Raw genomic sequence first — 70807 nt, forward strand, 5'->3', positions numbered from 1 at the left:
TTTGAAGTTTTTTAGTTGTCAGTTTTGAACTGTAGGAAGCAGTTTACAGTTTTTGTTCTTGCAGTTTTATCTCAGAGGAGAAAGTTCTTGGTCTCATACTGTTACGAGTTGCTGTTGTATCTGGTTGAACGCATGCCGGGGCAACAGAGGGCAGCATGAGTAGCCATAGTGGTCCTATTCGAGCCGGATCTCAGAGCCAGATCCAAGAAGTCCTGCGCGACGACGAGCAAGTCCCAGGCGCTGAGTGTAGACGGAGCTCGCGGTCTACCAAAGGGAGACCGCCGAGCAGATACGGGTTTGATAACTGGAGTGACGTTCCGGACAGCGTGAGCTCTGCAGGACATGCGCCCTCGAAAGTTTCAGGAACTGCTGCGTCGCAGGCGTCACTTCGTGCAGAGATGCTTCGTGTAGAACTTGAGGCTGCAAGGCAAATCGCTGAGCTGGAGGAGGAAGCCGAGACACGCAAGTTGGCTCGTGAGACAAGTTTGGTGCAGAAGGAACTGGAGGTTCGAAGAGCCGAGGCTGAATCTGCAGCTGCACTACGATCCGGGTCAGGGAGCAAAGTGTCGTCTCGCAAATCAGAGACTGGAAACGCTGCATCCAGTGGCAGGGCAATATTGACTGCCAAGAGTCTTGCTGAGCACGACAAGTTGGCCGGACCTGGTCGAAAATTCGAATTACCACCGCGTGAGCACTTCAGAACGATGAGTGATGTCGGTGGAGTGAACGGACAACGCGACCACGGCAAGCCAAGGAGTTTGCAAGGTACGTTTCGTACTGTGAATGCGCCCACACAACCTGAGGCTGTATTAGGTGTGGCGGAAGACAGCCCAGCTCAGTCAAGTACATGTAGTGTCAATGCGTTTGGCGTGCCTGCCCTGGGGCCAGTGGCGCAAGCATTCATGCGCGCGCCCGCTCAAAAGTCTGTGACCAGTACAGTGCTGTCAGTAGTGCCAGCCAAGAAGTCAATGGCCAGTGGTGCGCCTGTGGCTGTAGGACGTACTACAGTGTCCATACAGGCAGCTAGTAATGCAGTGCCTGTACAGCCAGCAATACGCAGTGCAGCAGTACAATCAAGACTGCCTGGCAGTAACAAGAAGGCAGTATCAATGCTGAATGCAACACCACCATGGCATACACCACAGAAGCATACAGCAGTGGCCAAACAGCAGCAACCAACACCAGTGGCAGTGCAAGAACACTCCAAGCAGGTGCTAAACCCGCAAGCAGAGTCCTTCATGCCCTATCCACCTCAACTGCAGACACTACACCCTGCTAGTTTCAGCTTTCACGTGAAGCCATTGGAGCTACCAAAGTTCTCTGGCAAGACTAGTGACTACGACCGGTGGAAGCAGAACTTTCGCCGCGTTGTTGACGAAGATCCACTAACGACTGAAGCGTACAAACTTGCACAACTGCGTGAGTGTCTCATGCATGGCACGGCCAGCGACCTTGTTGATGGCGTGCTTGACGGTCCAGGAGCCTACCACACCATCCTTAGGGAGCTAGATGCATGGTATGGCGGCGACAATCGCACTGTTGAGCGCCAAGAGAAGGAGATTTTGCAGTGGCCGAAGCTAAAAGAGTCAGACGACAACTTTGCCAAGTTTGTCCTCAGACTCCGGACGATGCTCATGAATATGGAGATGTGTGCAGTAACACCGGGCCGTGAGTTGTACCTATCGGTTACGCAGAAGTTGCCGAAATCGCTGTTGCTTAGGTACATGGAGAAGTATGACGATGCTGACTGTGATATTTACCAGCTAACACAGTGGCTCCTCAGACGCGTCAACACACTACGCCGTGCCGATGAACGACTCCGGTCGACAGAAGTCACTGCCTCAGCACCAGCACCAGCAAGATCATGGTCGAAGCAGAGTGCTACAAAGTCTGAACGAACATTTGTGGCAACTAGCAAGGATGCAGGTGCCGACAGAAGCTGCCCCTCGTGTGGCAAGGCGCATCAGCTCCACTGCTGCCCCGATTTCATTAAGATGGAGGTCAGGGACCGATGGAAAGTCATCAAGTCCAAGCCAGATGTCTGCGCCCTATGCTTCGGTCTCAATCATCGCGCAAAGACTTGTACCAGGCAACCCTGTTCAAAGTGCAGCCGCACGCATCATGACATGCTACACTACAACATCCGACGCTCGGATTCCGCTGCAGACCCATCAAATGCCGCAATCAAGGCCAACGCAGCTTCGGCCAGCAGTGGCGGTCCTGCCAAGATTGCTACAACACATTGCGCAAGTCATCAGCCAGAGATTGACAGTGGCGAGTCATTCATGGTTGTGCCTGTTGTATTCCGACACAATGGTGTGAGCCTCCAAGGTAATGCACTCCTGGACCCAGCATCGTCCACGAGTTATGTCCAGCAGTCCGTGGCAACAGCCCTCAATGTGCGTGGACCCAAGCGGCAGCTCGTCACTTCCGGAGTAGGCGGCAAGCAGACCGCAGCAAGACGTGAGCATGTACAGATCCAAGTGGCGGCTCTGGGCGACAAGACCATGAACAAGCTTGAAGCTTGGGTTCTGCCCACCGTCACCGTGCCATTACCGGCAGTGAACTGGAATCAGCACAAGAGCAGCTGGCCGCATCTCAGTGATATTGACTTCCCATCCATCAAGGGCAGTCAGATCGACGCGCTTATCGGCCTGAATGCCATCGAGCTTCATGCTACTCTAGAAGAACGGCGAGCAGAAACAGCAAGAGCGCCCATTGCTCGACGAACTCCTCTCGGGTGGGTGTGCATTGGTACAGGAGTCGACACCACTCGTGCAATCACAGCTACTACACCAGCTACTGACACAGTGCTAACTGATGGGCTGACCGAGCTAGTAGAGAAGTTCTGGCGAGATGAGTCGGCGGGCACAGATAACCCACTAGAGGAGACGCCTTCACCCGATGACAGAAGAGCCGAGGAGCTCACGAGCCAATCAATCAGCTGCAACGGCAACCGGGTAACTGTCCGAATCCCATGGGTCAATGACAGCGGTAAGCCACGTGTCAGGTCCAACAGAGCTCAGGCTGAGCAGCGGCTCCGCAGTCTACAACGCTCGCTACAGTCAAGGCCAGCCGTGAAGCAGCAGTACTCTGACGTTATGCAGAAACACATTGCCACGGGTTACGTGAGACGCGTGGACCCGGATGAGATAGCCAAAGACGGCAACGACCAGTGGTACCTACCCCATTTCCCGGTAGTACGCTCAGATAAATCCACGTCAAAAGTGAGAATAGTATTTGACGGTGCAGCCCGCTGGGATGGACACTCCATCAACGATGAGATGTTTACAGGTCCTGCACTTCAAAACGACATGACCAGTGTGTTGATCCGATTCTCACTGGAACCAGTTGCGCTTGTTGGTGATGTGTCGGAGATGTTCCTCCAAGTCAAACTGGCGGAACGTGACCAGCGCTATCATCGCTTTCTGTGGTATGATGACAATGGCCAAGTGCAGGTGTATCAGTTCACCCGTGTGCTCTTCGGCGCTAAGGCGTCACCGTATCTGGCAGGACGAGCGGTGAAAGAGGTCATCAAGCACCACGGTGATGAGTACGACTCTGACGTCGTGCAGTGCCTAAGCAAAGACCTCTACGTTGACGACATGCTGTCATCACTACCATCCACACAGCGTGCCATCCAGGCCAGAGAGCAAACGCAGCAGCTACTTGCCAAGGGCGGTTTTCACATGCGAAAATGGCTGTCGAACAAAGCTGAAGTGATGAACACCATACCAGAGGAAGATAGGTCACCTGATGTCGTCCGAGATGTGGACAGTGACACCAGCCTCCCAACTGTCAAGACTCTCGGCGTCAGTTGGAACGCCGAGAAGGATGCCTTCACCTTCCAGCATCAAATGAAGGACATCACGACATTCACCCGACGCTCTGTGTTGCGCGGCCTGGCCTCCATATTCGATCCGCGTGGCCTGATCTCGCCATACGTCATCACGGCTAAGGTACTCCTGCAGGATGCCTGGTTGCTGGGACAGGGATGGGACGACCTGCTGCCAAAGGAACAAGTCGTCAAGTGGCAGGGTTGGTTCCAAGGCCTCCCAGACCTGAGTAACCTGGAGATCAGCCGCTGTTTCAAGGATCCACAACAGCCATCCGAAGACGCCAGTCTTTCCGTGCACTGCTTCTCCGACGCCTCAGATCGGGCGATAGCAGCCGCTGTGTATGTCAGAGCCAGCTACCCAGACGGTACCACCCGAATAACGCTAGCGATGTCGAAAGCGAAGCCGGCACCAGTGAGGCGACAGACGATCCCGCAGCTTGAACTGAGAGCAGCTGTGCTTGGCGTTCGCGTTAGTCATCTCGTCGCTGAATCCATCGGTATCCCAGTGTCAGCTCACACATTTTGGACGGACTCGATGAACGTCTTGGGCTGGGTCCAAAGCCACAGCCGGCGCTACAAAGTGGACATTGGCAACCGAATCTCTGAGCTCCAGACCTCAACGAGAGCACACCAGTGGCGACATGTTCCCGGAAAGAACAACCCTGCAGACAAAGGTACTCGTGGTTTGTCTGCTGCATTACTGTGCCGTGATGCAGTGTGGTGGTCCGGTCCACAGTTTCTTCGCCAGCAGCCAGATGAGTGGCCTCAGATGAAGGAAGTCAGCACATCCTCGCTGCCTGGTCAGCTCAAGACGGCGCTAGTTGCAGTCGTCCCTCCACCCTCCGAGATCCTGGGTCGCTTTAGCACATGGTCACGACTGGTACGCGTGACAGCATGGTGCAAGCGATTTGTGGCAAACTGTCGGCAGGCAGTCAGTGACAGCAAGTCCGCGAAGGGGGATGCCGCATCGGACAGCCAGTCGTCCAGCACGCCAGTGAGAGTGCCAGTACAGCTTGGCGGCACCCGCTCCATCAGTGTTCCAGTTCTCAGCACTGACGAAGTATCAGTAGCAGAGCGGCACTGGATTGCAACTGCCCAGAAGGATTGCCATGGTACAGCATACCATCGTCTACAGTCTAGGCAACCGATGTTGAAATCGGATCCTCTGGCACCTCTCTGTCCCCAGTTCGATAGTGCAACAGAGTCACCCCTGATGACGGTAGGAGGTCGATTGCAAGCTACAAAGAACATGCCAAGTGGCGTACGCCACCCAGTCATCCTACCAGCAAAGCACCGAGTAACCCAGCTGATAATCGAACAGGAAGATCATCGGTGCTTCCATGCAGTTGGGCCACAGCATCTTCTGGCCAATCTGCGACAACGCTACTGGATTGTTCACGGAACATCAACAGTCAAGGTCGTTCGAAGCAACTGCGTCACTTGCCGTAAGAACCGTGCGGAGCCAGCGTCCCAGATGATGGGCCAGATTCCAGACTTCCGAGTTGCAGGCTCGTTGAAACCGTTCAGCCGTACAGGAGTTGATTACGCGGGTCCCTTCCTGACCAAGCAGGGCCGAGGTAAGACGCAGGCTAAGCGGTACCTGTGCCTGTTCACATGCCTTGAGACTCGTGCCTGTCACCTAGAGGTATCCTATGGCCTCTCCACTGAGTCATTCCTGTTAGCATTTGAGAGATTCACAAAGCGCCGTGGTGTCCCGCTTGAAATGGTCAGCGACAACGGGACCAACTTCACTGCCGCGGAGCGAGAACTCCGTGAGGCCGTCCGGGCCATGGACAAGGAGAAGATCGAGAAGCGACTGGTCAGTGATGGCGTGCGATGGCGCTTCAACCCACCTAGAGCACCACATTTCGGCGGCGTATTCGAATCCCTCATCAAGACGGCTAAGCGCGGACTCACAGCAGTACTTGGGAAAGCGGACGTCACAGATGAAGAGTTAGTGACTGCCATGTGCCAGGTTGAGGGCATGATGAACTCGCGCCCGCTGACAGTTGTAAGTGCCGATGCAGCTGATTTGCAGCCTCTAACACCAGCACATTTCCTAGTCGGACGACTCGACCCACCAATGGCTCTGGAAGTGAAAGCAGACGAGCACCCCAGCAGAGACCCACGCAAACGTTGGTTGTATGTTCAGCGGCTTGTAGCAGACGTGTGGAACAGGTGGCGAGATGAGTATGTTCCCTTGTTGAATGTCCGTCGTAAGTGGCAACGTCAAGGTCGCAATGTAGCCGTAGGTGACATCATGCTGTGTCTTACATCAAACACTCCCCGTGGAACATGGCCCATGGGTAGAGTCACAGCAGTGCATCCTGGTGCAGACAAGCTCGTCCGAGTAGTGGATATTAAGATCGGCGACAAGATCTACCGACGGTCTATCCACCATCTAGTACCTATTCTGGACACCGAGTAGTTTGTGCCTTGTGTATCTGAAGTGCTACAGGCAGCCCTGTGACAGTACTCTCTCTCTCTCTCTCTCTCTCTCTCTCTCTCTCTCTCTCTCTCTCAACCTATGAAGTTTTTCTTTCATCATACAGTACCGTAGTAGTACTCACTCGTCACAGTTTGTTTGCTGACCCTGTGCTCGTGAGTGAAGGGGGATATGTTCTGGAATATTCCCAGCTTGTGGTGAATCTTGCATGACCTTTCATTGTACTCAGGTTTCATTTCTTTTATTCTAGTGCATGCTGCTGGCGCCTGATGTATTGACTATTGTTACCGCAGGCCAGTCTCAACCTTTGCATTGTCTGAGATTCAAGTAGCGTATCGTTTGATACATGTGCTGTCTCCATGCTATCTAGTCGTAATATATTCACTCGTCTTTGCATTTGTGCACAGTCCTGTGGATACTCGCAGGCTGCGGTTGCGCTCTCGCTTTGGTCATTCTAGAATGTATACTTCCATGCCTTTGAAGTTTTTTAGTTGTCAGTTTTGAACTGTAGGAAGCAGTTTACAGTTTTTGTTCTTGCAGTTTTATCTCAGAGGAGAAAGTTCTTGGTCTCATACTGTTACGAGTTGCTGTTGTATCTGGTTGAACGCATGCCGGGGCAACAGAGGGCAGCATGAGTAGCCACTGTAATTAGTTCTTTTTTCTTGGCTCTAGTGCGCCGGTCTCATTTCGAAAAACAGTCATAATTATTTTAGAAGTTTCGTGGCAAGTAGGAGCTCACCCTATTTTCAGGTTGGCCGAACAGCAACAGACACTATAATTATCTATGATATGCTGGTACCGCATGATTGTATTCACATAGCAAGATGCATACTTGCAGAACAAGAATGCAAGAGTGCAACTCCAAATTAATACCCGGTATTGCGGTAATTGATGTATTGTGCCTTCTGTTCATGTGTGTGCGTGTGTGTGTGTGGTGTATGTGCGTGTGTGTGTGTGTGTGTGTTTGTGTGTGTCTACGTGTGTGGTGTGACTCAGGGGGCGGGCAATAAGTAAGCCCTGCCAGGCCTAGGCCCGGCTAGGCCCGGCTAGGCTAGGCTAGGGTGAAACGTGATTCTCACGTACATGTACATATGAACGCCAAGAACTGAACCGGAGGTGGCGGGCCTGATGCTAACTGCATGGGAGGTACTAGTACTACTAGTACTACTAGTACTAGTAGCCATGTAGTGGTGCTTTTCAGTGCCGCCCAGTTTCGCAACAACTGCCTTGATCTTGACATGACCTGTACAGTCTAGTAGTAGTACTAGTAGTAGTGCTGAGTATTATAACCCAATACTAGTTCAAAACTAGTATTACTATTAGATAAACCTTGTTATACTACTACTACTAGTAGTTCACGCATATTGTTAGATTGACAGCATGAAACAAGGTGGAGTAGTCGAACACAGTGTCCTCCCCCTTGTTACATGCTGTCAATCTAACAGTAGACTACAACAGACTCAGTACAAGTACTGTACTGAGTCTGTGTACATCACGAATTCACGATCTGTGACCTTGGTGACAGTACTCCTACTATGTCAGTAGTGTAGCAGTCCTGATGCTGGTACTGATACCATGGATACAGAGATAGTTACGACCTCTTGACTTGTCTTCCCACGGACCGCGCGGTGTTGGATAGCGTTGGATCATGGATAGCCTTATCAGCTGTGCACGTGAACATCGGGGGTATACTCACGAGTCATAGCAAGAGTATACTACTAGTACTAGTACTACTACTACAGTACTAGTAATTATAACAAGTAGTTATAACCTTGGGGGCTTATTATACTCTTGCTCAATGCTCATAGTACTACATGTAGTACTATTTAATATGATCATACTGACAGTCTGTCATAGCTCATCCCCTATGCATAGCCATAGCCTCAGCAGTCACTGAGTCAGCAGTCAGCATAGGGTTCATGAGCTGAGCTTGCAACGGAGATACATGACTGTTATACAGTGTGTTTGTGTTGTCTACCTGACTACTTTACATCATATCACCAGTTGAGAACTAACTAACTTGAGATGCTTTGGCGAAGTGTTTTATTAAAATAATTTAATATAATCCGGCTACACTAGCTTCATACACTGACTACACTGACTCACGCTGCATACATGTACATCAGGATTATGACACATCATGTCTCCATACAGTACGTCTGGTTGTCATTGCTTGCCACCATGCCGCACAAACGCTTGAGAACCCGTTTCGTTTCTGGCGACGTACATGTACATGTACATCCGGTCCTGGCCCTGAGAAGGTGAGCATGAGGGGAGTGAAGGTCCCACGATCGACATGTTTCATGCACTCAGCGCATTCCAACTTCTTTCTCCGTTCATGTTCGAGGCGAATGGCGTCAACTGTCTTGTTTATATGACGTAGCGTCCGGATGGAAAACTCGAACATCCACAAACGCGTCCGGACTAGTCGACTGGGCCCTAGTTAGGCCTTTCCGGATTATGCGTTTGCATATTTTTGCATTTTGGGGGTCAAAATGCATTTTGTCCATTTTGACCCACTTTGGGCCAGGGAGTCTTAAAGTACCGGTATTTTACGACTCCCTGCACGCGCTAGATACTTCACGATCGCCGGCCGCGCCATTGAATGATCACCATGGTGCCAAATGTCACGCGACTAGCTGTCGCCATTTTGTTACCATGGCAACGGTGGCATTTTTTGTGCTTTTTGGGTAAAATGTTGCATTTTCTTTAAAAAAAATTGATTTATAGGGGTTTTTCAAAACACTTTCCATTTCCATTTTAGACCAGGAAAAAACGCATAATCCGGAAAGGCCTAGCCCTAGTCCAGAAACCTCGCACTTTTACGTCACCCTTTGCGTCATCCGCAACATTCGTGCTGGCTAGCTGCTCGGAACACCGGAGCAAGCGGAGGCTCAGCCACCCTTGCACACGTCAGTAAGCAGATCGGCTACCAGATCCCTTTCTTCATTATGGCGGACGAAATACATGTAGGGGTGAGACATCCTGCAGCTTCATAACAGAAAGAGGAATGGTAAGCACACATGCTCTTTCTCTGGACACTGCAAATAATTAATTCACAGGGTACAATAGTTATTGTATTCTGATGATGGCAATTTTCCGGACCATCGACATGATACAGTGAACTGAGTTGCTTATACTTGAAGTAGTGGGAATTAGAGGCCACATGCCTCGTACTGCTCTTTTCTCTCCGAAACTCAACACTTGCTCTAATAGTAATAGGTTTTTCATTTGACCCGACGAGACCATACGACGCTTGCAGACCACAGCACGAACAGTTCACCAGCCACACTGCACGAAAGCAAGTAGTATTACTCCTGACAAGTCTTGTTTCGTTCCATGAAGTTGACGGGGAACTCATCAGAGGAGAAGCAGTTGTTGAATGAAGGGGTTAAGCTAAATAATGCTATTTTATAGAGAAGATACCGGCGCGAGGTCTAAACACTCAATTAACTCACATATGTGACAAATCAACACAAAAGGAATAATGCAAAATGGAGGTGTTATGAACCCTACCAAACACAACAGTCACGAGTGCTAAATCAATCACAATGAGAAGGAGAGGTACACAGGAATAGGTTGCGCTAATTTACACGTCACAAAGAGTACTGAGGTGGTGACAAACATAGGTGAAAAGTAGACGCCAAGTGAAACCAACAAATCATCACGGACGTCTAACGTCACATCTTTCAAGACCTGTACTGACGTCAGATCAGTGCCTGTACTGACGTCAGATCAGTGTCGTGCAATTATGTTATCGCATAAGCTGATTGTTTAGTAACTGGTGGTATTAGTGGATATTATAGCGTAACCATGGTAACTACATGTAACTCCTTATTGTTGGATTGACAGCATGAAACAAGGTGGAGGACACTGTGTTCGGAAACAGTGACCTTACTACAGCCTTCCGCGGTTGGCAGAGCCCCGGTCCCTGCGGACCATCTGAACCATAATGCCATATTAATGGGTGTCGCACCCGGTTCTGACCCTCATTATGCTAGGGGGGGTAGGAGACTACTCCTGACGTCCGTCTTGTATTCTTCGCTTTTTTTCTTTATGTCGTCCTGGTGGTCATGCGGTCACTGAAACCTCAACTTGTATAAAAAACTTATTTTTCTTCCAACTTCTGCCCATGGCGTCCTTCTCTCAGCTCGTCAGCTGTCCACAGTTTTTTGTCATCAGTGACTCATCACCATGACACTGTCGCGAGAAGGTGCTCTCTGTAGACGGGGTTGGTGATGTCCCGACGTGGCCATGGGTAGGCCTTCACCACGTCGGAACACCCCGGCTACACGTTGGTTACCTCCACTAGTCAACTTGTTTGTTGTTGATGTTGTCACGTTAACTAGTATGTATGTACATGTATGTATGTATAACTCATAATCACAAGGTGATCGTAGAGGCATTACTTAGCGAGAGAATTGTGAATGATGTCTCTGAATCCAACTCTATCGTGTGCTGCATGAGAGAGAGCATGCAAGGGAAGACCCGTCCAACTTTTAATGTTAGAAATCCATGATGTCGCGGGCCTTCCTCTCGGTCGAGATCCAGGAGTTGATCCTCGCAGGAAGGGCTTGGAGAAAACGTCATGTCTCGTAACATGGCCAAACCACATCAACTTAAATTTCTTGACTTCGTTCGCTAGCCGCATCCTTGCTCCGATGATGTCATTGATTTCTTCCAGGATAGATTGGTTGGTACGCCGGTCGTGGTATGTTACTCCTAAGAGTCGGCGGAAGCATTTCATCTCGAAGGATGAAATTCTTCTCATTGATGAGGCAGATAATGTCCAAGATTGGCATCCGTATAAAACAATCGCTAGCACAATAGACCCAACAAAACGAAATTTAGTAGGCAAAGAAAGTGATGGCGATTTCCAAATGAATTGAAGCTCAATGATCTTTTGCTTCCCTAGTGCTAAGCGTCTTCTTCTCTCCACATCGGACCTGCCATCCGAAGTGATTACGGCACCTAAGTATTTAAACTGGGATACCTCTTCTATTCGCTCATTGCCTACTTGAATGCACCCCAGATCACCACCGCCCTCCGGCGCTGCCCTTGACTTGGTCTTGGAAGCATTGATCTGCGTGCCTAGTCTTGTTGCACTCGTATCCACGCGCTCGGTCAGGTCCATCATCAACAGTTTAATTTAGTACTAGTAATATTATTACTAGTACTGGTCAAGAAAACTTGAATTTAACCTACAAACTTGAGAAACTGCTTCAATTTTGCTACACGTTGGTTACCTTCATCAGTACCGCTGAGAACTATTTTAAAACTCGTGTATGTTATTGATGTTGTCACGTAAACTTGTACTGCTGAAAAAACTGCAAACCTAAAAGGACCGGGGCTCTGCCAACCGCGGAAGGTTGTAGGTCACTGTTTCCGAACACAGTGTCCTCCACCTTGTTTCATGCTGTCAATCTAACAATTATTATGTTATTATTATGAACAGTTTCGCGTACTTGAGGACCAGCCTCTTTCCGCCTCTGTGTTCCTGAGCAATAGAAGGAGAGAGACAAAACTATACTATTATGATGATGACAAGGGAAGACATGGACTGCAAGGTACGGTTTACAAATCGACAATAAGCAAATAGCACTGAGAAGGATGGGCAACTTCTGTTTCGTCAGTGTTTACTGTGCGTTTTTTTACGAAGGCCTTCCACACTTGCCTGTCGGATGCCTTCTGCCGGAGGCTCTGCAGATGCGGGCTCCTCTTGAGTGGCGTTTGTCTGTGGACGCAGTCTTGCTGGATCTGGGTGACTAAAGTAGTCAGAGGTCTTCCTGGTTTGGCTGTGTTCGGTGGATTGAAGTAGAGTGCCATGGCTTGTTGCGGTGGTGTGTCTTCGGGTAGGCGTAGGACATGTCCCAGCATGGACATTCTTCGTCTGTGGACTTCCTCGGAGATGGGCTGGCTCTGACATCTCCGGTATAACTCGATGTTTGTGATACGATTGGGGTAATGTATGCCCAGTAGCGAGCGAAGCTGTTGCCTGTGGAACACGTCCAGCTTGTCACTGACTGCCTTTGTTGATCCCCACGTACAGCAATTGTACAATAGGGTCGGCAGAACATATGCGTTGTAGAGGCGAACTCTGCGAGCTTCTGAGACATGCTCCCTCCGCAGCCACAGAGTGTACATGTTCTTGAAGGCAATCGTTGCCCGCTGCTTTCGCCTTTGGATGTCTTCGTTAGTTGCCATGAGTGATCCCAGCTGCTTTACTGTTTTCCAATTTTCTGTTGTTGACGATACTGTGACCCATTCCGTCTTCTGGGTGTTTACGTACAGCGACCAGGATTCAAGGACCTTCGCAATGATCGGCAGTGCAGCTCGTAACCAGTCTAGACTTGTGCTGTAGTAGTTGACATCGTCAGCATACCTGCTCTCATGGGGTAGTAGTCTATCGCAATCTAACAATAATATGCGTAAACTATAACAAAGTTTGCATGTATCTAATACTACTACTAGTACTCTAACTACTAGTTTTCAACTAGTACATGACTGTATTGGGTTATTATACTACCATGTATAACTACATACATGAATGATGACAGATGTACATGTACATGTAGTTCCTTGGTCCTTTTTCTTTACTGTTTGCGTTATTGGTTATGCAGAGCTCACTGACTTGTCAGTTTGAGCACTCTGGCAAGGTACGTTCGGGCCTGATTGGAAATTTTTATTTCCATTGCTATTAGGTTCGGCCTCATTTCCTCTGTGCTGCGCTGACGAGTCCACAAAGGACGAAACAGTTCTGTCCGCAGATTGAGTATTTCGCTCCTGCTCTTGTAGCAGTTGAGCACTCTTGCGTGGGGTAGTGCCTTTGCTGTTTGCGTTATGCAGAGCTCACTGACTTGTCAGTTTGAGCACTCTGGCAAGGTACGTTCGGGCCTGATTGGAAATTTTTATTTCCATTGCTATTAGGTTCGGCCTCATTTCCTCTGTGCTGCGCTGACGAGTCCACAAAGGACGAAACAGTTCTGTCCGCAGATTGAGTATTTCGCTCCTGCTCTTGTAGCAGTTGAGCACTCTTGCGTGGGGTAGTGCCTTTGCTGTTTGCGTTATGCAGAGCTCACTGACTTGTCAGTTTGAGCACTCTGGCAAGGTACGTTCGGGCCTGATTGGAAATTTTTATTTCCATTGCTATTCTAGTATTAGGTTCGGCCTCATTTCCTCTGTGCTGCGCTGACGAGTCCACAAAGGACGAAACAGTTCTGTCCGCAGATTGAGTCCTTTTTCTTTAAAAATATTACAGCTACACGTACACACTACACTGCCTACATGTACAGCACAGGGCCTAGGCTATGGCACATGCACAGCTAGCTAGCCAGGGTTGAAATGTCTTTTTTCGCCAAAAATATACCGATATCTGATCCATAGCACCCATGTGTATGTGCATGTGTTCGATCGCCGCCGGCGCGCCGCCTAGTGTCGTGAAGCCTCTTGTTATGTACGTGTACGTGTAGTGCCTAGTGCAAGTGAGTACGAGTAGTGGTGACCGTGCACTGAATTAAAAAAAAAATTTTATGAAGTGGAATAGTCTTCAAACTAGTATTACATATAGGCGCATGATCTGATGTCCAACTTCCAAGCGATACAGTTTGGCCTTAGTAGTAACTAACTTTCGGGTTCTGTATGATGAGGATGCTCCCAACCGTGCAGTCATTGTTGCTGTGAAACTCTAGCTCTTCAGAGAGCGAATCCCGATAATCAGGATATGGCCACAGAAACAACATGCAATGGCGATCGAAGCAAACCCAGCACCACAAATAGTGTCAGCTCGGGCGAAGACGACGGTAACGGAGACATAGTATGGGCACTGCACGAAAACGGTTGCGTATTCTGCCGGCCAGTGTCGACCATGGGCTTCGCGCAGCGTGCCCAGTGGATGAGAACGACCGCTGAGATGGAGACGCGTCACGTGGTGGCCGACAGCAGCGGAACGACGTGGGCGCTATTTGTCGACGGGTCTCTGAACCGGCGTGTAGACATCAGCACGGAGTGTCCAGAGGGCAGCGAATGGCAGTTGGTAGATTACAGAATGGATCTGATCGACGTTAGCTTCGCGCCTGGTAGCGTGTGGGCGATAAGCAAGACGCACGGCATTTTATTTCGACCCAGTATGGACGATGATGAGAGCTGGGAGAACGTTGACGCACCTGACAATGTGGACAGGTCTTCGCTGAGAACGCTGAGCGTTTCACGGAGTGGGGTGCCGTACCTGTTGACAACGTCCGGAGGTATGTATTGCCGGGTCGGCGTGACAACTGAGTGTCGTTATGGCGATGGTTGGAGTGAAATCGAACGGCCGCCGGTCGTCAATCAGGGCATGTGGGGTCTACTCGGGTACACGGAGAAGCCACGGGCACTGGTAGCGGCGGACAAGTGCATCTGGTGTGCCGTCGGCAGCAAGGGAAAAACAGAGCTCTGGCGCAGGCAGGTTGGTGATGCGCCGTCGGCATGGGAACAGACACGAGTGTCACGTCACGGAGTGGCTAGCGTATCGTGCTCTCAGGTCGGAGTGCACGCCGGAGCGCTGTGGGCGGTGGACGACCGCGGCTGCCTGGCCTTCTGCCCGAATGCTAGCGTGCGGGAGGCAGCCGCCTTGGAGTGGGTGGATTTGGACTCATCCGACGGCTGGAAGCAGGTATCGCTACTCGCCAGCAAAGACTGGCTGCAGTTTGAGCAACGGCAGCAGCTTAACCATTGCGTGGAGAGGGGAGAGTCGGACACTGAGGCGATAGAACAAACAGGATTGAATGGCACCCAGCAGAAGGTAATTCTTGCACATCTATTCCAACCCTGGCTTGAGGCGATATGCACGTGACATGATACGTTTAGGGCTGTAGCAAAGGTCGTTAAAGGGGTGAAGTATCCCGATTCAAGCGAAAGTTGAAAAACCAGTGACCAGATGAGTGCGCTGTACATGTACTTTCCAGGAACAATTAATACAGTTGTGCTCGCTGAAATCCGGCCCAAAGTGTATTATGGCGGCCTCAACTTGCACGGCCCTTGACACCCTGGAAGTGGTATGAATGCGGCTGGACGTACACATGTACAAATACAGTGATGTAATCGGAACTGGTCCAGGGCGTCAGTTTAGCTTTGGGTCGGATTTCAGTGAGCCCAACTGTATTAATTTTGTAAATGGACAAATTTGAAAATTAGAGACAGGCACATCACAAAAAAATTGACTCGATTGTCTCACAGCTTATCACTAGTTATCAGCCTTATCCAGAGGGTGTTGGTTGGGCACAATGTCCCAGTGGGTATCTTCTGGGTTCTGATCCCGATCATTAAGGTGAAGAATGTCCCATTTCTGGCCCTTCTGCAGAAGTCACCGCAGACGTCGAGACGAAAACGACAGCCAAGACGGCCGCCAGGCACAACGGATTCTGACTTGGACAGCATCACGAGCCCAGCGGCGTCCAGAAAACGCCGGCACTCGGACAGTGATCGTGGCGGCAGTGTCGTGCACGGATCTCAGAAATACGTACGACGCTCGGGTATGGTTATTGGCATTCGGAATATTTTTTTAAAGCTTCTCGTGTGTGTGGGGGGGGGGGGGGTGGGTGGTGGCAGCTACTTCTGTAGCCTGTGCAATCTCACCGGCATGCTCAGCCCCGATTAGATGGCTTGCGCCTTTTGTAGCCATGTAGGATCAGCTACTTTGTAGGATTGGCGGTGTATGGCACTACCTGAGTTTCATGGTTTGTGATTTGGTGTCTTTTGAACTAGGTAGTTCTCTGATGAATTCTTCATTTGCTTGCCGTATTGCACAATGTTGTTGAGACCCGGAAATAGGGGCAAGGAACAAGGGGAACGTTGTCGTGCACGGTAGCTGATACTAACGTAGTAACCAGTCATGCTGTAGCTTTGTTGTACTCTCTCCATGACTGAAAGTATCAAGGCCGTCACAGCCGGGGTGGCTGAGGCCGCCCCACTTTTGCAGCCAATTTATTTGGAGCACACTGCAACGAAGCATGTTGATTGCAGCTCAGCGCAAACGTGGCGAATAATGAATCCTTGTCCCCGATCGTAGTGTCTCCTTTGTTTGTTGCAGAATCAAAAAGTCTTTCATTCAAGTTACACTGAAATGGCACCAAATTCCCAGAAATGCTTGTATTGCAACTGGCTTCAATTTTGGGGGTTTTCCCGGGGAAGGCCCCCCCCCCCCCCCCTTCCATGGCCTCCCCACCTCCAAAGTGCGACATGCCTGAATATGATGTGTGATGTAGCAAAGCCTTACCTGCCCATGTTGCAATGCAATATTCAAGGACACGTGAGCTTGCCCGCACGTATGTGTGTGTGTGTTTGTGTATGCACATGGGTGTGTGTTTTATGTTGTTGCAGTGAGTGCTGCGCCTATTTGTGTGTATTGCTGACAAGTACGCATGAATGTACATGACTGTATATGCTACGTATTGTGTGTTTATCACTGCTGTGTTGCGCATAACTAGGTGATGTTACAGTCGGTCTGAAGCTGCCAATCCCACCCGGTCCCGAGCTGATGGTGAGTGCAGGGACTGTGCAAATGTTCAGGGAGGCTTTATATCCAGGAATGCATTGAGTAAAGACTAACATAATATGCATGGGCTAGACTTTGCCGTAGCATGAACACATACCTCCATTGGCGAGTCTTGCACATCCCCGGTGTGTTGGTTTCGCCTGGTGCTATACACATGCAAGGGCTGTGCTCTCCCACGTTTCAGCTGCCCTGTTTTGAAGGCATACGTTAAGAAGGTTGGTACTCTGCCGCTTGCTCTACACTGCGTGAAGTGTTTGTTTGTATTTTGTAGTGATCTCTAGCCTCATCCTACATTAGGTCAACCATCAGTACAGGTGGAATCCTGATAATTCGAACCTCAAAATGCCAGGAAAAACGTCTAATTATCCGACATTCTAATCATCCAAACATGAACCCACAGCACAATATGTATGTCAAAATGCTCTCATGGTCACGCAGAGTTGCGTTATGGACCTTAGACACAGATTTCACGGACACTGAACTGACCGGCACAGCCTGCTCATGCAAACTGAACTGACCAGTACAATGTACAGTGAACTTCCAATTACACTTTGCTAACTTCGAATTATCAGCACAAATCCCACACATTTTCTATGTAAGTGGAATCTGTGGGACTTCTAATTAACCGGACATATCCAGTTCGAGGTTCGAATTATCATAATTTTTTATGTGGGAATCGTTTTGATAGAAATCGGTCTTGGAAAAACTTCTAATTAAGCGGTATGTTCGAATTAAGCCATTATTCGAATTATCAGGATTCCACCTGTACTATGTAAGCCTCTTACTGTGTGCTTATGGTATATCCTTTTCTTGCACAGACCAAACTGCCAACCAACGACAAAGCGGACTTTATGCGAGAGGTAGGCTTGCTAACGTTACCAATTATTACATTCTACTTGCAGAGGCAATATCAAACACATACTTCTCTGGAGAGTACTGTAAAACGAGTTGTTTCAGCAGGGGAATCTTTGGCAATTCCCAAACTGGCCTGATTTGGGGACGACACAGTAGCGACCAGTCTCATGGCATCAGGAAAAAACAGTCTGTTCACTAATCCGAGGAACAACGATTCTCATTTGGCAAGGCTAAAATTTAGTGAAAACTCCATTAAACTCCATTCGCAAGAATCAAAAAATAATTATGGTCTCGCTAAAGTTACTCATTGTAACGTATTAAGCGTGTGTCACATGACCTGTATGATCATCTATATAAGCAGTAAGAATGCAACAGGATCGTATGTGACAGGTGACTATTTTCAATAAGAATTGACCCTGCATGTACAAATAATAATTTTCCAGGTATCATTGTATCCCACATGGTTAAAGGGGAAGTTCACCCTAAAATGAAAACTTCACAATTCGTAGCGAAAAATGCACTGATTCCAATGGTGAAGGTTCCAGGTTGATCACAGCAGCCGTTCCCGAGTTATACCAGCTTGAAGTTTGCCCTCAATTTGGTGACATCATGATGACGTTATTAACTTGCCCAGACTAGGCCGGATTTATGACGTCAGAGAGATAGACTTTGTATGGGAGTAGATGGGGAAAAACCAATTTCCTTCCTGTTTCTCTGCAACAATGAATTTCACACTAGAATTTTTTCCCAGTCGGGATACCGGTAGGGTGCCATATGTCCCATGCCGAAGTTTGACAAACATCCGTCTTCTTTGGGACAATGGAAAGCCAAAATACTGGAATTTCCCCATCTACTCCCATACAAAGACTATCTCTCTGACGTCATAAATCCGGCCTGGTCTGGGACTCTGGGCAAGTTAGTGATGTCATCATGGTGTCACCAAATTTAGTGCAAATTTCAAGCTGGTATAACTCGGGAACGGCTGCTCCGATCAACCTCGGACCTTCACCATTGGAATCAGTGCATTTTTCGCTACAGGTTGTGAAATTTTCATTTTAGGGTGAACTTCCCCTTTATAAGGGATTTACATTTATACCGTTTACACATACATCACCCAATATAGCTCAATTTGCAGATGTGCACCTAAGCGATAGAGGTGAAAGGACTGGATTCATGCCGAATTGCATTATGTGCTGAACCCAATTTATTACATCCATGTACCCCTCGTCACGGTCATGTCACAAGTTTCCAATTGGCTGCGAGTTGCAGCAATCTTGCCTGTATCCTGGTGTACTGTCTGCAGGGAAGTCCAGTATGGCTATGTGTGCCACACCCTAACCTGGCCTACCCATAGAATACTCTGTACATACTCATCTTTGGAAAACTTCAAGGGTGATGGGTGAAGAGGGTAACCACAGTGACTCACACACGCCCCCCCCCCCCCCCCCCCCGCCACACACACACACACACATGCATTGTACACTATGGGTAAGTATTGTGAGCTGTTTCGGCATGATCATCATTTGTTTCACTGTCGAATTGTCCGGAATCATTCCTTCGGAATTCACGGCTGTCCTGGAGGCAGGGTAGGCTACCAGACACCATATTCGATGTGTCTCAAAGGCCCTCGGTGTATATTAAACCTGTCGTGGAAATATCTAAAAAGAACTCCACACACTCCTCTGTATCGTTAGTCTTTCATATGTGTGCTTTCCACCTGTGCAGTTTGAATACACATTTGAGCTCGAGGCAAACATCATAGCAGCTCTTGAGGACAGTGCGCCTAGCTAATGGAAAACTCATCGCTTGTTGGATCCCAGGTCAACTGCGGATTTCACAGGACAAGACGGTAGCTTCATCACCCACTGCCGGTTTGCTTTGACCACCACTAGCCACTACAGTGTACATGCGGCTGAGGAACATTGCTGCATGCACACACTGAGTTGCAAATTACTTGCAAAAGCGCTTGATACCACGAGTAAGGAGCCAAATGACACAATTGTGCCACGGAACACGGCTAGTTTTGTTGTTACTACCGATAAGAGTCCATGGCTGTTCGGCCAGTCTTCGGACAACACACTTGCACTTTCATGAGTGCAACATCTTGGTTAAATTACTGTGTGTACTTCAACACAAAGGCACACAATGAAAACCTTGGCAAATTTATAAATTTGCCAAGGTTTTCATTGTGTGCCTTTGTGTACGCCGCTCTGCCTGAATCAGGCATTGAGCACTCTTGCAGAACCAAAGCATATTGCCTCTGTGTGTGTACTTCAAGTAGTTGTAAGTAACTGTTCAGCTCATCAGGATTCTCCAGAATGGATATTGCAAAATGGAGTCGCGAGTCGTGTCCCCGCATCCTCATTGTTACGTACTATATCGCAGATCGATTACTATATCTTCTTTATTATTTTGTTATGTTGTCAGCCGAGCGCACACTTCCACCACTGCCGAGTTTCTTGACCGACCCAGAACGAGGGTCACGCTTGTCTATTATTACTTTGAATAAAGTTGACAGTCTACGTGTGCATGGCCAACCTTATCATCTCACACCTACACCATGCCGCTGGATCTACAATGCTGGCAACTGAAATCCGACCCCCTGGGCGGCGCGTTCACTTTCTAGCGGCCTCTATTTCGGGTCTTTGCGATGTGAGCGCACCGCTCAGGGGATCGGATTTCAGTTACCAGAACTGTATGTTCTCTATTACTGTAGATACGAGAACGTGGATAACCCAACTGTCAGCATAGTACACCCCCTCCACACGCAAACACACACTCTTTGCTGCTGTGACCTCTGCCACAGACTGAAGAATATCTTTTGTCTTACGCCTTTTAAAACGGTACTACCCAAGATGCTCAGCTGGAGTGTATGTTTATTTTTCCTTTTTTTAAATTGCACAGTGGTTTGAATTCTGCCGCAATATGATTCTCACAGACATACAAACCATGGTATGAGTGGCTCACGATTATGTGTGTGTGTGTGGGGGGGGGGGGGGGGGGGAGAGGAGAGAGAGACAGACAGACAGACACAGAGAGATAAAGACAGGAAGAGAGAGACACGCAGAAATGGACCGTATGCGTGTTAAAACAAAATGGCGTCACGATTTATTGAAAGTGGTATAGTTGGTGGAACGAGTGTTCAAACCCATTTGAACTTCATACTGTTCGTCTTCATTTTGACATGCTCTCTTTCCATCGTCCTTAGCTTTTGTTTGTTGAGAGCTGTTTTGGCTTTCTCCTATACCTCTGGGGGATGCCAAGTGATGGTTTTGAGAGGCTGGTGATGGCTGTGAGCGAGAGTTTGCCGATCGGCGTCGTCCTCGCTATAGCGATGAAAATACTAGTTACTGCGCACCTGGCAGATATCACAACACGTCGGAGCGTCCAGGAGCAAAGGAATCTTGGGTTTTCACTGGAATCTAGTTCCTCCAGCATCGTGTAGCCCACCGTCGGTGAATGGCGGTCCAGAAAGGTCGAACCTGGTCTTCTGCAGCATCTCGCAGTCCTGCGAGGCACACTGAATACGCCTGTCATGTATTCTACAAATAAAAATCACGAAGTTGTGGACTTTACAGTGATGAGTCTATCCTGTATGCTGCAAAAGACGCAGGAAATGTGACTGGTGTCCGTACACTGGACGCCAATATCATCCCAGTCTTCTCCTGCAGGATCTGTTTGACATTGACATACCGGTATGCAGTGCGTCGACATTGGCCTGGTTTGGCAGCTATCTGCCTGGGTGGATGTAGCAGGTTTGCATTGGCGCGTCGTCCAGTCCGACATTTTCTTGTAACTGTGGAGTACCGGCAGGGTCTGAGAGGTTGCTCGTGCTGTGAACACATCTCTACTGCCTGTCTCGTCCTGGAAGTGCCGTCTCGCCGCTTCCTTGCTCTACAGTCACGCCGTTATTTCGCTTTGTTTCGTGGTGCAGCTCAAAACCTGCCCAAACAACTGTGAGCTCGCAACATGGTATGGACAAATTGCACCACTCATGCTGGTTAACTAAAACCGGGATAGTCGAGTAAGCGAGTTCACTCCCTGGGCCATGGCAAGATCTGTTCAGCGCGGGCTATTCCAACCTCCAAGTGCATAGTCACCGATCGATCCATGCGATGGTGGTTGACCTACAAAGAGCCAAGGTCTACGAGTACTACTATTGGATGCTGTCTACATGCAGTCAACAAAATCAAAGTACCTCAGTATGCCCCAGAACAGGGCATGTGCATCTATAGCATGACACAACAGGGGTTCTGGCGGCACCTGTCAAACAAGCAGTAGCGACTAGTGCCAGCTACCTATTGGAGGCTAGCCGCTACAGTCTGTCACTGGAGATAATTATTATGTTCACTGTTTAGGCTGAGCACAATCAATGATGCCCAATCAATCTGCCCAATGTGTGTTCTGTTCCACCTAATTATAACGTCCCATCGCATCAACCCTACTACACGCACATGTCGTCACTCTAGCACGACTTGTGTTATTATTGTTTATTTTGATTCGCACGATAAATAGAGCACAATAAACGTTAACTTGACCGAAGGTTAAAGGCGACTGCAGATAGAGGAACACATCGAGGTACAGGTGCCGGCATCAATACAGTATCAGAGAGGTACGCAGAAAAAACTCTCGTAAGCCCAAGGGGAAGTGGTTGATGAGGGATGAATGCACTCTCCACGTTCGTCTACACTGTTCGTGGAAATGCACACATACATCCAATAATATACAACATAGCAATAGCATGCACAGAACCGAACAATTTCATGTTCACACATGCAGACCAGGCAGGCACAGTGGGTTGGTCAAAGACCATGATTGAGATACGAGAGGTACCTGGTTCAAGTCCTGCCTGGGAGCGGTTTTTCCAGCCGTGCTGCTACCCACAGTCAACTGGGAACTTGTGGCCAGGCACAAGGGGTACATGGATGCAGCTAATGGGGTCGTTTTCGGCACTTGTGCCAGTGGTTGTGAGACTTGCCCACTCACCCCCACCGTTAGGCGCTGCATCTGCCGCTAGGGTTTATCGGGTGTTAGCGGCCGTCGTGAGTTCCCTTCGGGAACGGATACGATAATTTACTTTTTTTTTCATGCAAGCACAGACCTGAACATTAGTACCAAAAGCCGATACAGACAATATCCCCATACACACAGACGCACACACACACAATGTCCCATGTATGCGCCCGTGGCGAGAAAAGCACGCAGATCTAAAAATGCACTGGATGTGAACCCACAGATTTTCTCTAATAGCAATGATAGCGGATCTGATTCTGAATGAAACACACACACAATACAATTATTGAATGCCCATCCGCAGATGATGGCAGGTCCTGAAAGAACAGGCAGTGTTCCAGTGATGGGGAACAGAACTTCGAGTGGCGAGTGAGGTATACACACACACGTGCGTGCGCGGGCACACACCAAAGTATGAAGAAATAGAATCGACATCGTAGTATTCATTGGTTGGGGAATGGAAAGGAAAATAAAACATTGCTGTAGGTTATTGTTGTAAGGACACTGGGAGCACAACAGAAAGGTAAGCAACTTGCTTTGAAGCAAAGAAAGTTATTATTCCACGGATCTCAGAAGGAAGGAACGTTCCAGAATGCTGCACTGGCAACAGGCGGCCTGCATGTGCGCGGCCCCTGCAGTCGGTCCAGCTGCCGGCCTTGCAGTGCTGAAAAGAACGTGCAGTACAGCATGTCACATAGTATCGCAGCCTGGACAAATAGACGCTGGGAAGTCCTAGTTATGTGCTCACCTACACCACGATGCACCAATCTTCTGAGCTACTTTGGCAACAATTTTGTCCACTTGAGACTCCCATGGGCTGAGCCAGTTGTTGAGGGCTGCATCAAGGTGGACGGCAATGACCGCTGATGGCAAGGCAATCCATGACACACAGTCACTAGGGCATCGTCAACATGGCGCTGAGGCTGGATGAATAAAATCAACCTTTAGGCTGCCGCGGGATTGACAACGAGGCCGCTGTCTCGAAGCTAGTCAGTCAGCCTGGTCACCGCCATTGACGAACCAGTCGCCACCGCCAGCAGTGGCGGTAGGTTGTGACAAGTATGGTGCAATATTGTCAGCAAATTCAGTACTCAGGATAAGATGAGTGACAAAGGGAACGTTGTGTTTGATAAAATTGAAGTGAACAGGGATGATCACAAACCCTGCGCGTACTCCACCGTGAGTTACAAGAAAATTCCGGACTGGACGACGAGCAAACACCAACCTGCTACATCCAACCAGGCAGATACTATAACGATAGCTGCCAAACCAGGTCAATGCCGACCTACTGCATAATGTCAATGTCAAACAGATCCTGCAGGAGAAGACTGGGGTGTTGGCGTCCAGTCACTGAGTGTACAGACACCAGTCACATTTCCTGCGTCTTTTGCAGCATACAGGATAGACTCATCACTGTAAAGTTCACAACTTCGTGATTTTTATTTGTAGAATACATGACAGGCGTATTCAGTGTGCCTCGCAGGACTGCGAGATGCTGCAGAAGACCAGGTTCGACCTTTCTGGACCGCCATTCACCGACGGTGGGCTACACGATGCTGGAGGAACTAGATTCCAGTGAAAACCCAAGATTCCTTTGCTCCTGGACGCTCCGACGTGTTGTGATATCTGCCAGGTGCGCAGTAACTAGTATTTTCATCGCTATAGCGAGGACGACGCCGATCGGCAAACTCTCGCTCACAGCCATCACCAGCCTCTCAAAGCCATCACTTGGCATCCCCCAGAGGTATAGGAGAAAGCCAAAACAGCTCTCAACAAATAAAAGCTAAGGACGATGGAAAGGGAGCATGTCAAAAAGAAGACGAACAGTATGAAGTTCAAATGGGTTTGAACCAGGGAGTCGTAAAAGCCCGGGAGAGGACACGGCACACATTCCCAGAAAACATCTTTGCCTCGCGCTGCCGGGGAACGCTGCCAGGGAACGGTGTTGCGAGGCAAGGAAATAATTATTATTTTCGAAAATTGTGATGTCTTCTTGAAATACTAATTGGGACATTCTCCGATTTCTCTTAGAGCACGGAGACGATTGCTCCGTCGAGTCTTCTGATCTCTATTTTCATCCTCAATTCTTCCAGCTGCCTCACTCATTCTCTCTCAGTTTATCGAAGTTAATTTATTCTGAGGCGATGGAAATGCAAGATAAATCCCTAATTGTACTTCAATTTTATTTGAGTTGGGGTGAACGAAATGAGATTTGTGGAAAATGACGGCTCTTCCCGTGTTAGCCGCTGGTCGTATCGTACAGCCCATATTCCATTGCAGGTGATGGGCGAACGTTCGTGTTGAGATCCGCTGAGCTTCCTCGTACTCGTGGAGTTGAATTTGTGGCAGAAATTGCACTGAATTGCAGTCAAATGGTTGTGAATCGGAAACGAGATTTGTGGAAAATGACGCCACTTCCCGTGTTAGCCGCTGGTCGTATCATACAGCCTATATTCCATTGCAGTTGATGGGCGAAATTTGTTGTGGAGATCCGCTGAGCTTCCTCGTACTCGTGGAGTTGAATTTGTGGCAGAAATTGCACTGAAATTGCAGCCAAATGGTTGTGAATGAAACGAGATTTGTGGAAAATGAAGCCACTTCCCGTGTTAGCCGCTGGTCGTATCATACAGACCATATTCCATTGCAGGTGATGGGCGAACGTTCGTGTTGAGATCCGCTGAGCTTCCTCGTACTCGTGGAGTTGAATTTGTGGCAGAAATTGCACTGAATTGCAGTCAAATGGTTGTGAATCGGAAACGAGATTTGTGGAAAATGACGCCACTTCCTGTGTTAGCCGCTGGTCGTATCATACAGCCCATATTCCATTGCAGTTGATGGGCGAAAGTTGTTGTGGAGATCCGCTGAGCTTCCTCGTACTCGTGGAGTTGAATTTGTGGCAGAAATTGCACTGAAATTGCAGCCAAATGGTTGTGAATGAAACGAGATTTGTGGAAAATGAAGCCACTTCCCGTGTTAGCCGCTGGTCGTATCATACAGCCCATATTCCATTGCAGGTGATGGGCGAAAGTTCTTGTGGAGATCCGCTGAGCTTCCTCGTACTCGTGGAGTTATGAATTTGTGTCAGAAATTGCACTGAAATTGCAGTCGAGTGGACTTCTGTGCGTGTGTTGTGAGTGAATCGCAACGGCTCCCTTCCTTCAGCATCGTCAAAACGCAACATAGAGCATTATTACGCACTCGTTCCATGATTCATGATATTGCCTGGATTCTTTTAAAAACAATCAATGTGTGTTCCCAATCTATCTACATTGTATATGGTTGCAGGTCGTTATTTATAAATCTTAAATTTCAACACTTTTCTACTCGTATACTGAGTACGCGGTGACTTTAGCCGTTTAGGAAACGGAAAGCTCAGCCTCCAGGTTGGCCAGAAAGGTTCTCAGTGAATCTAACCGAAGTCTTGGCGAGTGTACAAAAGGTGAACATTTCTACTTCATAACGGAATTGTGCACAAAATGCGCGGACACGCACGCACACACACAAACACTGTACAAACACACACAAAAGTACAAGCACATGACTGTGCACATACACACGCCTCCCCCCCCCCCACACACACACACTCAACTCCCCACCCCCTGTACCATGTGTACTGAGTCTGACAGACAGACACACAATCATGTTTATGCTTCCTTCGCCACCAGTTTCGGATATGGTGTCAACAACGAGTTGTAAAATATTGGTATTTTAGGACTCCCTGCCCTGAAGACGAGCACAGCGCCGTGGATCGAGCAGATCCGGCCGCGCCGGCCTAGCGTGCTTCACTTTCTGGCCGAGGCAAACATCGTCCGCGTGCGCGCATCCCGTGTCCTCTCCCGGGCTTTTACGACTCCCTGGTTTGAACACTCGTTCCACCAACTATACCACTTTCAATACCGTATTATCTCTAATATAAGCACGGTCCTTTATTTTTTCGATGTACCTCCGCCCCGTGCTATTATTGGAGACGGTCCTTTATTGGAGACTGTTCCATTATTATTTCAACCTCATTTCAGAGGCTTGTTGCTATGCCAAATTCATGTATGACACACACATTTCAGGGTTTTTTCGCCGGTACAGATAATGAATTTACACAGTGTGCTTATAATGGAGACTGAGCACTTTATTTTTTGAATGCCGCCCCAAGGTGTTCTATTATTGGAGACGTGCTACAGTAAGATCGGGCGCCGAAGAACACCTCGCCGAAGAACACCCAGGCTGGAAAACCGGCAAAATTTAAGAACAGTCCAGGCTAGAATTATCAGATTTAAGAACACTAGATCTGCATTGTACGTAGATCTACATTGTACATGTGCATGTATGGGAGGTGAGTACATGTCATGTACACGTGTAAACAGTAACTGCTTCATGACACGTACAGTCATTCCCATTTACGACACCCACCAGTTGCAGGCTGCAACCACACTAGGTACAAAATCACGAAGTACTACGTTGCACTACATGTACATGTACATGTACATGACAAACGTCATGACGTCACTCGACTCGCCGCGCGCGTGTGAATATTATCAGAATAAGGGGTCGTCCATAAATATCGAACTTTTTTCACAAAACGAAATAATTTCGTTATGGGGAGGGAGGGGGTTGACCAATTTCGTTTCAGAAAACATTGATGCAAGTACATATACATGGCCATAGGAGCAGTTACACACTTGCAACTTTTGTTGTATTATGCATGCATAAGTCAAACCTTTTTTACGTTCTGAGGGGGAGGGAGGGAGGGGTTGGGTCTAAACTAAAATAATTCGTTTGGTGAAAAACGTTCGATAATTACGGACGGCCCCTAAGAACGGTCTGGCTAGAATCAAAAATTTAACCCTTTGAGCACGCATGACGTATTAATACGTCACGTACAGTGTCACTGCACCCACGCATGACGTATTATTACGTCGTGAGTGTACATAGCGTACAAACGCGATTTGCATGAACCGCGTGAGTTCAAACTATCGTAACTCGGTCAATTCTTGGCCGATTCTCACGATCGAAATATGTATCTGCAAGAGAAAACTCTCAGCTTGCGATAGAAACAATCGCCGAAGCGATACGACCCCGGGTTGTTGAGATATGCGACTAGACTCGACACGGCAAATTCAAATCGATTTTTTTGCGAACTCTGCAGAACGCTTATTTTCCATTTTCGATCATTTTCGCGCTCTCTGCTGCCATGGAAACTAGATTCAAATGATGGCAGCGGATCTGGGGAGTCCTCAAAAAAATTTGAGCTCGATACGAGCAAGGAGAGTGAAATGGCAGCTGAGGATTTTATCTCCTGGCCGTGCTCAAGTCTGTCGAGCGCGTGCGTGAAGTTTGCCAGACTGTAGCATGGGCTTTTGGTGTCGCTCCGAGCTGAGCTTGGAACTATTTTCTTCCTCGCCTCAAGACCTTTGCAGGAAGCTCAAGATCGTGGAATTCGTCCAAAGAAAGGTAAAGTTATCGATCCTTGAACAGCTACTACTTTCATAGGAAAAACGCGATTTTTGCAGGTGTTGGCGTGGGGCGGCATTCAGGTAGCATCGTGCTCAAAAGGTTAAGAACGTAGGTGTAGGCTGCGCTCGAGCCCCTGCGTTCTTCGGCGCCCGATCTTACTGTATTATTGGAGACTGTGCTTATATTAGAGATAATACGGTAAATCGTGACGCCATTTTGTTTTAACATGAATATCGGGATTACAATAGTGTGCCAGCGTTAATCTCAGGCGTAGACCGCAGTGAAGATGTTGAAACCTCGCACCCCATTTCCCTCACACGCGGATACACAGTCAGACGCCCCCTCCCCCCCCCCCCCCCCACACACACACATGTACTAGATTCATGGTGAGCTTAAGTCACTCAGAGGTATAGTGACGTTTGTTCATGGCTGGGTTATACTAGCATATAAGGCATGAACACGACTACATGTATGTGTTTTATAAATAATTTATGATAATGCACACATAAACTCAAAATAATTATTTCGGTATGATTCTCAAACTGTACTTCGACTTCAAATTCGGCTTGTACTGAAAACAATAACTATTTATTTTACACTGATTATCACTAAGTCGATTGACAGGCCTACATCCCATGCCGAATACTAGTAAATGCAACGTATAAGTCAGCTACGTGCATGAAGAGAATCAACTGTGCATTCATTACCGAAGACACGGAGCAGAGCAAAACTGTTCGGCAGCTCCAGATACACGTTATTTTGACATGGTTGCAGAGTTACTATTCGGAGTGCAATGCATTGTTGAGACAGCGTATACCAGTATTTACCAGTACCAGTATTTACCAGTATATCTCCAAATACCCACCGAGGACACAGTAATTTTAATAGCAGCTAGCAGTGAAGAATGTAAAGGGCTTTTTAAATTTGACAAACCGATGCATACTCTGCTGGGCTCTCGGTTGGTCGCCCCATCAACATAGACTAAAAAAAAGGAGAGGTATAAAAATTGCCCTAGCACTCCAAATGAGAGCCTATCTCAATGTTTTCGAAAGCCACGCAACAACTCTAAATGTCTAGTGTTAAATGAAGAATGTTACAAGAAAACGCTCTGGGACAAAACATTTGCTCCTTTGTTCTTTGACATGAGCGCGGGTTTACTTTCGTTCATAGCTGAATATAATTATACTGCTCAAGTTTCATGGACTAGACCAAGACTGTATCAATGCTTCAACTCCTCAGCAGATCCCTAGTGTTAGCATGGAAAGTCTGATGAATGTTTTTAGACCAATTGCGCTGAGCTACTCGTCTGGCTCTCGGCACTGGTTGTATCGCTTGGTTGACTGTCTTTTGAGTAGCTACTGTCACGTTTACTGCTACTTCCGTCACAACTGTCTCCGTCCGCGTTCTTCGTGTACGTCATGCCATAAGCCTTGTTTCTGTAGCCAGTCTCGGGGAATGTGAGATGCTGCCCATCATCGCCGAGAAACACATCGGGTGTAACCGCTCGCTGCATATCCGGCCCGGCAGTCTCCTCGGTTAGCGCTGTTGTGGATGAGACACTGTGAGGGGAGGCTCGTCCACGCGGGGCTGGGTTTGCACGCCGTACTACCGTAGTTGTGGCCACCGTCGATACCCTCTTCTGTCTGCACGCCCTCTGTACTACAGCAAGTGATAGTACAAGCAGAAATCCTCCACAGCAGGCAGCAGTGATGATGACCCACGCAGGAGTCCCTGAAAGAAAAAAACGACAGACAAAATCATTTCATGTGTTAAGACAAATTTTCAGTTCTTGGTTATGTTGGTGGACAGTTTGTCATAACTCGTAACATGTTGTCCTTCTTCTTTTTCAGTTCTTTACACTGCATTTCCCGAAATACGCCATTATCATCTGCAGATTTGCCATGGGAAATGTGTTGTCATGACAACCAGAAAACGGTATTGTGTTCATCTAGGAGTCCAAGAGAGCAAGATATTTGGGTTTATAAACAAACAAGCCTTGTCCAGAAAAACGTTTTATGATTTAAAATACACATATGGGCAGCTCCTAGAATAGTGAATGTTGCTTCGACGTGACTGTTGTCCTCCACCGCATGGAGTTTGACAAATGGACCCATTGACCAAGCCGCACTAAAACTTCTGCCATACCTGTTCCCTGCTCTGCAGTGCCAGTGTCACACCAGACAATGACATCATCACTGTGCGAGCACTGCGCCTGTCCGTAGCGCAGCGTGCAGAAGCGTAGCGCCTCCTCAGTGCCAACGCAGTCGACATGCTCCACCCAGACGCGTCCCATGTCGATCAGACTCACGTTTTCCACTAACATTGGCATGGCCTGCGTGTATGAAAGAGATTGGAGGCCAAGACGCACACACACACACATGCAACTCAAAGTCAAAAATCACGCAAAATCATGAAGAAAATGTTCCGTATCATATAGTTCCAAAGTACGCTGCAGAGTTTTGAGGATGCATGGTAAAGTTCACCACTGGCTGGTGAAATCTGATCACTAACGTGCTTTTGGTGCACCGAGACAATCAGTTGGTGATACATTGCAGCTATGGCACCCACCTTAGTTCAGGCTTCCACTATGCAACTCGTGATATGTCCGAGAGAGAGAGAGAGAGAGAGAGAGAGAGAGAGATAGATCGGATTTCATTGGTCACGTGCACCCTGTGATTCTTCACAGCTGTCGTCCCATGCATGCTCTTCATTGAGCTATCTCCCATTCTCTCTTCTTTCTCATTATTTTCTCACCAGCTCTCCTTCCCTGAAATCAATAACATATTTGCTGCCTTGTCATTGAGCATTTGCACTGGTTGCGTTGGATTTGCGAATTTAAATAGAGTAATTATACAAACAAACAACACCTCACCTTGGCTTTGTCGACTTTGAAATCCTTCACACCATTGTAGCCCAGCTGACGGCAGAGCACTGTAGCGGACGCCTGGTTCCACGCCCATGAGCATATGGTACCCCATGAGCCCGAGTGGTAGATTTGAACGCAACCGAAATTCTCTGTACGACCTCCCAACAGTCTTACATCACCTGGATGCACAGAACGTGGGGAAAGTTTGGTGATCAAGCTGGGGCAGAATGTTTCCATGGTCAAAGCATTTCAATCTTCTGAGGCTCTACCACCAAGAACAAGGTAGATGACAAGACGTTGAGGCGAAATGACTACACTCAACTGTGCGAATATTGACCCTCGGTCATACATGTGAAAAGTGCTGTTATCCGTGAGTTGTCGCTATTCGTGAGTTGTCGCTATTCGTGAGTTGTCGCTATTCGTGAGTTGTCGCTATCCGTGAGTTGTCGCTATTCGTGAGTTTGCAAGGATGCAGTCTAATGGTTGCTGGGTCAAAGATGTGCATTATTGATCAGTTGCTGGTATACCTTGACTTCGTTATGACAAGTTTGACCGTGGTGTGAATGCCATAATTTTGCTGATCAATTGCTGAACATGCAATTCATGAAAGAAGAACTCCTGATGTTAACGTGTTTCATCAGTCTTTGGTGTTTGTCGTCACAAAATTTGCTTTGGTTAATCGGTTCAGTGTGAAGGCTATCTGCCCAAGCATTTCGGTCAGTAAACAGCAAAGTAGTGCATTCCTCATTTTTGGAATGCACCACTTTGCATCATTGCTGCATGCTGTGCCGAGGACCCCTCGGCGGTTAAAATTGAGACCGGCGGTGGAGATTAAGTCAGGTTTGACTGTATAACAACACAACACATTGGTAGCGGAAACACCAACCTTCTCGTGTCATGGCGGCTTGGCAGGAGAGCCCCACGTCCTCGTCATGCCCGCAGTTCTGATCTCCCCATTGCTGATCCGCGGTGGACATACACTGCTGTAGACTAGCCTCGCTGCCAGAGCATTGCAGATCGTCCATCCAGATGGGTCCCGAACCCATCCATCGGTGGTCACTAGCAGCTGAAAGCACAGCGCAAAAGAAATAGAACATAATGCCACATGCAAAGCCGTGTCTGGTTTGTGGTAATGTAGCTCAAAAATGGAGATGACAGCTTGGGCTTTCTTAGCTTATACCATCAGACTTTTAAGCATCACTTTTCAAAGTGTTGCTGCTGCTGCTGTTGTTGTTGTTGTTGTTGTTGTTGTTGTTGTTGTTGTTGTTGTTGTTGTTGTTGGTGGTGGTGGTGGTGGTGGTGGTGGTTGTGGCGGTTGTGTTTCTGCTGCTGCTGATAAACCCAGGTTTCTGGGATGGTGTAGGCTGCATGAATGCTTAAAGCTTACCGGTGAGAATCTGTCTGACGCCTGCGAATCCCAACTGACGGCAGGCCACCAGGGCGTCGTTGTAGTCGAAGAAGTCATCGCACACCGTTCCCCACTGGCCGTTGTGGAAGACCTCCAGGCGACCGACCGCCACTCCCACCGAGCGATCACCAGTACCGCTTGAAGTCTGGTTTGCCGACGAGAGCCGCAAGTAACCTGAGCATGGGTGGAGTGTGAAGGAATATGCTTACTATAACTTTGTATAAGTCAACAACTATTCGGCTCATATTTGCTTTTGGGCTATTTTCGGCCTGGTCCTATTTGGCTGAAAATTTGTTGCGGCCAAATTTGTCTTTTACAAGGTTCAGTGTCACAGTGGACACAAGCAGCAGCAGTACATGCCGACAAGTAATAGTTGATGTGGCCGATATGACTTGTGTTTTAGCCCTGGGAGGCGACATTTGAATGGGCCGAAAATATGTAGACTTGCAGTATGCCTACTACAAGTCTACAAATATTCGGCGCATATTTGTTTTCGGTTATTTTCAGCCTGGGCAGTTTTTGGCCTAAAATGTATTGCGGCTGAAATTTTGTTTCGCAAGGTTTAGTGTGACAGAGTATGCAGGTAGCAGCCGCGCAGGATGAAATTTTAATGCGGCCGAAATTTAACTGCGCCGAAAATTTGTAGACTTCCAGTACTTGTACAGGGACTCATACAATAAGAGCATCTACGGCGTATGCAGGTGTGTAGCTTGTGTATAGTCAACATAGTCTGGTCATCACATCGGCAGCTGAAATGGCCGTTATAGGTGCTATATAGTCAAAATGGCGGCTATGAGGTTGTCGTTGGTACTTGCTCACCACACCGCTATAGATGTGCGAGCTATGACCCAGGTATGAGAACGAGGAACCTAATGACTAGGACATGCCACAATAAGGATTTTGAAAATGGAACGTGTTAGCACCATAAATCTATGAAAGGGGACAACGGTCAACTTGATGGCGATACAGTCAGATCTCGCTTATCCGGTCCTCTTTTATCCGGATCCCTCGCCATCCGGAAGAAAATTGTTGGTTACCCATTTACAGCATGTGTCATGCACGCATACAGTATGTGTGTTCGATTATCCGGTTCCCTCGCCTATCCGGATATTTCTGTGGGACACGGATGTGTGCGGTTAAGCGAGGTCTGACTGTATCAAAGAGGAATCATTGAGAGCAAGTGGCTGCAGGTCAACACACTGTGCATGCAACCTTGACACGGCTGGGCTCATTGACACGGCTGGGCTCAGTGATTTTCGTCATGTGCACGCACTCGTATCTCTTATACCGACCTCAAAGTTAAGGGCACCTCGGTCTACCAAGGGGACCCTGTGGGTGAGTTTTAGTGGAAATATTACAACTCGTCTGCCAATTTTCGTGGAAATACTGACATCACAGGCCAGATTTCTGTCCCTTCCCCATGGAAACGTACAGGTACATGTATGTGAATCAGACCTGCGAACATTTCAAAGTGACAGGAAGTGCCCGTCCCGGACCGCCCGCATAAGCACAACCTTAGTTTGATGCATGAAGGTAGGCTTACCTTCTCTGGCGTTTGCTTCACATTGTCTGACTAAGAGAATGCCTAGTGCAGTGAGCAAAACTCTGTACGAAATGCACGCCCTGGCCCACGTCATTTTGGACTGTATTCACGGCAGGCCTGGGGTGGGGAAAGACAGCATAGTCACATACAGTAACACACACACACATCATGTACCAGACTCACAGATACACACACAGAGCCCCCCCCCCCCCCACCACCACATACACAAGCAAAGACAAGCACACACACACACACACACACACACGGCACACACACACACACACACACACACACGCATACACACACCACACACACACACACACACACCACACACACACACACACACACACACACACACACACACACACACACACACACACACGCATACACACACCACACACACACACACACACACCACACACACACACACCACACACACACACACACACACACACACACACACACGCATACACACACCACACACACACACACACACCACACACACACACACACACACACACACACACACACACACACACACACACACACACGTAAAACACTTATACTCCAAGTCACACATATGTACACACAGCCCCCTCTCACACACAGACACACACAGTCCCCTCTCCCACACAGGCAAATTCATGCACGAAACAGAACACTCTAGTAGACAAAATGATCCACTTCAGAAACCGTGAGTCCAAAAGGGACATTTATATTCATTCGTTCTTGTTCGTGCCCTGTACACTAGTAGTACTAGTACTAGTGCACAGCGACCGTGTACAGCACTTATTGTTGGGCACAGCCAAAGTTCGGCACAATAGACCGATCCCCTTATTATTGTCTGGGTTCGAGCAAGGGGGCAACTCCGCAGTCGCGTGGGATCCTGCTGCACACACGCGACCAACCTCATCGCGACTGTGCGTGACTTCTCGCATGCGAAGTGCAGAGCACACGAGATCTACATGCAGCAAGCCTGTCTACAAAAAATGCCACAAGGACTTTTGATTTGAGCTGTTTTGTTTTTGTTTAGACGTCTTCCTTTTTACGACTTCAGGATGCCTTCTCAGAACATTGCTGCGTTCCTCACTGTCAGAACAGGAGGACGAAGCAAACAAGTCATTTCACTCCTTTCCTCGTGTGGAGCCACAGCGGCCTGGAGAAAGCGGATCCAGGCTATTCCCCGTGAGGAAGGACGTAGTTTTAGGGTCACTCTGAATATTTGAGTTGCAGCGATCATTTCGATCCCGAAATCGAAATCGTTTTGCCCAGCTCTACAAGGACAGGATGAGTCCAGGAAACCAAACAGCTGTCCTACGGTACCAGGTTTGCTTTTCGCAAGAGAGTGGAGTCTGGACGCCCTGCTCCCCATGATCGCAAAACAGTATTTGCTGAGCCTAGTGCAGTTCGGTCATGGAAGTGCAGCGTCTGGATCAGCCATCACGAGCTCCCCATGCTCGCAAACCAGTATTTTGCTGAAAGGCAACGGCACTTTGAGTTGGAAAGGAACCTGGCTTAGTGCAGTTTGGTCCTGTAATGGAAGTGCAGCATCTGCATCAGGAGTTGGCAGCAAGTAGAGCTCGTGTACAGAGTCTCGTGGAGCAGTTGGACGATGTGAGGACTGGGGTGAAGAAAGCCGAAAAACAGCTTACGTCCAATAACATAAAGAAAGACTCTGAGCCGCTCCAGTTTCTGACTGGTTTGCCTTCAGGTGTTTGGACCGCTCTGTGGGACTTCTTTGAGCCTAGCCGAGAAAATGTACTGCGCCGCGCCAGATCTGCGAAGACGGAAGCTGAGGGACGGCGGATACAGTTGGAGGTGGCCGTAAATCGCCAATGAGCATGTAATGGAGGATCAGCTGCTATTGGCATTGATGTGTCTAAGCCTGGGCCGAATGGAACAGAAGCTGGCATGCGTGGCACAAGTTAACCATCCGTTTCACGGTATATAGCTAGCTGAGCTGGAAAGATGTCTTGTTCCTCCGTTTGGGCATGATCCCCATCTGGGTGAGCTGGCGAGATGTTCAGTCATCAATGCCATGTACCGCAAGACATTCTGCAATGGGGATGAAACAGTTCTATTTTGCCATGCACTTAGGGTTCTCGCACCGGCACGGCACAGCACAACAAGACCCAACAGATCCTTGCGCTCTTATTTTCTCCCATTGTAACATTGCTGATCACAACACCCGGTAGCCAGTCGCAGATGCAACCAAATCAACCAGGTTCTTTTTTTCCAATACGGAAACCAAAGGTATACCAATATTTACATCGAATGCAGTGATGATATCAATACTGTTCACTAGTACAACGCATAACCAGACTGGCATATTATCATGATATTATCCATTTCGCAATCACTGTCATTGCTTTCTTAGATCTCCAATCATCAATATCGGACCATAAACCGTCTACTAGTATCATCTTATATTATTTCATCATTAGTATCCTGCTACTATCCTCCTCTAACGATGAGCTTGAAGAAACGAAACAGCTGTGTAGAGGCGTAAATAATATCTGTCAACGGAAGTGTCCTTGCTGTGCTGGTGTGTTTATTCTTCGTGTATTAGTTCGGCCAAGAGCGCATGGTGGTGGCGGGTTGAGGATGTAGTACAGCGGAGTATGACCGAAAGCTCTGTCACGATTTTATTAGGAAGGTATAGAAACGGAAAAAACTGTATCTTCATCTTGGGCGTAAACAGCCCGTCTCACATTAAATATACTAGAAAATAGTTCACTCTGAACATGCAGTCTTCCTAAGAGAGAGAGAGGGGGGGGGGGGGGTATATTCATAGGTTCGAAAGAACCGCAAACACTTTGCTGCAGACAGCGGCAAGCTTTGGCCCTCGTGCTTCGAAGAGGGAGCAATCCACTGCGCCACGCTTGCGATTAACAGCAAGCTTCAACTTTTCAAAGGTACGACTCATCACTGGCTCTGGGGTAATGTTCCTGGAACAAATGCTCCATTGTCGACTGAGGGCCAGGGAGCATGCCATCTGCCTTCCTGGGCGAGAAGTGTTCCAGCACAAGAAGCAGCACGAATACATGCTGACAAAGACCACCATCACCACCAGCCGGCACACAGCACACTGTTCTTCAAACACCATCCACTCCGTCCATGTGTTTGCACTGTCCTCCTCTAGCTCTTCACGCTCAACAAATACCACGCACTGCTCATCGTTTTTTTTGCTTCCTCTGGGATGGCGAGTCCTTCGACTTGACAAAACAGCGATCACCACTGCACTGCTATCGTCACCTCATAGCAGTCGCTTCCACCAGGGGCTTTTCCTGTCTTTGCAAGGTGTCCAAGGATGGCTGCTGTTGTCACTACAGGCAAATCAGAAGTACTTTAGTGGCTGATGTCCAACCAGATCGTTGGAAAATCGATTTTTCCACTTCAGGGCTACTGATCGCGATCGCGACTTGGTGACTTGGCAGCACCACGGTTACCTTCATAGAAGATGGCTCTGAAGAGGAAAAGGCAGACCAGAAAAAGGTTACTATTGTCTTCAGCACCGATCTCAAGGAGAAAGAAATACGGTCTGCTAAAGCCTAGGCACAAAATAAATCTCAAAACACGATTCACGATTCGAATATTTCAACAACAAAAAAACTCACCTCTGGAGTAACTCCTGTTTGTGGCCCGAGATCGTTCCCTCCCGCGCCTTGAAAAAATCCTACAGCTGCATCACAGTCCATGTCTCTCTCGGAGACTCTGCTCCTACCAGCAGGAGGTTCAGCACCGCTCGAAGCCATCGCAAACTACTTGAACTAAGCAGAAGACATTCCAAAACAAACCTGAAACACACTGTCAAAGATGCTGTCACGTTCAAAAACTAGCTCGATCGCGAGTGAGGTTGCCCCCGTGCTCGAACCCAGTATAATAAGGGGATCGGTCTATACCATGATGTGTTTCAGGTTTAGATAGGCAATTATAACCAATTAGGTGTGACCTAATGGCCTGTATCAGATTATGTAAGAGATAACGTTTTATAGAAAAGCAGTTATAAGTTATAACCCGTTTACTAGGTGTTTGAGTCTCACCACAACTGGTGCAAGTGTGCAATCAACCAGCTTCGCACTTACCTTGCTTATGCCAAGTTATGGTGCTCAAAGGCTATATCTAGGACTGTGTAGAAATTGATGTACTTGAACAAGTATTATTGTAGACTACTATGGAGCATGGACACACAGTAGACTACTAATAGTACGGAGCATGGACACACAGTAGACTACTAATAGTACGGAGCATGGACACACAGTAGACTACTAATACTACGGAGCATGGACACACAGTAGACTACTATAGTAGTTAGTACTATTAAGTAGACCCAGGTGCTCGAAGTCCGTACACGTTTACAGTGTGTGTTTGCCGAGCTGAAACTCACACTAGCAATGATCACTTGCCAGAATCCTGCTCGTGGATGGAAGGTATCTTGTCCAAGTTTGTTTTGAGGCCAGGCTCGATTGAACCAGGCCATCTTTCGATCCGATCTGTTTCTCTGGAGTTCGCTCATTTTTCATATCAAAATTTGGTGTTGCAGAGGGTACTCTAAGTCCGTACTGATCAGAGGTGACTCGAAATACACACATATTTCTGCTAATTGCTAACTTGCAATCCCTCGGTTACGACGAAAGCACCGAAGGGATATGTTTGGCATGTGCCTCCACCGGTATTTCTTGCAAAAGCGTAGTTTGTTGCCGAAATGCAAGCTGTTTTTAGTCGGCTCAGAGAAGAAGCAGCTGCGCTGTGAAAACCGCGGGAAAACAGTGGTGGAGATGCCAGGAGTGTCAACCTTTCTGCAAGGATTGGTGGTTCTCTGTAAATTCTTCTCCTCTGGCCATTGTCAGCTCTAAGCTGGCTCTTGATGATTGAGTGAAGGTCTGTTTGACGCTGTGTCCGTTCGAAATCGGTCTTGGCAAAGTTGATTTTTGCATGAAATGTAACCCAATTTGTATTTCGTATGGACACTCGAAAACCCACTCCCGTGGTCTGGGACTTCTGCTGATCGTAGATCCCTGAAAATTGGTACGCGAGGAGAACATACCGTACTGTCCCCTCCATAAAATATTTGAGTCGAATACAATAACAGAACATGAAATTATGGGCGTACGAACTTAGGATACCATGTACGGACTTCGAGCACCTGGGTCTACGGAGCATGGACAGTTAGACACACAGCATTGGTTATTGTGTTATCAAACTCATGTGGGAGAAACCTACTTCTTGAAGTACTAGTAACCCTTTCAAAGTATAAGCACCAGGTCATTGAAGAAAGGACCAGGGAGTTCCTGGTAATGACTAGGTGGATGGATGGGTAATTGGACAATACTGAGTCCGATACTTCCTGCACAGGGTTGCGCCCAAGAAATAGTTATAGTTCATACAAACGCAAGCTTACCGTACTTCCGCTTGTGACTTATTGGATGCGCGCAGTTTGTGCTGCATGAACGTGGCCGATTTTCTTCGACGCTCCGATCTGCAGATTGCATGCGGCGGCACAGTACTAGTACTAGCAGCGGGACGATACTATCGTAAGGGACCGGACTTGCTATCCACGGTAGCACACAATCGTAGATGCGGTGTGTGCGCGGAGATCCCAAACTAGGCACGACGGAAACATCGCTGTCACTCTACATCCGTGAACGTTCCGCTAGCGTGGTAGATTCTACGCGTCCTCGATTCCGAAGAAATAGGCTGGTCTGGGCCTCAGCCTGTGGACTGTGATGGGGGAAGCTCAATCAATGTGAATCAATGAACCGCTGTCAAACGGCGTAAAGTCTGAGCTGGTCATTGAGAAAGCCGGACGCAGGCCGTAAAGGCGACCAAGCTAGCTAAAATCAGCGTTTCATTCAGCAAAGTCCAAGGAGATTAGGTACTTTCCGGCGAAATAACAGGAATATCGCCAAACCGGATTCGCGTGGTTCTTTATCTAGGATACAGCGGCCAGCGGGTCTTAGAAATGGCTGCATAGACTTTCTAATTCGGGCCTTGCGTCTTCTCTTTCGCCATTTCGGTTTCCTGTACGGCTCACGGCTGTCCTGGATCCAGAGGGTTTTTTGGAGGTTCGGCTGGGCATTTTTCTCGTCCAGAAACGCGTTGTGCGGATCCAGCGTGACGATGCAGATAGACTACTGGATCCGCTAACGCTCTTCGTCGTAGCTGGCACTCACTTGCTCAGCTGATCGCGTGCATGTTTTTGATCAGGTCCTGAGAGTCGGTGCCCACTTGCACTGGCAGTGGCACTAGCCTGACTAGGCACTACAGAACAAGAACAGAACTGATGACAGATCACCTGTCATTCCTTTTTCTGAACCACAAGTCTACATCCGTATGTAGATATCAACGTAGAAACAAGGTGTCGCGAAAACCCACGAATGTCATCCACTCAAACCTGTCACCCGCGTGCATGGATGGTCTACACGTAGGCAAGAAAGCTGATAGCTATCTACATCGACTGCCGAGTCCAGCCCGCACAAGACGCAAGTCCCAGCATCCCAAGCCTGTTGACGAAAGACCAGGCTTACATGACGATCTATAAGTATAAAATAATGACAAGCAGGTTTTTATTTTATTTTTTATTTTTATCGTGTCCGTTCCCGAAGGGAACTCACGACGGCCGCTAACACCCGGTAAACCCAAAACAAGCAGGTACCAGGCAGCTACAAACAGGTCGACAAAAGCTGGAAGATTTTTTACGACCTTGTTTAGGCTTGTTAGGTTCATCATTGGAGCTCAGAGTTGCTGGCCAAACTGATCGCAATAAACTCTAATGAACAACAAAGCATGTTTATGCCTGCTCAAACTTAAACTCAAAGCATCAAACTAAAATCATGAATTCAAAGTCAGAGGACAGATAAGTAAAATTACTTTGACCCCCGTAACCATGGTAAGTAATAGTTGGTTGGTAACGCGTAGACGACTAGTCGGCAAACCGCTGGCCACTAGCACAGTAACGGTAACACTCTAGCTCTCCCGTCAACTGCTCCCGTCAACTGCTCCCGTCCACTGCTCCCGTCCACTGCTCCCGTCCACTGCTCCCGTCCACTGCTCCCGTCCACTGCTCCCGTCCACTGCTCCCGTCAACTGCTCCCGTCACAATCCCCTTCAACACAAGTACATTTTCGTTCACCGTTGATTCCGCAAACACCAAACCGCCATCCGGGTCAATAGCCTCCAAGCTTTCTGGGCTAATGTCCACCACTATCTTGAATATTCTTTGCCTTAGCCAAGGTTGCGCCACTGATTCCCTCTGCACACTTATAACAATAATTATTATTTATTATCAAGATACATGCACCCCTTCTAAGTTCTAGCATGTACATTGTAGATGTAAGTGCTCCTGTCCTCCACGCTTGCTCATCCATACAAGGACATCTAATCTTATGCACTCCCTGACCCATCCTAGTCTCCAGATATCCTCACCAGTGTTACAATAATCCGATTATCCCCTCTCCACGCTGTCTTCTCTATGTTTACAGTAATCCCCTTTCCATTCCTCTCCCTATAGTATAAACTCTCACGGGGAGAAAGCTCGCGCCGTCGCGGTAACGCTTCGAGTTGAGTGAGATGAGGGTCCGTAGTCTCAACCACCTCAAAGTGTTGTCTTTGCACCGCGTTTCTGTTTTGTTTCCTTAGCCTCTCTAGCCACACTTCTCACCTTCCCTTTCTATCTTTATTTTGCTTCTATCCTCTCAGTGTGCATTATTAGCTACCACCCTTGTGATGCCATTTATCCGTACCTTTCGTTGGTTCTAGTTGCTTGTATTCCATTTGAAGAGAATGCCCGAAATCCGGTTCTGGAATTTCCTGAATACTCATTGATGATGGTGCGTTGGTGGTGAAGAGTGCGAGATAATATTTGTAGCCTTGTTTTTTCATAAAGCCAGCATGCTATGGAACTGTTTACCGCCATCTCTCACTTTTATAACCTGTCTCCCCGAATTCAAACATTCCCTCCGGTAGCTTTTTCGCCAATGCACTCCGACTAGGGTTTATCGGGTTTATCGGGTGTTAGCGGCCGTCGTGAGTTCCCTTCGGGAACGGATACGATAATTTACTTACTTTACTCCGACTACACTGAACCGTGGCATTCCAACCCCTTGTCTTTCGCCATTGCCGTGCCTGCAGCCTGCTTCTTCTCTTTGTTTTCTTTCTTTGCACTCTTGTGCTCTTTCCAGACCGCAATGCGTCATGAAATTTCTTGCAGTTGGAGTCTCCTGGACATGCATGAAGCCACTGGGGAATCCTTTCGAGGAAAAAATACAATAAATACGATAAATAAAAGGGTTTTTCTGACGATGGGTGACTGGCATGGTAGGCATAATTATGCGGATAATGCCGGCAGAAAGATTGGCAGAATTCGGTACTTTTTCTGGTAAGTTTCATGCATGTACATGTATGTGGATAAAGAAATGAAGCACGAGGAATTACCCGCCATAAGGTGTGTATGGTTCTGCCAATTTCACTGCTTTTCGAGCAGAATATGCCACCTTTTCGAACATTATCCCCCACTGCCTAGTGACTGGCCCGAAACGTCAAGAATTTGTTCGACATCACTAATAAAAGAATTTTTGTCTAAAGAGTGAAGAGCAATTTAAAACTAAATAGAGCGGTTGTCAGTTGACAAACCCCCGTTTATTCACATGTACAATGCAGTTGCATGATGTCCACCACTTTCTGAACGAATAAATACGATACAAAAAAACATGATCGCCTAGGGTGCACTATTCGCAAGGTTGACTATACAGTGAATGTCCATGACGCACTCCAACTGGGCTACTAAACAGTCCATAGAATAACACAGAGATAATACAAAAAGACGTGTAATAGAGACATGTCTGGTTATGATTTTTTGATCAACTGAACAATCGACATGTTTAAAAAGTACACAAAATTAATAATTATATGGATATCACAGAGCAGAGTTGCTGTTGTCTCGTGTGTGTTGCATTATTAGATCTATCAATGTAACATTTGGCAGAGTGTATATTGCTGTTATTACACGTCCGACCAATCAGTAGGCTGGTGCCCGGTTTCTCTCTTCTCACCCAAAATCACGGACAATGATCGATCACGATGTGTCACATATCCACGGATGTACGCTTTCAAACTGCGCAAGGTTGACGGGCCCGTCTTCCCCCCAGATGAAACACATGAAACAAGATGAAACGAGATGAAACGAGATGAAACAAGATGAAACGCCAAGTACGGGCGCAGATGGGGCCGAGATGAAACGAAATGAAACAAAATGAAACAAAATGAAACAAGATGAAACAAGATGAAACAAGATGAAACCAAATGAAACTCGAAGTACGGGCGTAGATGGGCCGCGAATGAAACAAGATGAAACAAGATGAAACAATGTATGGGCGTAGATGGGGCGCACGCGACCATGTACCACGCGTGAACGAGCGAAAAGAACTGAATCCAATCATTGAAATAATTTTGTTTGCAGAGGCAATTCGCGCAAGGGAGGGATAGCAATTTGATGGCTTGCGAGTGACAGCACGAGCCGAATTTATTGCCCGTGGAAGTACCCACGATAGGAATACACTGTTGGGAACATGGTGGCGCCGCTGACGGTACCTATGTAAGTGGAATTACTTTATTGGAAGTACCCACGACGGGGAAAATAGTCTAGTATTGTCGGTGAATGGTGATGGTGGTGGTGGCGATGGCTACTTTCCTCTGCTCAGAGAGAACCCCTGCATGTCCTTCGTCGTGATGCGAAAGAGCAGTGGATGCAGGTAAAGGCCGTGTCAGAGAATTTCGCCTAGTGCTGTGGCCAGGGTGAAAATAAATTAGGGCTGAAACGATCATTCAATAACTCCAAGCGATCAACCAATCTCTTTAGCGATGAATATCATTGTAACATAGAAAAATGTGGGCACAAGTTATGCAATCGAGTCCTCCAACTAAACCAGATTTCGAATAGTCAGACGTGCACAAGGCTAGCACAAAACTGACAAGGAGTATGAGTACTGAGACATTGAGATCAATTATAATTGTTGGTTCATAATAATAGATTCTTTCCGGCTGTAGTCGTGCACCTCGAACACAAGACTATGAAGAAATTCCATGATGCCTTTGCTACATTAGCTGTGGCCACCAGTCAAACACTCTAAATATACCCAGGCTACCGCTTAACATTTCAGACAATTGTGTCGACACCTGTAGACATCTGACTGGTCTAAAGCCTAGTTCACATTCGACGTAACACTGACGGTACAGGACGTAAGGGCCTGTCGGGACGGCTGGGGTGAGCTGTAAAATCTTTTACGATTCGTACGACACGACATGCTGCAGTCGTTGCGATGTTCTCCAGCGAACGGCGCGAGTCATAAGTATAGAATCAGACATGGATGTCAGGGCAGTATCGTTGATTCAGGCCCGAGAGCGGCCCAAGGCCGAAGGCCGCGGGCCGCTCGAGGGCCGGAATCAACGATACCTGCCCTGACATCCATGTCTGATTGTATTTCACACTGCCACCCACGCAGGACAGCACAAGCGAAAGCCACAACGCTCTCCTCAGCAGAACGTGCAAGTGCAAGCGCACCCGCAGCATGCTAGCAGCGCAAACAAAGCCACTGTACTGCACTAATCTACATAAATCGAACTTGAAATACATCGACTAGAAACACCGAGTGCCTGCCTTCCCAAGTTCTCAAGTCCTTTATGGCATTCGTTGCACAACAATGGTAGAAACTCACAAGCTGAAGTTCCACGTCCGTGCGCTCTCGGGCAAGCCGTCGAGCGCACGGCTGAAGTTTCGTTCTGAAGTAGGCTCCGTGCGCTCTCGGGCAAGCCCTCGACCGCGCGCACGGTACGGCTGAAATTTCGTTCTGAAGTTTCGTTCTGAAGTAGGCTCCGTGCGCTCTCGGGCAAGCCCTCGACCGCGCGCACGGTACGGCTGAAATTTCGTTCTGAAGTTTCGTTCTGAAGTAACGTTAGTTTCAGCTCACAAAGTTTCAGGTCCTGAAGTTCCAGCTCCGTGCGCTCTCAGTTCCGAAGTTTCATGTCGACCAAGGTGAAGTTTCATCTTTTGTTGATTCAGGTCATCTCAAGGAAGGTGAAGTTTCATCTTTTGTTGATTCAGGTCATCTCAAGGAAGTTGAAGTTTCAGGTCCGTACTCTCTCCGGCTTTGTTGATTCAGGCCCTCGAGCAGCCCTCGACCGTCGACGAGAGAGAGTACGGAGCTGAAGCTCACAAGCTGAGTCCTCCACGTCCCCGACCACCACCCCTAGGAGTACCTTCCTTTTATACCTTCATCCCGTCGTGCTCAGTTTCACCTCCACACGCTCTCAGGACGTGCTGATTGGTCAAAGGCCTGAATGGCACGGCATGTACTAGTATGTCGAATATACCCATAGCCATGTGTGAATATACCCATGTGTGAATATACCCATGTGTGAATTCATTCATTCATGCCCTACCATGTGTGAATGAGTATATTCACACATGGTAGGAGGGCATGAATGATCACGTGATGGGGTGTACAGCGCGGTGCATGGTAGTACCGTAGTAGTAGACGTGGCTGGCAGGGCATGATCAGAGGTTCATGCCCAGCCTGTGACCGCTCTGATTGGGTCAAACCGTGGCAACGATCACGTGGCAAGTGTGAAGGCACAGTCCGTGACGGGGTGACTTTCGGACCTAATTTCTTGTTTTTCGGGACTTCTTTTCAATTATTTCTCCTTGAATGAAGCGAAATCAAATTCACAATACCAGTTTTTCATGGAGACAAAAAGTAGCCCTGAAAGTTGTGCCATTCGAATAGTAGCCCTAGGAAATGATAAAACAGTTCATCTGTCATTCTCCTAAACTATCCCCAAATACCATAAGTGACATGAGATCTTATCTTGCTAAAATTCAACTCAAGTCGTTTTAGCCATTCTGCGAGTTATCATGGGAAGCGCAGTGTTCGAAATCCTAAAAATTTCCTAGTACGAATCGGGAGTGGATGGCGCACGACGCCGCCTCCTGTTCTCACTCAAAATGCAGCCGTTTTGTACGCTTGCGTCTCCGTCTATGCCCGTCTACGGTATGAAAAGTTGAACTGATCCAACACTTCCCGTCGCTTCCCGATCCGTACGGTAGTATGGTTGCGTTCCCGTTCCTGGTGTTCACATTGGACGCCGTCAGACCGTCCTGTCGCTTCCCATCGATCCTTACGCCGCGTCCCGTCGAATTTGAACTATAAGTTTGTAGGCTTTATCAATATGAACTAGAGGAGTTCATGTTGTTGTTTCTAGAACGAAGAATCAGGCTTGTCGTCACCCTTTGGCTTGAAGCTCTTATCACCAACTTCCGCAACGAATCAATCGAAAAGATACCGTCTTGACTCCCGATCTCTTTCATAGCCACGCATCAATATTACTGCGCTTGAAAGTACACGATTGCACTCGTATCCACAATTGGATGGAGTGCAAGGGCTAGAATACTGCCACTGGTATGCATGCATAAAAATCGTTTGCATTCGCTTTGAACACTAACGATTATCGATTGCGCTCTTAAAACGATCGGGTTGCGAGTTATCTGTATACTTGTTTCAGCCCTAAATGCATTGCCCTCGTAGAGGACAGGGATGCGCAGTGATATGAGCAGGGATGTGAGTACTGATGTGCCTTTCGCCCTCATATTTTACAGAAAAGACGTCTGCCCCCAATAATAAAATTAATGTAGTAATGATAATGTGTTGCCCTTTCATCTTCTCAGGAGCCCTTGCCTCTTCTCCCCTGGACTGAATGGACTGGACGCTCTGTCCAGTAGTGTCCAGTAAATGATTTGTAGTGTAAGTTAGGGTGCACTCTCTCTTGAGGATTTGCCCACCTTGATGATTGTGCTCTTCGTGTTATTAGAAAATGTCTCTACCTGCCAGGATGGTATAAGAGCACGAACTGAATCACCTGTTGGTGCAGAAGGCTTGGAGGACTGCTTTTGAAACAGTTGTTCAAATTTCCTGCGCCTCTTCGTAGCCGTTGTCTGATTGCTGCATTCTGGGGAGACTGAAGTTAAGGTTAGTGAAGCTGCACAGTCCCCGTGGAAATGTTAATGCTGCAACTATTTACTGCTGACATGTATTTATGTATTTCAGGAATCTCCAGAGGGTGAAGGCTTGCTGCAAGCTCCGTCCCTTCAATGTCGTGATACATCCGGAGATCAGTCGTGTGCCTGTCCTGTGCTTTTATGAGCATGCTCCTTTGCACATGCCTTTGTCCTGTGCATGCGCGGGCGTGGGCGCGCGCGCGTGTGTGTGTGCGTGTGCGTGTGTGTACGCCAACGACACCGTCCGTGCACATGTGCATGGACGTGAGTTTGTGCGTTTGCCTTTGTTATATGCATACAGTATTATCAATTTATCATGCCTATACAAGCCTTGCCAGTGTCTCGATAGGAGAAGCAGATACATGATTACACCACTTGGGTTTTGACCTTCTTTGGCCGGGGCGAATGTCGAAGGAAAGACTCCCTCTGGGCCAAGGTGTTGGCGACAGTTGAGAGTTGTCCTCTATTTTGCAGCGGGGGACAGCATGGCATATTTGGTGCCGGAAAGAGTGCAGTTGCACTTTTCATGTTACTGTAAAATTTGCTAGGTCACTCCCTTGAAGCTGGAGACTGCTGATACTGCTGCTCAAACGGCTGCTGCTGTTACTCTCTGCTGCTACCATGGTCGTTGCTTTGTATCAAAGGCGAAAATTCTCAGATGAGCTTTGGGTCCGGGCACTAGAACCCTGCTGCTGCCTCTGCAGCAGTTGTAGAAAGTTTTATAATACCAGTGTCGATGGTGAACTTCTGCTCTTTTTTTATCCCAGACACTTTGTGCTCAAGAGACTGTTAGGTCTTTGTGGTGTTGTCGTTGCTGTTTGGTTATACTAGTTGGCGTCTGTTTGGAAATATATTGTGCTTTTCTGTATGTTCATGTGAACGTAGAAGCCCTCACCGAAACCAACACTACGTTGCTGTGTTGTTTTCTTCCAAGGTCGGGCACAGTAAAGGAGACGACTCTGTGAGTACATTCGCAGATGAACTTTGGGTTAATAGAATGCAGGTGCTGCTGCTCTTGTGCCGGGCTGTTGGTGTCAATGATGGGGTGGATCATGCTTTCTCTTTATATACCTTTTGTATATTTGTGTGTAAGTAGGAGCACATACCAACACGTAATCTTTCTAAAGCCTAGTTCTCTTTCGACGCAACGCTGACGGTACGGGACGTAAGGGCCTGTGCCGGCTGGGGTGAGCTGTAAAATCTTGTACAATTCGTACGACACGACATGCTCCAGTCTTTGCGATGTTCAACAGCGAATGGTGCGAGTCATAAGGCACAGTCCGTGACGGGGTGACCGTCCCGGCGTTTCCCGTCGATCCTTATGTCGCGTCCCGTTGCGCCCCGTCGAATGTGAACTGGGCTTCACAATGGCATGGAGACAGTTTCAATTGCAGTTTAATGTTACTGCACTGCACTGCAGGTATCAAGGCACTACCCAGAGGGAGGATGTTGGCCTTCTCCTGATGGGAAAATGTCTTCTTTCTCATGGCGTGGCCAGGACTGCACTGACCCTACCATCCACTCTACCTCTCCGGAAAGGGACTTGACAACCAGTCAAGATGGAAGTGCAGAGATATACCAGCGGTAAGTCACATGCTTAGGATATCCACTTGATGAAGGAAGGACAGGTGCTCAACTACTACACCAAAATGTGAGCATAAGGAGATGGGCTGATGGGTCATGGATGGGTGACAGGTCTTTGCCCGGTTGCTGGAGTATAACAACCTGGGTCTTTGATTGGTTTAGAAGCGGTCCGCTCTATTCGGGGTGCCATCCTCAATTAGACGGGCAGTGAAGATCTTGCAGGATCAATCGCACATGTAGAATATGGACATGTGGATGCGGGCAGCAGATCTGTAATTTCCAGTATCAAAGTTCAGTTGTATTTGCTTTTCTTTATTTTCTATTTGTGATGTTGTTCACTGCAGCTTCTAGCATTAACTGCCAATTTGCACTGACGCAGCAAGACTCCCAACAGTCAAGTATGTTTCATTGCATGCACTAGGATTACAGTAGAATGCCGATCATCCGAATGTCAACTGTCCAAACGGTCAATTATCCGAAATTCCTGTTTGCACTGAATTCAATTCAATAAGTCGACTTATACCGGTAAAATATGGTAACAGCGGGACTGCAGGGTGTGGTATTTCCATGATACAGTGGAAATTTTCACGATTTTTGGTGCAAACATAGCTCGGACGCTGCTCGATTGGATATACAATGCAGGTTCTTGGAACCACGGACACGACTCTTCGATTCAAGGATCACAACACTTCGGGATCTGAACGTTTTAGGTCCGGGAGCTGTTCGCGGTTTTGTCGCTTGTCACGGTTGTGGACTCATCGTTGTAGCATAAATGAGGCTGGACTATTCCAAGCGGAAAACTAAAATATTTCTTTCTCAAAGACCAATCACCGGCCCGGAGGAGCACACCTTCTCTAACTACATACCGGGTGCAGTACATGACACGTCCGTGTATTGACTAGTCTCTTGTACATTTAGATCTACCACACGACTCGCGTAGCGCTAGCACAGCAGTGCGGGTGTAGTCATGTACTACTACTACTACAGTACTGCCGGGCGCCGAAGAACGGACCGCCGATGAACGGCCAGGCTATGATTTCGCTATTTTTTAAGAACGGTCTAGGTAGAAACGTAATGTACAATATGAATATGATGTACACTCAGACGTATAACTCTGCATAAATGTACATGTAAGACTGTACCATCGAATATGAACGAAACTGCTGTGTTCGCCAAAAATAAGAACGGGCTAGGCTAGAACCCTGACCCCGTTCTTCGGTGCCCAGCAGTACTGTAGTGTAGTGTTCCGTATGTTTGTTGACTATGGCATGCACGCAGAAGCCAGCGGATGTAAAAAGTCCAACTCGGAAACGGCTAAAAACGGGGTATCCTCAAATTTTGCCGAGCTGAAAATCACAGGGTACGTAGGGCTTGTAACAGTGAGTCGAATGCTCTTGGTACGAAGAAGCTGCGACAGATGGTTCTCAAATCGAACGCGTTTCGAATATTGGCCATTTTGCACACAAATAGATGGTGTGGCTACCTGGCTGCACACTGTGACCTTATCACCTGGATCAGGTAGACTGCGTGCTCGCTTTCGCTCATTTTCGATTGGGCGTATCTGACGAACCATGGACCGCAGCCTCCTCGGAAAAGAACATTCGACTCAGCGCCCCAAACTCTATGGGTCCTGAAATTAAAAAAATTCAGCAGACTTCCCCTCTAATACGTAAGGCAGAACTTATTACAGTCCTTGATTAGAAGTTGACATATTCTTGTACGAATCCGGTGTCTTTTGTGAAAAATGTATGCAAGCCTTTTAAAAAGCATCTCCCACCAGGCATTCGATCGAATTTTTCATGGCGTGGAGATTTGTTACGGCGTGAACCGATGCTTGGCGTGTAGAATTTGCTTTTTGATGTGTTCTTTGGAAGATGCAGTCTTAAAAATGGTGTGGATGTCTTTGTTTCTGTCCTTCTGCTGTCCTCGTAGAAAGAATAATATAGACGTGCAGAAAATGTAGGAGAGCGATGACATCAGAAGGACACTCTCAGGTTCAGGGTACCTGTACTGCCCCAATAAAGTGGGTCAGATCCCAAAACGAGGTTGGCCGAAGCAAAAAAATAGAAGAGCCTGCCTTGAACTGAATATGAGGAAGAAGAAGAAGAAGACGAAGAAAGAGAAAGAGTAGTAATTTGTTTGTGTAAACTTTGTTTCCTCTGTCTAGGCTGCCATCGCATTATAGCAGCCAACAGTGTGTGTGTGTGTGTGTGTGTGTGTGTGTGTGTGTGTGTGTGTGTGTGTGTGTGTGTGTGTGTGCATATGTGTGTGTGTGTTTGCGTTTGTGTGCACACGCTTGTGTGTGTGTTTGCATGTGTGTATATTCTGCTAATCTTGACTTAAATTTCCACATCTGGGCATATTGTGTTCTGTATGTGAATTTATCTTCATTAACTTGTGCGCTACGTTCCTTTCTTCACGTTATGGCACTTTAGTATTGTTTTACTTGAACATCATACTCTCGCCCAACTTTGTTTCACTAACTAAGGTTTATTCTCCAAAGTATTTCTAATTGATTGTGTATGAGTTTCATACTACTGTCAGGGGCGTCGGAAGGTATTTTAGTGTGGTACGGTCAGCCATCTGAAGTACAAGTTACTCGTGGGGGAGTGGTGTCTGAGACGAAAATTTTGGAATTTTATACCCCAGATCAGTGTATTTTGTTGACTCACGGGTATCTGGGGCAAAAAGTGGTACGGTAAATACCGTAGTGACCGTACCGTGTGCGACGCCCCTGACTGTTGGAATCCACCAGCTGTGTTTCCTTGAGGGGCGTATCCTTACCTGGGATGTGTTTTCTCATTCCCGGCAGCAGAAAGAGCTCTACAATATGTATAATTTAAGAATAGAATTAGATGTACAGGAGAGTGCCAATTATCCCCACCCCTCGGGACGCGGGCTGTCTCCAGAGGGTTCAGATGAGAAGAATGTTCGGATAAGAGAGCAGTCACACATCTATCTAAATCATGCATATTCCAGCATGTTTTCATCATTTTCATTCTCTTCAGCAGTGCAACAGGAACTAGGTGCACTCGTGCTCCTCTAAATTAATGACACTATTATTACACATTTTGACTCAAACCTGTTGTAATACATCTTGTGAATCGCTTCAATGGTGCCCCGAGCGACGAAAATCAACAACTTGAAACTCATCTTCTACCCCTCAATTAAAATGCAAGAAATTATTTTGGATAATTAATCATTTGGATAGTTGACGTTAGGATAATCGGCACATTGTGTGTGATGGGGGGGGGGGGGGGGGGAGGGAGGAAGAGGAGGAGGCTGCGAGAGGCCGTGGTGGATGTCTACTTGTGCAGAGCCTGGAAATAGCCTCACTTTAGATGTATGCACATTCAAACGGTGGATTCTTCCCGCCATCCTTTTCCCCCTCTTTTTCCTTTTCCCGCCATTCTTTACCCCCTCTTTTTCAATTTCCCGCTCTTCTTTTCCCCCTCTTTTTCCCCCTTTTTCTCCCCTTTTCCCCCTTTTCTGCGAGAAGATTAGCCCCCTCCTTCCCGCCCAGTGGGTGGTCGATCCACTAGGTTAGCCACGGAGACTGCCCACTGCCACCCGCTCCAGCTCAAGTCGACGCTGCCCGTGCGCATTCGTAGCAGCCTCCAGGGTTCCTACCCAGACTGCATTATTCCCTTGTGGAACAGCCTACCAGCGACCATTCTACCAGCACGGCCGCAACCCAGACAGCTCCAATCATTCATGGAAAAATGCAACAAGTATCTGCTGCACCTGACCTGGCAAGCAGCCACCGACGCCCTATGAAACGGTTTAGACCAGTGCCTCACTAGCATCCCCCCCCCCCCCCTTACCACAATGTGACGTTATCTTTCACTCTGCTTCTCTCACGACCATCTACCCATTGTCCTTGTTTCTCACTATTATTCATTTCCCCTCTTCCTCCCCTCTTCATGGTTTTACTGCATTATGGCGCGCTTTGTCTGCGTAGACGCCGAGACCTTTGAGGTCGGCAGAGCAGCCTGGCCCCGCCACCACTTCTCGCACATATTCGGGAATATAGTGGACTTTCGTATAAAAAAAATAAATAAATAAAAAACTCGCCCAACCGATGTCAACCTCAGTGGCCTCACCCTCCGAATAATCAGCTCATCTCTCCAGTAGCTCCACCTCTCCTTCCATCATGATCAGACATCAACCATATCTCATTTTTTTAATTTAATTATTAGAGCAATACCCATAGCTTGTACAGTCATGGCTGCTAAAATCCAGAGGTCATGACTTCGTAACATGCATAATGTACATGTGCGCGGAGTGTTGCGGATTAACCGTCACTACTAGTATCTTGTTCGCCCCAGGATACCTGATATGGCTGATAAAGACTGATTCAGTGGCATATTCTGCTATTTGTACATAATATACTGTATCAGTGTGAGAAAAAATTTTGAAGAAGACGAGCCTGAGCATACAATACTGTATTGCCATGATTTCTACAATGATTTTCATTGAAAACACTATCTGCTTGACCTCAGAACCCTTTGCCATGCAGACCACCGGCACTCATCAGTAGGCCCCAGCGGCAAATGCTAGCACCCAAAGTAGCATAAAAGGGCCTTTTTGTGACTCCACACGATGCTAGCATAAACAGCAGTTTTTACCGGCATCCGGTACATTTTTGCCAATTTTGGCATTCTGGATGTGGAATTCGGTCTAGATTACACTATGAAACTAGTATTACGGTACTACCACATTGATAATTGCATGCACTACATTCAATTTGTTTGCATTACCTAGTTGTGACCAAGACCCACATTGCCATTGGTACTTCTTGGTATTTGCTCTTTTGTATTGCAAATATTTCCATAGCAACATGATGCCAACATCGCACCTTTAAAAACTCTTTTTACATACCTGCTTTGTGAGAATTCATAAATAGCACGGAACACCGTTTTCAACCCACATGTTTCACCATTACCATTAATAGGTAGCATAATTCGTGTTGTCTAGCATCCAAACTAGCATCTTTCTGAGTTGTCAGCTAGCATCCCAAAAAGCATCTTGGCAACATTTAGCTAGCATCTGCCGCTGGGGCCTAACTGTCTCTCCTCCTTCGTATCATGTAGTGTCACTCCTTTCATTTTTTTGGTGCGTTTTATGTCCCCATGACGTCGAGACCTCAGGTCGGCTGAGGGCAAAAAGCCTCACCATCACTATGCTCCCACTATGCAATTTTTTGTCTTTGCCTGTGAGCTGTGACATCCTTTCTGACCGATCACAGTATTCTCCCTGACTCGCAATTCGCGTACAGGAAGAACCACAGTACGGAGGACGCTCTTGTGCTAGCTGTCAATCGCTGGCTAAAAGCGAAGTATGAGCGCAAACTCACAGGTGTGATATTCGTGGATATGTCAAAGGCTTTCGACTGTGTCAAACACACCATCTTGGCACAGGAGCTATCCGACATTGGGGTCGGCGGTACTATCCAGCTATGGTTCACTAGTTACCTGAGTGAGCGGCTTCAACGTGTAGTTGTGGGCGGAAATTGCTCGGAATACGTCGCATGCAGTCGAGGGGTGCCGCAAGGATCCGTCCTCGGCCCCCTCCTGTTCACACTATACATCCGTAACCTTCGATGCTGCTTGCCCCAGCAGGTCACAAACCAGGAATTTGCAGACGACATTGCAATTGAAGCCTCGGGCAGTTGCGAACAAGTGTGCTCTTCTCTAAGCACAGCCATCACTGGCCTGTCGCAGTGGTTGGAGGACCGCGGACTAATGCTGAACCAAAACAAGAAAACGCAAGCTCTGTTGATTACCCCAAGAGGCCCAGCCCCTGACACAGATAACATACGAATTCGATGTGGGAATGTAGCCCTTGCAGTTGTGGAACAAGCGCAGTACCTGGGCGTAATGGTAGATGGGCAGCTCTCCTGGGCGCCTCACGTCAATCACACAATCCAGCAGGTGCGGAAGTCAGTAGGTGCGCTGTGGCGGAGCCGCCGAAGCCTCACCCTGGCGTCAAAGATCCTGTTTTACAGGTCGATGATCCAGGGTAGGTTGTCGTACGCTTCCAACGCCTTTTATCCGTCACTTCAAATTGGCAACATGGAGCCCCTCACACGTCTAACGAAGTGCGCTATCCGCGGCTTCTTCGGTCTGCCACCGTGGTCACGCACGAGCCCGATCTTTGAACAGCTCCGCCTCACCACCCTGGAGGACATGTTTAACATTAAGCTCCTCATCTTTGTCCGTCGTTGTCTGTTCTCCCGAGCTAGCTCCCTCTTCACCAGCTTCTCCACCGTTTCGATTGGTCTGCTGTTCTGTCGTTATGCTTGATTTTTTTTCCATTTTCAAGGAGCGTATCGCGTTTGTTTGATGTTGCTTGAATGAATGCCCTAAAAGTAATCAAACACTTCGTAATAGTCCTCAAGGACTGCAAGGACTTTGCATCAATCGTATACGATCGTCTAGCTATCATATTAAAATTATTTTTATTTTTATTTCATGAGAAATGTATTTATATCCCTGTGAAAATTATGTGAACTCCACGACACTCTTCCTCTACTAGGCTCTAGTATGATGTCAAATACAAGGGGATCCACAAACGCAGTGCCAGTGTATTAGTTGTAGTAGGAGGAGGATGTATTGTATGCCGATGACAAGAAAAAGCTTCTCAAGCTAATACATGTACTCGTATTCCATGAAGTAACCGCTTTGATGTCACAAACATGACACTGTGTCAGTGAAACTGCCTCGTGACAACAAATCATTGCATTTCCATCTAGGGGAAGATTGACTGACGGCAACGCTGTACAGATTGTTCAAATCATCTCATTTCAATTTAGTTGCAGTGAAATGAAACACTGTGGAGTACACTACATGTATGTTGGTGTGTCTGTGCGTCTTGAGTGTGCACAAACGATCTTATTCCTCGTATTACTAATAGATTATTGTCCCCACCGTCACCTGTTTACAAGTCTTTGAGTGGATGGATTTTCATTGAGCATCACATTCGTTGAGAACTTGGTAGTTGTACATGTAGTTGTGTGCTCCCATGCATCATTACGGTAATAAACGTATCCTTGTGCTATTTTGTTGCAGGTGTGCTGATCTTCAGAAGCTTGAGGAACTGAGTGCTGCTGAACATTTGCATGGCCATGAGCAATGGTGAAGCTTGCTATTGCAGTCTCAGCATGTGCTAGTATTATGCTGACTACTGCACTATGTTACCCTCTTACACTACTACATGTACATGTATGTAAACGTGCGTGCATCCGCCCACGTATGCATTCGTTTCGTATAATTATTTGTTATCCCTCTTGACTTTACGTGTAAATGGGTGGACGTTTGCATGGCTGTTGGAGTTGCGTGTGTATTGTGTCTCTACTCGTTTCTTGGTGTTTTCTTGGCGTTGTATAACTTTGTGTGTGTGTGTCTGTGTGTGCGCGCGCACAATAATTTGAAAACAAATAATTCATCCTTGGCTCTCCATTATTCTCTTTCGATTCTTGGTTTTTTTCTAGGTATTTTCTTGGCGTTGTGTGGGTGTGTGCATGGGTGTGGGCGTGCACAATAATTTGGCAACACTACATGATTGAGATTATTGTAATTTGCAGCGTCTGCGAAGAGACCACTTGATTTGAGGATGGTGTTTGTAGGGTTTTTCATGTAATGAAGTGGATGCCGTGGCGCCTCAATACTTATTATTTATCTTGAGAAGTGAATGATGTAAAGTATTAGAGGGAGAGGCCGTTTTATGGTTAATATTCACTGCTTACAGCAGATCCTATGTCTAATTTCGAACTCTGGATAGGGGATGCCTAATTGGCTGGACTTTATACAGGGAGTGTTGTCCACATAAAGACTCTTTATAGTTGATTTCAAAGTTTGGACTCCGTACAGTTGATTTTGGACCAATGGACACTATATAGGGGTGAAGCCAATTAGCTGGACTCTATACAGGGAGTGATGTCCATCTAAACTAAAAAGCTCACAGTTGATTCCAAGTTTGGACTCTGTACCGTGAATTTTGGACCAATGGACTCTATATAGGGGTTGGACATCATATAGGGGCTGGACGCTCTACTGAGTCCAACATATACATGTATGTATGAAGCTATTTTGTATATAGTATATGTTCCCATTCCGTTTTTGCTTTGGTGTAGCCCTGAGGTTGATTTGCTTATTTATTTCTACCCTTCCTCTCTCCGTACTTCTGTCCCCCCCCCCTCTCTCTCTCATTCCTTCTGTCGTCCACATGTATCAAAGGAGGCGAAATCGCCTGTTTGTGGTGCGACGTGAAATAAACTTCTACACCTACAGCTGTGATCATTGTAAAAAAATTAAAAAATTAAAGAAGCCGGATTATGCAGAGGGAAAGGGCAGGGGCGATGTGGTGGTAGAGAGATTCATAGAAAATGCGTTGACAGACCTTGAAGATAGCAGGCAGGAGGGAGATGGGCCTGTAATTAACAGCTTGGGAGCGTTGTCCTTTCTTAAATATAGGGACAACAATAGCAGATTTCCACGCAGATGGGAAGACTCCTGCACTATAAGACAAGTTGTAGAGCAAGCACAGGGGATAAGACAAGGAAGGCACCAGCAATTTGAGGACTTCATTTGGTATACCGTCTTTTCCAGGAGACTTGCAGCTCTTTACTGAGTCTTCAGACGTCTAAGTTGTTTGCGGACCACACCAGTTATTGTGAAGACGTCCAGAAGTGGAGCGCGCAGCTCAGGAGCTGGGTTCAGGGGCGGCATAACCCAGTTCGGATCATCGGCGTCGGGAAGGCCGGAGGAGACAAACTGTTTGTTGAGGGTGTTCGCAATGGACTTTTCCTCAGGCTGACGGTTGCCATCAGGATCAATCAAGCACTGGGTGGGGGCGCGAGAGACACTGTGACGCTGGGTGCGAATGAACTGATAGAGAGAAGGACGATTGGGTGATGAGATCGTTGCAGAGAGAGAGCTGATGTAAGAGCGGTAGGTTTTACGGGATAGGTATTTGACAAAGTTGCGTTGCACTCGGTAGGCCTACAGGCTGGCAGGTGTTTGAAATTTTCGGCTGACACTGAAGAGGTCTCGTTTACGTTTCACCGCAGATACGAGGACAGTCGACACCCAAGGTGGATTGGATGTCACAGACGATGTACGTGCGTATGGCCGACAAAAATGGGTGGAAAAATCAGCAAGGTGGTGCTGGAAGGTTTGTTTCAGGATGATTGAAAAATCGATCAACTGCGGCGTGAACAGTTAGGGAGTTGCCTGGGCGTAGAAATGACCAGCCACATGACCAGTCACAATGAGAGAGATCAGAATTAAGAGAGTCCCAGCAGTGGGAGAGGACATGACGGTAGCGGTAAGGGAAAGGTTTGGGTGGTGTCTGCTGCAGATGTCGGCCAGGTGATGGTGAGAGATCGAACCTACATGACACTATTCTTTGTTGCCATCTTCAATAGGTCCGTCAAATACAGTAGTAATAGGTTTTTCATTTTGACCCGACGAGACCATACGACGCTTCCAGATCACAGCACGAACAGTTCACCAGCCACACTCCACGAAAGCAACTAGTAGTACTCCTGACAAGTCTTGTTTCGTTCCAAAGAGATAATAACGGGGAACTCATCAGAGGAGAAGCAGTTGTTGAATGAAGGGGTTTAGCTGAATAATGCTATTTTATAGAAAAGATATTGGCCCACTGAGGTGTAAACACTCAACTAACTCACATATGTTGGTTGGTTTTTATTTCACTTCGCACATTCATATGTGATATATCAACACAAAAGGAATAGTGCAGAATGGAGGAGTTCTGAACCCTACCAGACACAACTATCACAAGTGCTTTAATCATTCACAATGCGAAGGAGAGGTACACAGGAATAGGTTGCGCTAGTTTACACGTCACAAATGGTACTGAGGTAGTGACAAAGATAGGTGAAAAGTAGACGCCAAGTGAAAGCCAACAAATCATCACGAACGTCTAACGTCACATCTGAAGAAAAGCCCACAGTTCTATGTCACACCCAGCAGCCTTCCTTTCACTATACCGCTGGCTGAATTTCAATTATCGAGGTTTGTGAAGTATTTGTCTTGTGCCGCTAGCAATCTTCAGATGTGACGTTAGACGTTCGTGATGATTTGTTGGCTTTCACTTGGCGTCTACTTTTCACCTATCTTTGTCACTACCTCAGTACCATTTGTGACGTGTAAACTAGCGCAACCTATTCCTGTGTACCTCTCCTTCTCATTGTGAATGATTTAGCCCTTGTGATAGTTGTGTCTGGTACGGTTCAGAACACCTCCATTCTGCACTATTCCTTTTGTGTTGATATATCACATAATTAAGTGAGCTAGTTGAGTGTTTACACCTCAGTGCGCCAATATATTTTCTATAAAATAGCATTATTCAGCTAAACCCCTTCATTCAACAACTGCTTCTCCTCTGATGAGTTCCCCGTTATTATCTCTTTGGAACGAAACAAGACTTGTCAGGAGTACTACTACTTACTTTCGTGGAGTGTGGCTTGTGGCTTGTGAACTGTTCGTGCTGTGATCTGGAAGCGTCGTATGGTCTCGTCGGGTCAAAATGAAAAACCTATTACTACTACATGACACTGTCAGATGATCCGAGGATCCAAGAGCACAAGTCGTGTTAATATCCGTTGCAAGCCTGGAGTCGTTGACGAAGAGAAGGTCTAAGCACGACTGGGTCCCTGCAGGTGCTGTGTGCGTTGGGGGTATTCACAAGCTGCTCTAGTCCGAAGCAGGTGAGGTGGTGGTAGAGCGCAGCTCCCGCAGGGCACGTTGAATCAGTTGGGCACCAGTGCTGGTGCTTACAGTTGAAGTCTCCAGTCAGTATGACATGACGTGGTACGAGGACATCGGGATAATGACCAGGGCATCCGTGAGCGTTTTGCAGAAGTGATTTATCTCTGCGCTTTTGGCAGAGGGCGGACGATAGTCACTACAGACAATAATAGGCGTTGGGGAGCCGGAACAAGGTTTGAGCTCCACCCACACTGTTTCACAGGTAGGGCGACTAAGGTCGTGGAGAAGTTGGATACAACTGAAACGATGATCACGAACGAGAGTAGTGACTCCACCATATCCCCTGGAGGCAGTACCAGACTTGTTTTCGTTAGGAGGTCGATCACGCCGAAAGGTGGTGTATCCGGAGATGCAAAGGGCGACACTTGGAGCTAACCAGGTTTCACTGAGGCAGATAATGTCGGGTCTGTGGATCTCAGCAATAGCCGACAATTCTGCTGATTTGTTGAGAACGGAACGGCACTTAATGGAGAACAAGTTTAGCTTTTCCTGGCATTGTGGGTACCTGTACATGTATGTGCATGTCTAGTGTACCACTGCAGGAATTGGAGGGCTTCCAATTTGTTTGACAAAGTATGAAGTTTCATAAACGTTTCCGAAGAACTCTCCAACTCCACTGAAGCGTTTTCTTCCCACTTGCAAACACCTCCGTTTTTTGTTTTTGTTTTGTTTTACAGAATGCACCTCCTACTGATAGACCATAACAAAGAGAGGAGAATAAGAAGACAAAAGAAAATATTGATCGAGACAACAAAGCCAAAGGAGAAAGACAGACAATGTACTAGTAGGGGCTCTCAGGGAGCCTGTGCCGGTGAGGCGGGACTAGCAACGCCGACCTAGGGTCTCGGCGTTAGCGCTATCCAGCGCACCATGGACGGGATAACGAAACACATGTAAATAGATGAGTGAGGGGGAGGGAGCTGATTGTGGATATATGGGGTGTTACAGCGAGTCTGTAGCCCAATACCAACGGATTTGTCGTACGTGCTGGTGCACCTTACCCTTGAACGACTGGAGGGACGCCAGGCGTGGCGGAGACTGCAGCACAGTTGGGAGCAAGTTGTTCCACTCGTCAATGATGCTGTAGGGGAAGCACTGAGCATCGCACGTAATCAGGAGAGGAAGCCGGGAGGACGTTCTGTAGCTGAGACTCGTGGCGCACCGAGTGGTCGGACCGAGTTTGAGGACATGTTGGTGGAGGAAGCTGTGGGGGACCAGCGACGTTAGTTGCGGTGGCCCTGCCAGACACATCAGTTTATACATAATTATAGCATTCCAGAACGTATCGCATTTCCGTGACGTAGGAACTGGTTGCAGGTTTTTGAGCTCTGGTCAAAGTCCCCCCTTGTTCTCCCCCAGCATGCCAGCCAGTCAGCCGAGCAGGCTGCCAGTAGCAGTTACAGGTGTGAAGTCGTCTTCTCTTCGCCAAACTCCTGAGAGGTTGAGCAGAAAGTCTCCCGCGGCGGATCGCTCGCCTCCTGACGGCCTGCGACAGCAAATTGACAACACCTGTTATAACGGGAGCCAGGCGGAACAGGACGACACTGCGTCAATGCGCAGCACGTTAAACGAGATATTGCGGGAGCAGAAGGATATGAGTATGAGAGTAAACAGCATCTTTCAAGAAATCTCCCTGAAGCTAGAAAGTGTAATGGCGGAAAATCGCTCTTTGAGAGAGAAGCTGACGAAGTTTGAAGTGAGAGTGGAGCAGACGACCTATCCGCTCCATTTCCTTACGTCCGACCACGTACTGACCGCAACCTCTGCACCGTCCGGTTTCGCGAAACCACAGTCGAGCGAACTCTCCGCCAGCTCAACCCCACCAAGGCCACTGGTCCAGATGGGATACCTGCCCGCGTCTTGAAAGCTTGCTCTGCAGAATTGGCACGGCCGCTTTCAAAACTATTTACATGCTGTCTTCGCTCCGGTATCCAGCCACAACAGTGGAAGGTTGCAAACGTGGTTCCAGTCCACAAGCGCAAGTCTAAATCGTCGCCATCAAACTATCGACCAGTGTCGTTACTGAGCATCCTCTCCAAGGTCATGGAGACCATAGTCAACAGGGCAATGAGCAACTTCATGGAGACGAATCACGTCCTGTCAGAACGGCAATTTGGATTCCGTCGCGGCCACAGTGCAGCAGACCTGCTGACTGCTCTCCACCACCAGTGGGTGCACACCGCCGGAGATAAAGGAGCTTCTCGAGTGCTGGCCATCGACATTGCTGGAGCATTTGACCGGGTGTCTCACACTGGTGTGTTGCACAAGGCTAGAGTGTATGGCATCTTGGGAGACCTGCATCGGTGGCTCCAAGACTACCTCTGCAACCGCACACTTCAAGTCCTCATCTCCGGCCAGACATCAGCCAGACGCCCAGTTAAGGCTGGGGTGCCACAGGGCAGTATCCTGGGCCCCACCTTATTCTTGGTCTACGTCAACGACCTTGAAGACCACCTCCCAATCGGATCCAACCTTGCCTCATTCGCCGATGACACAACCCTATACGCCGAAATTGCAACGCTCGCTGCTGTTCCTGACAACGCTAGAGTACTCCAGGCTGCTGTCGACCTAGTATCCAGTTGGGGCTCGGATTGGAAAGTGCAGTTCGAGCCAGCCAAATCTCAGGCCCTTACAATTTCCTACCATCGTCGGGACTGGCCAATACCCCCCATTGTCTTCAATGGAACTCCTGTCGAGGAGCAGCCCTCCATCAAGGTACTCGGCGTCACGTTTGACCATCAGCTAAAATTCAGCCAGCATATCCGAACTGTTGTAGTCCGAGCAACGCAGAGACTTGGAGCCTTGCGCAAGGCATTTCACTTGCTGACTATTCCTGCCCGGCTTCGAGCCTACAAAGCCTTTGTCCGGCCGGTTATGGAGTACTGCCCAATCGTCTGGATGGGGGCAGCTTCTTCCCACTTGAATCGGCTGGACTGGGTGCAGGAGCGAGCCATCAAGGCAATACATCCGCAATGCTGGCTTCCTAGCCTCATAATTCGCCGCACCATCGCTGCCCTCTGCCTCCTGTATAAAGCCCTTTGCGATAATTCTCCCGCTCTTCTCTCGAGAATGGCTCCACCCCCGACACACCAACCCAGGACCACACGCCTCACCCGCCAGGCTGTACGACTGTCCACCACGCATCCCCATCAGTTACAGAATGTTCTTCCTGCCAATTCTAGGAACAATGTGAGCCGAGCCTTTCCCCACTCCGTCATCCCAATTTGGAACCAGCTGCCCACCTCTATCATTCCCCACCCATTTCACCCAAAGAACATCCAAAAGTTCAAGACAGCAGCTTATCACCATCTCCTCAGAACGAACTGGCACTGGGCCACTCATAGCATACGCGAGTAAGAGGGTACATTGTCCTAGCCTGCTTGGACATACATGTAATCTCTCCTCACGGACAGTCTCCTCTTGAATTTAAAAGTCTAACAGCGTTCACATCAATACTCAACTTATTCTTTTGCTCACTGAGCAATACAATCTTTCCATTTTCTTTCTTCTGTTTTCTTTTCAATTTAATCCTCCCTACCCAATATCCCTTTGGTGCGTCCATGGAGCTATGAAGCCGAGACCTCTGGTCGGCGGAGCTTAATGGGCCCCACCACCACACTCCATCATTCACCCCAGTGTCTGGAGATATGTGGATTTTGTAGAAAAAAAAAAAAAAAAAAAAAAAAAAAAGATGGAGAGGACTTTCCGTACTCGAGATGATGACCCTGCGTACCGTACCAGGAGTGCGGTGCAAAGCAATGCACCACGTGGAAACGCGTGGCAGACAGCTGGGAGCCACAGTGCAACGCAGCTTGCCGAGGTCATAGCAGAGGAGGTAGAGAGGGTGAAGAGGTCGGAAAACCTTATTCTCAGGGGCATCCCCGAAGCGGACAATGAGGACAGCGTAGCACTGTCATCCAGATGTGAGCAGCTCCTCCAGATTAGTGCTGACCAAATACTCTCTGCAGAGCGCATTGGTTCCGCCAGCAAAGCCGTACAGGACAAGGCCAGGCCAGTGAGGCTACGCATGAAAAGCCACGAGGCCAAGCTGTCAGTGTACCGTAAACGTCTGGATTTGAAACTGAATGATCAAGATGTGTACGTGAACAACGACCTGACCAAGCAACAGCAGATTGCTAGACGACAGGCCCTGCCTAGGTATAAGGAACTCCGCCAAAAGGAGATCCGTTGCTTGCTACCGTATGGTGAGATTTTTGAACCCAGATGGCACCCCATACAGTGCAACTGAAATCGATGAGCTAGCAACACAATAGGTTTCATCAGGGTGTCCAAGTAATCACCAGCAACACTCCCTCTCAGCTACTTCACCTCATCTCCGAGCAACAGATGTCGTCGCTGACCCAGCACCTAACATTTTAAGAAATCCTTGTAACTATCCATCCAGTCAAACAGTGCCTGATTGTCCGTCTTCACCCATCAAGAGCTTAACCATCGCCCACATCAACATCTGTAGCCTAAGAAATAAAACTCATGAAATCCATTGCATAATGTACAAGTACAGAATCGATGTGCTAGCAATCAGTGAAACATGCTTGGACTCTACTGTGATGAATTGCGATCTTGCTATACCAGCCTACACTCTCTATCGCCGGGACCGAGCTGATCACAGAAAGGGTGGCGGCGTTGCCATGTATGTGCAGGAACAACTGAAATCCAGGCAACTTCAAGTAAACGACAGGCTAGAGACCATATTCGTTGGGTTGCACACCCATAGCCGAACGAATCCATTTCTATCCATCGGCTGCGTATACCGCGCTCCCGACAGCCATGTGGATTTCTGGGAGCAGCTCGACAATAGCGTGCAGATGGCCTCCGCAACATGTCCGGACATCCTCCTCCTCGGTGATTACAATGTCAACATGCTCTCTGTCCCACCTCACCCAAACGCCCGCTATGTACAAGGCCTCTGCGCTGACCACAGCTTACAAAACGTCATCATGTGACTACAGCCCACCAGAGTTCCTAGTCAGTCATGCCTAGACCTTGCACTCATACCGACAACAATGACAACGGCTGCTCCGTCTTCCTCTCCCATGTCTCTTCATAGTACATTTGTTCACAGCGTCGATGGCCTGTCCGACCACCATCTTATTGGCCTCTCTGTCCGTGTTAGTAGAGCCAACTTTGAACAGCCACACGAGCAATTCTCTCGAAGACGCCAACCTAGCCTGGCTCACCTTGACCGTAGGGTAACGCCTGCAGCTCTCAAACACATCCTTGACCCCTCAGATGTATCCGGCGGTTGTACTCTAAATGCAGCGGCAAGCCACTGGCAACAAAGTGTCATGACGGTACTGAATGATCTTGCACCATTCGTTACCCAGAAGCGCGCAGCTTACTCCAAACCCCGCCCCCAGCCCTGGGTCACCCCAGAGCTGAAACAGATGTTTCATCGACGAAGCTCAGCCCACCGCGCCTTAATAAAGCACCCCATGGATGACCGCCTCCGACAGCAGTATCGTGCAATACGTCGTCAAGGAACTTTACTAAACCGCAAACTGAAAAGTGTGTACTACAAAGAGAAGTTCAGTGCCGCTACAGGAAATCCTAGACTCCAATGGGCAGTGCTGAATCAACTAACTGGAAGGAGAAAATCCCACCCCACACCGAAAGCCTCCCTCTCATCTTTGTCAGATACCCTAGGCAATATCGTCCATGATGAACACCGCGCTGCTCTTACGACCCCAGACACTCCGGCGGACGACTGTTTAGACAACTGCCTTCTCGAGTTCCAACCCGTTACAACAGCAGCAGTAACGAAGATTCTCGAACGATTGAATACCACGAAAGCATCTGGATCAGACGGCATACCAGCTTACATTTTGAAACACCATGCCGCCGAGCTGGCCAATTCCTTAACTTCCATCTTCAACCAGTCACTGTCTAACGGAAAGGTACCGTCAGCCTACAAACTAGCGTCTGTGTGTCCAGTGTTTAAGAAAGGCGACCCCTACGACAGTTCCAACTATCGCCCAGTCTTGCTACTGCCCATTATCTCCAAAGTCTTGGAATCACTAGTGCTCCAGCAGCTTCACGACCATCTGGACATCACACCCGGAGAAATTCCAAATGAACAGTTTGCATACAGGCGGAACCACAGTACTGAGGACCTTTTAACACTTGCCATCAATAACTGGCAGAGAAGCATGGATACCGGAGACTATACGGCCGTACTGCTGCTCGATATGAGCAAAGCCTTTGACCGCGTCCACCACCAAACGCTAATAGATGACCTTCACAATCTGAAGATCCGTGGAAATGCTCTTGAGTGGTTCAAGTCGTATCTGTCTCACCGACAGCAACGCGTAGAAGTGAACGGAACCACAAGTGACTGTAGAACCTGCACTAGGGGCGTTCCCCAGGGTTCCGTCCTATGCCCTACCCTCTTCAGCATCTACACTCGACTTGTCCCCACTCTGCCATTGCGTTCCCAATGCCTTCTTTATGCAGACGACACCACCCTGTATGCCTCTGGAAAGTGTCCACGAATTCTCATGTCTTACTTAGAAGACGATTTTTCAGTGGTTAAGCAGCACCTCACAGATCGTGGCCTGCTCCTGACCTCCAGCAAGAGCCAAGTACTACTGATCCACAGCAGACGCTCACATCCCCCACCTAACCTGAGCATTGTCTGTGGTTCGACTGTTATTGCCCCGTCTGACGAAGTTAAGTATCTAGGACTGACTCTCGATTCAACTTTAAGTTTCAGTGCCCACGTTAACTCCCTCAGGGAAGACATCGGAAAGAAACTAGGTGCTTTTCGACGTGGAAGGAGGAACCTTGCTGTCCAGGCCAGAAGGCAGTTCTACTTGTCAGTAGTCCAGAGCAAGCTCGAGTACGCCAGCACTGCCTACGTCCACTGCCTCGCTGACAATGTGAGAGATCAGCTGCTGCGCATAAGTAAGAGAGCACTTAGATGCATATTTGAGCATGACACATTCACGCGGACATCATACTTGCTTGAGCGATACCACATAATTAGCTTAGACAAAAGATATCATACTAAGTCCATATTCTTCGTGTTCCGTTGCATCCACAATATCTGCAGTTCACTCCTCTCTGACATGTTCTCCCTTCGCCGTGACTGCGCTCACACAGACAGAGTAACCCGCGGCCAAGTCAATTATTCCCTTTCCTTACCCATTGTGCAAGCTCAAGCTGGATACAGATCTATTTCATTCCTTGGTGCTGACCGCTTTAATGCGCTTCCCGAATCCCTTCGCACAAATCATATCCCCAATTCATTTCGCCAGGAACTTAACAATTTCATTCATCTTGGGCACCCTGTAAGAAGACCTCAGGGTCTGTTGGGAATGCCCAAGTAAAATAATAAAATACAAATACAATACAAATAGCTGTGGGCGGCGACCAATCTCCTTGTTGCCAAACTCTTGAGGAGGACATCGGGGCCAAGAATGTGGAGGGCGCGTCTCTGCACTTGATCGAGAAGGAGAAGATGGCTTGGAGCTTCTCCCATCTATACCAATGGCGCATGCTCTAGGACTGGCCTCACAAAACCTCTGTAGACGGTTCGTTTACCAGCACCATCGAGTACGCGAGCAGCTTTGCGCAGGAAGCCCAAGCGAGAATTCGCCTTGAAGTTGAGTGCTGTGTTGTGGAGGTGGGTCTTGAAGGAGAGGCCCGAGTCAAATGTGATGCCGAGGAGTTTTACCTCTGATAGCTCAGACACAGTGTGATCGCCAAACGTGAGGTCCATGATAACATTAGGCCACCTGTGCCGCTGATGGGCTATAGTCATGAGCTGTGACTTTGTGGGCTCAAGCCTGATCCGCCACTTCTTGCCCCAGTCATGGAGCGCATCCAGGGTGCCTTGTAAGCTTTTCTTACTGTTTGGGAGCAGTTCCGGTGATCCAATACAGGTGTAGACCGTTGTATTTCCGGAACAGACTCTCATGCGGCACTAATACTGTTTATGAAGTGCTATTGGAATTGTGTGTTGCTCCCTATGTGGGAGCTTGCGCTATTCCTGCCGACTTGAATTTTCACTTGACTGACTCACGACTGCCATCCAGAGCACACGAGAAGTCCATCGAACCTTCCGCTCACACATTTCCTCAAGTATTACCGAAGTCGCACCAACCTCTTCTTCACATTGCTGTACCCGGCGCGCGCTTGCGAATTAGATGGTTTGGAGGCAACAGCGTTGTGAATGGCCAATGGTTCTCAGCGCTTGTTCAGTACCTCCATGAGCGACACTGACTCACGCTGCTCTCTGGTGTTCACGAGGTGTTTGTCGCCCTGGAAACGGAGCGTCTCTGTAAGTTTGTATCCCTGATGATATTCGTGCCTGGAGAGCACTATGTAATTGGTGCTCTTCAGGCACAATCTTCCTTAGCCTACTCAAGCTCAACTGATGAGGGGTGAATTCCCCGAAACACTGTGTATTGAGCAGGGGGTGGTGCTTTGTTGCAGGTTTGCCGAGTGGAAGGTTTTATGGACTTCTCGTGTGCTCTGGATGGCAGTCGTGAGTCAGTCAAGTGAGAATTCAAGTCGGCAGGAACAGCGCAAGCTCCCACGAAGGGAGCAACACACAATTCCCCAAGTATCGCCGAAGTCACACCAACCTCTTCTTCACAATGAAGCACTGTATTGAAAATCCATGATAATGTGATCCGAAAGATGATTGAAGAAAAATCCAAAGTCAAACGCAGGCAAATATTAGCAGTCACTACTATCAAAGCAGATCGATATTTGCAATAGCGCAACTTGGAAAGCCGGCTAAAATTCCGGACCATCCCTACTTGTAAAGTAGGTCGATAACACACAATGAAGTACTATTACTGACAGTATTTCGCCCGGTATCACCAGGGAGTGGGGAGGGGTTGCCCTGGTGATGCTCAATGGGCGAAATATTTTCAGTACTTCTTTATTCGTTTTATGCAGCTGAGACCCTGCTCCGGGAATGGAGGTGTTGGCAATTGTAGTTGCAATCACACTTATTTACAAGTAGATAAGGACACAAGAGAGATTGGAAGCTTTGTAACAACTCTGAGTTTCACGTATTACTACGATCATCAAGCAATTAGGTCAAGTACTTGTAGATAACGAACAAACTTAATGCACCCTACCAGGAACAGCGTCGCATCATTTCCACAACCATGTGGCGCAAAGTGTGCGAGGGCCTTTGCCAAGGCTCTCCACTTTTTGAAAAATCAATTCCGATCGCGGTGCAAACGGTATTCTTTATCACAGTTTGCAACTACCGGTACCTTCTCCGGACACCTGACTCCATCACAGGGTCATTGGAAGACACAATCAAGTCATGCCAGTTTGAGATTCGTTCGTGACTCTCTGACGTACACAAATCGCAGTGCCCACTACAATTACAATCAAGAGTATTATAAGCTCCCACTACTCTTGGTGCAATGAAACAAAAGCGCCCCACGGTTACGATTAGGGCTGAAAGGAATATTCGAATATTCGATTGATATTCGTTAGGAACCCGATAGAAGGAATATTTCCCCTATAGAATATTCGTTCGTTTTGACACGTGCGCACACTCTGCTCCTGTCGATCTATTTGTAGTAAATCTTGAACGGATGGAGTAATATGTGCATGTGTTATGTGGTGAGAAAGGGGACTATGACTCACAGGAGTAGTGGACATGACTCCACTAGATATCTACTTGGTATAGAACAACTGGGGACTAGCCAAACTCTTTCTAAGATTCTTTTGGTATACATGTAGAATATTGGATTCATTTACAAAAAAATCGATTTAGGTCCTATTAATTTTATATAATTGCTTCGACCTTAGAAATAATTCAGCATTTTGAGAAAATATTCGTTATTCGTTCGTTATGGATGAGTATTCGTTCGTTTGTGAAATAGAATATTCGTTGCAGCCCTAGTTACGATTGCCCGCGCAGTATTAATGTTTCCTATACGGGCATCTTGGACAATCCTTAGATTCATCGCAGTAGGAAGGTGAGTTAAATTGAAAGTTAACTTTTAAACTCTCCTTCCACATTCACTCAATCTCTCTCATTCTCTTTCTCACTCTCTCTCTATATATATATCTACCTATCTATTTACATGTACCTCTCTCTTTCTCACTCTCTCTCTCTCATCAACTCTCTCTCTCTCCCTCCCTCCGTCCCTCTCTCTCTCTCTCTCTCTCTCTCTCTCTCTCTCTCTCTCTCTCCCTCCCTCCGTCCCTCTCTCTCTCTCTCTCTCTCTCTCTCTCTCTCTCTCTCTCATCAGCTCTCTCTCCCTCCCTCCGTCTCTCTCTCTCTCTCTCTCTCTCTCTCTCTCTCTCTCTCTCTCTCTTTCTCTCTCTCTCTCTCGCTCTCTCTCTCTTCTCTCTCTCTCTCTCTCTCTCTCTCTCTCTCTCTCTCTCTCTCTCTCTCTCTCTCCCTCTCTCTCTCTGTCTCTCTCTCTCTCTCTGTCTCTCTCTCTCTGTCTCTGTCTCTCTCTCTCTCTCTCTCTCTCTCTCTCTCTCTCTCTCTCTCTCTCTCTCTCTCTCTCTCTCTCTCTCTCTCTCTTTCTCTCACTGACTCACTCACTCACTGAGTAACTCACTAACACGCAGTGACTCACTCACTGATCCCCCTTTCGTTTAGCTGCATGGTATCTGTGTTCGTTTTGGTTCTGGAGAAGTAAATGCACCGTAAACCGGTCTATACCACTGGCCACTTTACTGCAAGTACAATGCACTCCAGTCGGCTAGTGGAGGCGTGACGATTACGCTGGCCAGGCATTTTGAGAGTAGAAGTCTAGTAGAAATGTATCAATAAGCACGAGGCGAGAAAAGTGGGCAAGCGATGGATCTAACCAAGAGCACATAACCACTCGGGGAACATACAACCACCTCCTTGGTGTTATGTAATCTCGCTATAATCTAAAGGTGACAGGATTTCGGGGGTTGGTAACTTCGATCCAAACAAAAAGTGGAGATTTTATCTGCTTCACGCTAATAGATTCCCCTTCCGCCTGAATGAGAAAAGGAAGAAAAACTAGGGGCAAAGGACAAATGAGACCAACATTCACCTAAGCATCCTCTTCGCATATCTCGAGCCAAAGCAAAGGCTCCGACTTGGTCAGGAAGATTTGTTGAAAGGGATAACTTGTAGGTTCGACGGAGGCTGTGTTCTTTTTTTTTAAGCTAAGGCCCAAGGACACTCGTACAGTAGCAGAATTTACGCTTGAAGGCTCCCTGCGGCCCTGCTGAGTAACAGGAAGCCTTTACGTGCTTAGTGCGATGGGCTGCAGTGGGAACCGGGTACTTGGCTCGCTTCATCGGCCAACTGTATGGCCATGACACAACAGATTGGAACTAAAACGTGTGCAGTGAAAGTAACACGTTAGCTTGGTGTACATGTTCATGTGCACACGACGTTCATGTGTCATGCACGTCCATAGCTAGCCTTTGCCAATTGGCTTTGGCTTCG

The 70807-nt window shown here is 47.8% G+C and overlaps 4 protein-coding genes across 7 annotated transcripts; 3 read left to right on the forward strand and 1 right to left on the reverse strand.

The window, feature by feature from the left end:
- Positions 1–155: 155 nt before the first annotated feature.
- LOC135823508 (uncharacterized) lies at positions 156–6266 on the forward strand. The gene has a single exon (XM_065336350.1). The coding sequence runs from the start codon at positions 156–158 to the stop codon at positions 6264–6266; it is 6111 nt and encodes a 2036-aa protein (XP_065192422.1).
- A 7543-nt stretch (positions 6267–13809) lies between these two features.
- LOC135822979 (uncharacterized) lies at positions 13810–20623 on the forward strand. The gene is made up of 5 exons (XM_065335818.1): positions 13810–15063; positions 15622–15793; positions 16748–16800; positions 17634–17675; positions 19396–20623. Exons 1-5 carry the CDS (start codon positions 14005–14007, stop codon positions 19459–19461), a joined length of 1392 nt encoding a protein of 463 aa, XP_065191890.1. The 5' UTR covers positions 13810–14004; the 3' UTR covers positions 19462–20623.
- A 7888-nt stretch (positions 20624–28511) lies between these two features.
- On the reverse strand, positions 28512–40055 carry LOC135822980 (scavenger receptor cysteine-rich type 1 protein M160-like). 2 transcript variants are annotated; one of them, XM_065335819.1, is made up of 7 exons: positions 39350–40055; positions 33949–34065; positions 32385–32579; positions 31884–32063; positions 31004–31176; positions 30277–30463; positions 28512–29862 (listed from the first exon to the last, which is right to left on the reverse strand). In XM_065335819.1, the coding sequence occupies exons 2-7, from the start codon at positions 34040–34042 to the stop codon at positions 29411–29413; spliced, it is 1281 nt and encodes a 426-aa protein (XP_065191891.1). In that variant the 5' UTR covers positions 34043–34065; positions 39350–40055; the 3' UTR covers positions 28512–29410. The 2 variants fall into 2 exon arrangements, with proteins under 2 accessions (XP_065191891.1, XP_065191892.1); XM_065335820.1 differs by lacking the exon at positions 39350–40055 and adding an exon at positions 38034–38191.
- Positions 40056–43079: 3024 nt separating this feature from the next.
- Positions 43080–51004, forward strand: LOC135822989 (uncharacterized). Of its 3 annotated transcripts, XR_010554585.1 has the most exons (6): positions 43080–43540; positions 46810–46967; positions 47882–47957; positions 48417–48580; positions 48925–48978; positions 50513–51004. XR_010554585.1 is itself a non-coding variant. In XM_065335825.1 (5 exons), exons 1-5 carry the CDS (start codon positions 43515–43517, stop codon positions 48929–48931), a joined length of 324 nt encoding a protein of 107 aa, XP_065191897.1. In that variant the 5' UTR covers positions 43084–43514; the 3' UTR covers positions 48932–48978. The 3 variants fall into 3 exon arrangements, 2 of the variants coding, with proteins under 2 accessions (XP_065191897.1, XP_065191898.1); XM_065335825.1 differs by lacking the exons at positions 46810–46967; positions 50513–51004 and adding an exon at positions 43647–43697 and having other exon boundaries at positions 43084–43540; XM_065335826.1 differs by lacking the exon at positions 50513–51004 and having other exon boundaries at positions 43091–43697; positions 46927–46967.
- Positions 51005–70807: the final 19803 nt, after the last annotated feature.

Source organism: Sycon ciliatum, chromosome 8, assembly GCF_964019385.1.
Source record: "Sycon ciliatum chromosome 8, ocSycCili1.1, whole genome shotgun sequence".
Lineage (NCBI taxonomy): Eukaryota > Metazoa > Porifera > Calcarea > Leucosolenida > Sycettidae > Sycon > Sycon ciliatum.

What these genes read in the sequence shown, in the direction of transcription:
- LOC135823508 (XM_065336350.1), top strand. Translation starts at nt 156, where the DNA reads ATGAGTAGCCATAGTGGTCCTATTCGAGCCGGATCTCAGAGCCAGATC.
- LOC135822979 (XM_065335818.1), top strand. Translation starts at nt 14,005, where the DNA reads ATGGCCACAGAAACAACATGCAATGGCGATCGAAGCAAACCCAGCACC. An exon ending in TGAATGGCACCCAGCAGAAG is followed by an intron (nt 15,064 to 15,621) that starts GTAATTCTTGCA and finishes GCCCTTCTGCAG; the next exon opens with AAGTCACCGCAGACGTCGAG. An exon ending in CACCCGGTCCCGAGCTGATG is followed by an intron (nt 16,801 to 17,633) that starts GTGAGTGCAGGG and finishes TTTCTTGCACAG; the next exon opens with ACCAAACTGCCAACCAACGA.
- LOC135822980 (XM_065335819.1), bottom strand. Translation starts at nt 34,042, where the DNA reads ATGACGTGGGCCAGGGCGTGCATTTCGTACAGAGTTTTGCTCACTGCA. An exon ending in AGCCGCCATGACACGAGAAG is followed by an intron (nt 31,177 to 31,883) that starts GTTGGTGTTTCC and finishes CTGTGCATCCAG; the next exon opens with GTGATGTAAGACTGTTGGGA. An exon ending in TCAAAGTCGACAAAGCCAAG is followed by an intron (nt 30,464 to 31,003) that starts GTGAGGTGTTGT and finishes TCATACACGCAG; the next exon opens with GCCATGCCAATGTTAGTGGA.
- LOC135822989 (XM_065335825.1), top strand. Translation starts at nt 43,515, where the DNA reads ATGGTGGCGCCGCTGACGGTACCTAT. An exon ending in CGAAAGAGCAGTGGATGCAG is followed by an intron (nt 43,698 to 47,881) that starts GTAAAGGCCGTG and finishes ATGTGAACGTAG; the next exon opens with AAGCCCTCACCGAAACCAAC. An exon ending in ACAGTAAAGGAGACGACTCT is followed by an intron (nt 47,958 to 48,416) that starts GTGAGTACATTC and finishes ACTGCACTGCAG; the next exon opens with GTATCAAGGCACTACCCAGA.